This window comes from Saimiri boliviensis, chromosome 1 (assembly GCF_048565385.1).
Source record: "Saimiri boliviensis isolate mSaiBol1 chromosome 1, mSaiBol1.pri, whole genome shotgun sequence".
Taxonomy (NCBI): domain Eukaryota; kingdom Metazoa; phylum Chordata; class Mammalia; order Primates; family Cebidae; genus Saimiri; species Saimiri boliviensis.
Window position 1 is genome coordinate 80243198 of NC_133449.1, and position 72089 is coordinate 80315286.

The window sequence follows — 72089 nt, forward strand, 5'->3', positions numbered from 1 at the left end:
TAACGAGAGCGAAACTCCGTCTCAAAACAAACAAACAAACAAACAAACAAACAAACAAACAAACAAACAAAACCTCAACAAACTAGAGGGAAACTTCTTTTTTTCTGACGAAAACTATCAATTTTTTAAAGCTTCAGTTTTAACATCATACTTAAGAGTAAAATCTTCAACATCTTCTCCATGAGTTTCAGAGCAGAGGAAATGTGTCCACTATTGCAACTTCTATTCAACATTTAACTGAACATTTTAGCAATTGCAATAAGGGAAAAAAGAGCAAACTTATGTAAAAAATGACAAAGTTGTCATTAATTTCAGTTAACACGATTGTGTACATATAAAATCAGAATGATATGTAAACTATTGATGTTAATAAGTGAATTTTAGTAATTTTGCTAGAATCAAGGTCAATAAACAAAAATGTGTGGAAATTTTTACGGACTAGCAAATACATAATGAAATTTTTAAAATGCCATTTACAATAGCACTGAAAGGCATTACACTCTTCTTTAATGAATAAGTCTAACAAAAGCTGTGCAAGTTCTTTATATTGAAAACCTCAAAACATTGCTGAGATAAATAAATGGAGAGCTATATAATGTTCTAGAATTAGAAACTCAATGTTGTAATTCTCTTACTTGAGCAAGATAGTGCAAATGCAACCAAATTCCCAGTAGGATTTTTGTGGAAATTGACAGGAAAATTCTACAAATAATAAGGAAATGTGAAGACTATACTAGCCAAAGCCATATTGAAAAAGAAAACACTACTATATATTAAGACTTTCTACAGAGCTATATTAATTATTACCATTTGATATTTAAATAAGAGTAGAAAAACCAATGGAATAGAATAAAAGGGTCATAAATAGATCCATAAATATATACATCTTTTTTACAACCAAGTTGCCACTGCAATTCTGTGAGGAAAGAACAATTTTTAAATAAATAATACAAAGTTACAATTCTATTCCTATATATGTAACCAAGAAAAATAAAGAATAATACATACCATATAACTGTGTTTATAACATCTTTAATAACAAGCAAAACTAATCTATGATTACAAAGGTTAGATTTCATTACATTTGGGGAGGGCAGGCACTTTGACTAGAGAGGAGCAGGAGGGAACTTTCTGGGATGATGGAACTTTTCTGTATTTTGATTACATTTTGGTTACAGAGGGATAAAGTTTGTCAAAAGTCATGGAACTGTGGCTGAAGATCTTAAATTATGCTTCACATAATGGTGCTGCATACAATGGATACCAATATCAAAAATGAACCTCAATATTTATTTCACACCCCACAAAAAATTGAGTTGAGAAGAGTCATAAAAATAAAGATAGGGAGGTAAATAATACAATTTCTAAAAGTAAATATGAAAAAATATCTTCATGACCTTTGGGTCAGTCAATATTTTCTAAACAGGACACAGAAAATACTATTTACTTAACAAAAGTTGAGAAGTTAGATTTAATAAGCTGGTATAGCAATTTTGAAAAACTGTTTGCCAATACCTACTTAAACTAAACATGCATATAACATATTGTCCAGTTAGTTTATTCTTCAATAATATAATACTATAATGATTATCTTGGCATAAGGTTTTTTTTTTTTTTTTTTTTTTTTTTTGTACTTAGAAGATGGTCTGTATTTATCTTCTGACTCTGTTTTTCTTCTTCAAACCTATAAATGTTTGTAATAAGACTTTTACTACTTAATTTTAAAATCTACCTCTTCTGTAGGCTAAAGTAATGACTTCATGTTTACCTATTTTAATTGCATAGAAATGAACCAAATATAATCTTTATTGTGTATGTCACCAGGTGAGATGGTAATTTCTCAACCATATGCAACTCTAGATAAAATAAATAATCTGGATATTAGTGCTTTTTCTGATGGGTAGATTGCAAATTTTTTTTTTTTTTCCCATTCTGTTGGTTGCCAGTGCACTCTATTGATAGTTTCTTAAACAAATTTACAAGAAAAACACAACCCTATCAAAAAGGCAGCAAAGGATATGAACAGACACTTTTCAAAAGAAGACATTTATGCAGCCAACAAACATATTAAAAAAAAGTTCATAATCACTGGTCATTAGAGAAATGCAAATTAAAACCACATTGAGATACCACCTCATGCCAGTTAGAATGGCAATCATTAAAAAATAGGGACACAACGGATGCTGGCGAGAATGTGGAGAAATAGGAATATTTTTACACTGTTGGTTGGAGCGTAAATTAATTCAACCATTGTGGAAGACACTGTGGCGATTCCTCAAGGACCTAGAAATAGAAATTCCATTTGAACAAGCAATCCCATTACTGGGTATATACCCAAAGGATTATAAATGGTTCTGTTATAAAGATGCATGCACACATATGTTTACTGTGGCACTGTTCACAATAATAAAGACTTGGAACCAACCCAAATGCCCATCAGTGATAGACTGGATAAAGAAAATGTGACACAGATACACCACAGAATACTATGCAGCCATTAAAAAGATGAGTTCATGTCCTTTGCGGGGACATGGACGAAACTGGAAACCACCATTCTCAGCAAACTAACACAAGAACAGAAAATCAAACACCACATGTTCTCACTTATAAGTAGATATCGAAAAATAAGAACATATGAACACAGGGAGGGGAACATCACACACTGGAGCCTGAGGGGGTGAGATGCTAGGGGAGGAATAGCAGAGGGTGGGGGATTGGGGAGGGATAGCATTAGGAGAAATACCTAATATGTGTGGGTGACAGGGTGATGGATGCAACAAACCACTGCCATGGTATGTATATACCTATGTAACAAACCCACATGATCTGCACATGTACCTCAGAACTTAAAGTATAATAAATAAATGAGTAAATAATCAACCACTGCTCCAAAGAGTCACGTAAGACATGTCAGTTTAAAATGATGACAGGAAAGTAAATTGATAGTAACATTTTCTTCAAGTTTTCAATATACTTGGCTTTGGAAATACAATTCTGATTGTACACTGAAGAAAAAAATAAAATAGTTTGATAACAAAGCTAACTAAAATAAGCTTTTGTTAAAACAAAGTAATACTTGTTTTGTTTTTACAGGTTCAAATAAAAGTTAGTGGAAGCTGTTATCCATGTCAACATTGAACCAGAAGGTAAATAATTTTATAATACATTGACATTTTACCTATAAATTATTTTTAATGATTCCTCTAAGGATATATAATTATTGTTCAGTGGCTTTTAATGAAAGAAATTGAATTGCAAAATCAAAAGTGTTTCTTATTTCATACTTATGTTCTGGAATACACGTGCAGAAAAATGCAGTTGTGTTACATAGGTATACATGTGCCATGGTTGTTTACTGCACACATTACCTGTTACCTACATTAGGTATTTCTCCTAATGCTATCTCTCCCCTTCTTCCCACCTGTTGACAGACCTGGTGTGTAATGATCCCCTCCCTGTGCCCATATGTTCTTATTGTTCGGCTCCCACTAATGAGTGAGAACACGCAGTGTTTGGTTGTCTGTTCCTGTGCTACTTTGCAGAGAATGATGGTTTACAGCTTCATCTATGAGCTCATTCTTTTTATGGCTGAATAGTATTCCATGGTGTATATGTGCCATGTTTTCTTTATCCAGTCTATCATTGATGGGCATTTGGGTTGGTTTTAGATCTTTGCTATTGTGAATAGTGATGCAATAAACATATATGTATATGTGTCCTTAGAGTAGAAAGATTTATAATTCTTTGGATATATACACAGTAATGGGATTGCTGGATCGAATGGTATTTCTGGTTCGAGATGCTTGAGGAATGGCCACACTGTCTTCCACAGTGGTTAAGCTAATTTACACTCCCATCAACAAGGTAAAAGTGTTCCTATTTCTCCACATCCTCTCCAGCAAAAAGTGTTTTTTATTGAACGTCAAGTAACAGAGAGTGCCAGTCACAATTGTATTGCTAAAATTAATTATAATTTTTATAAAAATAAGATATAAATTAAGATGTAGATGAAAAATTCGAAGAAGTTTTGGAATAATTCATACTTCCATTAGGTCATCTACAATGACTGCTTTGGAAACTAATGGGTTTCCTCTTTTTTCATTCTATTCATATTCCTTTTATCCCTTGTTCTTTCTCCATTTCTTCATTATTTTTGTAAGTTCAAGTAAGCCAAATGTCAGCTTTATTTCATGAAAATTGTCTTATGCAGTACTTTCCTTCTTAAGGTATGTTTATAAACAGTTAACATCAGTCAATTTATAGCAAATTCTCAAATAAGAAAGTAGTCCTATCTGATAATTTATTTGGATGTCAGTTGTTTGCAATCTTAAACAAGTTTTCATATATATGCAATATTGAAAATGTCAGTTTGTCTCCCAGACCAGCCTATACAATCCTGTTTAATTCATAGCATAATTTTCAAATCTTATTTTACAATAAAATTAGAAAAAATAAATGTCCTCTAATATTTCTAATAAAATGAAACAATAAAATACCAAAATGCAGCAATGATTTTTATTAAAAACATTGGAACTAGAGGAAATTAGATTTAATGGAACAGAGATAAGATAAAGCTACAAATTAATAATCTCTCCTAGCATTTGTCAGGTACACTGTGAGTATTTTACATAGAATTCTTAGCCTTACAACACCCTGTAAGGTAGCTATTATTCTTGTTTTGCAGGTAAATACTCTGAAGCTCAACAAATTTGTGTGATTTATCTAGGGTCGAAAAACTGAAAAAAAAAAAAAAAATCTGAATATGGGCATGGCATGGTGGCTCACACATGTAATCCCAGCACTTTTGGAGGCTGAGGTGGGCAGATCATCTGAGGTCAGTAGTTCAAGACCAGCCTGGCCAATGTGGTGAAATCCCGTCTCTACTAAAAAAAAAAAAAAGAAAAGAAAATATTAGCCGAGAGTGCGGGCATGCACCTGTAATCCCAGTAACCTGGGAGGCTGAAGCACGGGAATCTCTTGAAGCTAAGAGGTGAAGGTTGCAGTGAGCCAAGATCTGGCCCCTGTACTCCAGCCTGGGCAACGGAGTGGGACTCCTATCAAAAGAAAAAAAAAAAAAAAAAAAATAGAATCTGAGCATGAACCTTCTTAACCTGAGTATGATTAGCTCGAATTCTTTCTACTGTCCCATGCTGTGAGGAGTCCAGGTAGTTTCATTTCACTTTCAAAGATTTCACACTGAATATTCTTCCCAGATTTCTTGAATAGGAAGGAACTTTTGAAATGACCCCTTTTCTAATGAATTACTTTAAAACTGAGAAAACTAGGCTAGGCATGTTGGTTCATGCCTGCAATCCCAGCACTTTGGAGGCCGAAGTGGGTGGATCACTTGAGGTTAGGAGTTTGAGACCAGCCTGGCCAATATGGTGAAACTCCATCTCTACTGAAAATACAAAAATTAGCCAGGCTTGATGGCATGTGCTTGTAACCCCAGCTATGCAGGAGACTGAGGCATGAGAATCGCTGGAACACAGGAGGCAGAGGTTGCAGTAAGCCGAAATTGCGCCACTGCATTCCAGCCTAGACAACAGAGCAAGAATCCATCTCAACAAAACAAAACAAAACAAACAAACAAAAAAACCTGATAGATTCTGGTGACTGCCTTCCTATTTCTAATGCTGGTGACAAGACTAAAATTCTCATTATGTCTTTCCTGGATTATTGCCGTAGCCTCCTCACTTGCCTCTCTGCCTCCAGTTCATAATCCTACACACTTCTATTTGAGCAAACTTATCAAATATCAGTGCTTGAATAGATTCATAACTGAGTGGTTATTAGGTTGGGACTAGGAATGAATTCATCAAAGGAAACTGTGAAGATGTAACTATTAAGGTATTTAGCACATTAGTAAGCGTAATACAACTAACAAACCAAGCATAGATGATGAATATCACGAAACAAAGATTAAAGTTTCATGCAATTCTGGGCCCATTTGCTATTTAAAATGAAGAAAACAAAAGTTATTTGATGACTTGAATTTTATTTCAGTATTTTTTCTTCATTACTGTTCTAATTATTTTAACTGCTACTCTTTGAAATCCTCTTCCCAGTCAAGTTCTGAAAAAACTGAATAAAAAAAGTGTCAGATGGAGGCCACAACATCTACTTCCTTACTAATAAAATGCAAATTGGAGGATGTAGCTAACTATTAGGTAGATTTGCCATTTAGTTGGAGGCAGCTAGAAACAACCAAGGCCTCTCTACTTCCTAGCCTCACTAGTATTATAATTTCTCTAATAAATGTTTTTAAATCTCAAATTTCACTTTTTTGTTTCTTTTTATGGACCACATAGTGAAGGCTGCAACATTTATAGAAGCCCATTAAATAGCATCCCACTTCCTTGCCAGCTTTCTGAAAAATTGAAATAATATGAAAGGATTACCAATAGAGATCAGAATGGCAATTTTACTATTGACAAATGGTAAGTAGGAGGGCTTTGTTCCAGAACCAAATGGGCTTACTGAATATGCTAAAAATTAGGTAGATTTACTGAATGTCCTAGTCTGTTTGTACTAATGTAACATAATACCATAAGTTTATAATTTATAAAGAACAGAAGTTTATATCTCACAGTTCTGAAAGCTGAGAAGTTAAAAATTAAGGCATCAGCATCTGGTAAGGGCCTTCTTGGTGCTTCCTCAAATGGCAGAAGGACAAAAGGGACAAATCCTTTTCCTCGTATAGAAAAGGAGTAAGAGCAAGTTATCCAAATGCTTTGTGGTCTCTTTTATAAGGGTCTTAAATACTACTGATGAGGGAGATCTCATGGTTGAACCACCTCTTAACGACTCCTCCTCTTAACATAAGCATAACTCATTTTGTTGCATTTTTCAGATTTTATGTCTTTCACAAATTGAAGGTTTGTGGCAACTCTGCATTGAAGAAGTTAGTCAGTACCATTTTTCTAGTGGCATGTGCTCATTTTGTCTCTGTGTCACATCTGGGTAATTCTTGCAATATTTCAAACTTTTTCATTATATTTTATGGTGACATGTGATTAGCATTCTTTGATGTTACTATTGTAACTATTTTGCACTCCATGCACCTGCCCATATAATGCAGCAAACTTAATAAATGTATATGCTCTGACTGCTCCACCAACTGGATATTTTCTCATTTCTATTTCTGTCTCTGGGCCTCCCTATTCCAGAGATGCAACAATAATGAAATTGGGCCAATTAACAACCCTACAATGGCTTCTAAATATTCAAGTGAAAGGAAGAGTTGCATGTTTCTCAATTTAAATCAAAAGCTAGAAATGATGCTTAGTGAGAAGGATATGTCAAAAGCTAAGCTAAGCTAAGCCTCCTACTCAAGACAAATTTTGAATTCAAAGGAAAAGTTTTTGAAGTAAATTAAAAGAACTACTTTAATCAACATACAAATGATAAGAAAACAACAAAAAAGCCTTGTTGCTAATATGAGAAAGTTTTAGTGGTCTGAATAGAAGATCATACTAGCCAAAACATTTCTGTAAGCCAAAACCTAATCCAGAGCAAGGCCCAACTCTCTTCGATTCTTTGGAGGCTGAGAGAGGTGAGGAAGCTGCCAAAGAAGAGTTTGAAGCTAGGAGAGGATGGTTTATAAGGTTTAAGGAAAGAAACTCTGCATAACATAAACGGGCAGGATGAAGCAGCAAGTGCTGTTGTAGAAGTGAAAGCAAGTTACTCAGAAGATCTAGCTAAGGTCATTGATGAATGTGGTCACATTAAACAATAGATTTTCAATGCAGATGAAACGGTTCTCTATTGGAAGAAAATACTTCTAGAACTTTCATAGCTAGAGTAGAGAAGTCAATGCCCAGCTTTAAAGCTTCAAAGGACAGGCAGACTCTCTTGTTAAGGGCTAATGCAGTGGGTAAAGCCAGTGCTCACCTGTCATTCTTAAAATCCTGGGGCCTTTAAGAGTCATGTCAAATCAACTATCTGTACCCTATTAATGGAGCAACTAAACCCAAATGACAGCACATTTGTTTACAGCATGGTTTACTGAATATTTTAAGGTTGCTGTTGAGACCTACTGCTTGGAAAAAACAAAGAAAAACACTCCATTCATAATATTACTGCTCACTAACAATGCTCCTTGTCACTCAAGAGCTCAAATGGAGATGTACTTGGAGATTAGTATTTTCTTTCCTGCTAGCACATCATCCATTCTTCAGCCCATGGATCAAGAAGTATTTTTGACTTTGAAGTCCTGTTATTTAAGAAAAATGATTTTTTTGAGATGGTATTTCACTCTTGTTGCCCAGGCTGGAGCGTAGTGGCATGATTTTGGCTTACCGCAATCTCTGTCTCCAGGGTTCAAGTGATTCTCCTGCCTCAGTCTCCCAAGTAGCTGGGATTACAGGCATGTGCCACCACACCAAGCTAATTTTGTACTATTACAAAACACAGGGTTTCACCATGTTGGTCAGGCTGGTCTTGAATTTTTGACCTTAGGTTATCCAACTGCCCCAGTCTCCAAAATTGGCAGGATTACAGGCATGAGCTACTGCGTGAGGCCTAAGAAATAGATTTTATACACTTTAGTTGCCATTGATTGACAGGGATTTTTTGGATGAATCTGCCCAAAGTAAATTGAAGCCTTCTAGAAAAGATTCAGTAGTCTAGATGCAATTAAGAACATTTATAATTTATGGTAGGAGATCAAAATATCAGCATGAATAAGAGATTGATTGATTGCAGCCCTCATGCATGACTTTAAGGGGTTCAAGTCTTCAGCAGAGAATATGACTATATACACATTGAGAAACAAAAAAATTGTGTGACTTGCTCCATTTAGGTATTAGCTTTATTGTGGTGGTGTGGAACGAAACCCACAATATCTTTGAGGCATGCCTATACTGTCACATTGGAAACACCTACATTTTGGAGAAAATATGTTCAAATTAGAGTACCAACAAATGACCAACAGATGACCAGCAGTGCTAGACTTCGGCAGGCCCCCAGTTGGTGGATGTAGGCCAAGAGCTGCCTTTGGAGAAAAGTGGAGAATAATTGTTTTTATGGATAGTTCAGTCTGAAGAGAAAGAAAGTAGGGTCTGGCTGTGTAAGTCTTGTTTTTTCTCCCCAAATTACATCCCTAACCAAGATGTAGTGCATAAAAGTGTAAAGGGAAACCAGAGTGTATACCCATGTGGAAAAAAGAATCAGGAATGGGAGAAAGGTGGTGTCTCAACAAACACTTAGAATTTTTGCATGAAGAGGTATATTTTGGTGCTATTTTACATTTAGCTACTTTTTTTTTGGACGAAAAAGGAATCAATAGTAATGTCTTCTAGGAACAATTGGAACCCTTAGAAGAAAATTGTAAAAAGCTAACTTTTTAGTCTATATTTTATATGCCAAAGAAACAATAAAATTTTACATCTGTGTGTGTTTGAGGGGTACTTGGGAATTGAAGAGGGAGCTTGGCTGAAGGACAGTGCACATGGCTTCAGCTTGATTCTGGTGAGGTGAATGAAAGGAAGTGTTGGAGGAGACAGTGACTTAGAGAGTTCCCTGAATAACGATGGTGGAATAATTGTGTTGCTTGAACATTAGAGTATGGAGGGAAATATGCAATGTATCTCAATGTGCACAAGTTGAATATTCTTACTCTGGAATGAATGGACCAGCATCGAGCATGGGACAAGCAAGTCTATCTCTTCTTCCTTGATATGATGCATAGTGTTATGAATCTATCTCCCTGCTGTTATTTTTCCCTCTAAGGAATCAAGTAGATAAATGAATTCTAATGTATCCCAACAGATAAATAGCAATCCTGTCTAATCTTTGCCCTTACCACATTTAGAATTATCCTTTCAATGCCTACGTAAGTAGTTCTAGACTGACAGCTGCTCTTCTGGGCAATCTAAGTCAATAGCCCCTAAGTGGCAGGCACTCTGGAGAGGAGTCCCAAATTTATGAACTGTGGGATCGAGGGCACATAGAAATTATTTTTTAGAATTCTGCTAGAAAGGAAGTTCAAGAATATATACCACCTCCCTCTGGATATGTTAACTATTTTGTAATAATGTTATCTGATATTTTAACAATGTACACAGAGCAGCAGAGCCTTGAGTTTGTTGTTTAAATATCTTTGATGCTGTGTCATAACAAATTAATTTCTAAATGTTGCCAATTTGGCAGACAAAGCTGATTATTTCCTGCAATCACTCTGCATATGTGCACAAGATTATAATTAATGATCAGGGATGCCAGCCATACTTTAATAATGATCCTTCAGTGTTTAGGAGCCGAATAGAGCAACTGGCATTTGTGCCCTATATTGGGGCAGAGGAGAGAGAAAGAAGGCAGTGAATCTGTATAGATCTATCAGTGTCAAAGAATCAATAGTTTGTTGATTTCTGTTATAAATTTGAAGATTCTAAGGGAGTTATTGACAAAGCTGCTGCTGTGAATATTAACAGAGTGTTTATGTAGCCTTTACTGAAGCAGCACAAGTTCTAATTAGATTGGAATTGGTCTTTTGGCAACTTTGCAATTTGTACTTCCTCAACATACCAGTATGCCACACAAGGACTCCAAGAAGATTAGTGATATGTCTCAGAAGAATTATGTGAACACAAAATGTCAAGATATCAAAGGCGTTTCATCACAAGAAAATGAGATTTATCAACTCTCGCTGACCGACATTTACACATTTTTACAGACTACTTTTTCCATTTCTTCATAAAAATGTGACCAACAAGTGAATATTCTGAAGTATACAATAGCATCAAAGTCTAAAAATAAGAGGAAAAGAGAGAAGAAAGGGACTAAAAGAAAACATAAATCTTTATAGAGATTATTTTAATAAAATCTAAACTCCTTGAATTCCAAAGTAATTAAAGATCAAAATGACTCTGTTTAATTAAAGGATTCTTCTGGAAGTATTTTAGGTTTTCTAGCATTCCTGTAACGTTAAGAGTTTGATTTACTTACCATTTAAGACTATTTCCTGCACAAATTACACCTACAGTCTCACAGACCTTTTACCGATACTGCTCACTAGGACTTGAAACGCTTTGGATGACCTTAATTTTTCTTCTACCATGTCTGATAGTACTATAGTACATCATTTCAAAGCAAGTTACCTTACTTTTCAATGAAAGAACTAGAACTAAGATGATTGTATTCTAAATAGGGCTACCTAGAGGTATTATCTTCAAAAGCTCAATAAAACCTTTTATGTCAGTAGAAAAAAAAATGCAAGAAACTGACTTGTGATGCCATGACACCACTTTTAAAGTACGACAAGAACCAGAAAGAAAGCCCTGATTTCTTAATCGTGACTTGAATAGTACTTTCCTTTGATTATTAATAATCGGATTCTCAAGTTAGAGAAGTTGCCTTTCACTAATTTCACTAAGAGTGTGTGTGTGTGTGTGTGTGTGTGTGTGTAAAGATTTTAGTGTGTGTTTGATCTTCCAGGTTGATGAGGAAGTCAAAGTTAAGGACACTTTCCTGTCACTCATAGTTACATTGAATAAATACATAGAGGTAGACATGAGGAAAATGTTAACTTGAGGATAACCACAATAACTCTAGATATCCCTTGAGAGCTCTGCTGGCTCCTAAGGCAGGAAAAGTTATCTTTCTAGAAGACTTTTTTAAAGGCTTTCTTCACTTTGGGAAAGAGAGGTGAGACAGAAAGATGTAGATGACATCAGGGTCCTCTGAACAGGATTTTAAGAGGCTCAAACTTTTTTTTAATGTATTTTAAGTTTTGGGGTACATGTGCAGATTATGCAGGATTGTTACATAGGTATACACATGCCATGGTGGTTTACAGCATCCATCCCTCTATCATCTACATTAGGTATTTCTCCCCCTACCCCCTGCTATTCCTCCCCGAACTCTCCTAACCCCAACAGGTCCGGGTGTGTGATGTTCCCCTCCCTGTGTCCATGTGTTCTCATTGTTCAACAACCACTTATGTGTGAGAACATGTGGTGTTTTCTTTTCTGTTCTTGTGTCAGTTTGCTGAGAATGATGGTTTCCAGATTTATCCATGTCCCTGCAAAGCACATGAACTCATCTTTTTTTTTTACGGCTGCATAGTATTCCATGGTGTATATGTGCTACATACATTTTCTTTATCCAGTCTATTATTGATGGGCATTTGGGTTGGTTCCAGGTCTTTGCTATAGTAAACAGTTCTGTAGTAAACATACATGTGCATGTGTCTTTATATTAGAACCATTTATAATCCTTCAGGTATATAGCCAATAATGGGATTGCTGGGTCAAATGATATTTTTATTTCTAGAACCCTGAGGAATCACCACACTGTCTTCCACAATGATTGAACTAATTTACACTCCCACCAACAGTGTAAAAGTGTTACTGTTTTTCCACATCCTCTCCAGCATCTGTTGTCTCCAGATTTTTAATGATTGCCATTCTAACTGGTGTGAGATGGTATCTCAATGGGGTTTTAATTTGCCTTTCTCTAATGACCAGTGATGATGAGTATTTGGAACTTTAAAAACTTGACCTATTATTTATTTGATCAATTTTATTGAAGAATGTCCTATTTTATTGAAGAAAAATTCATTTAAAATGTATAATATAATCAATTTTGACAAATGTATGAAGAAATTCTACAAAATGCAAATAAATAAATTGGAAACCAAAGGAAATCTGTTGCCAGGCTCAGAGGCAGAAAGAAAAATTGACTATAATGGATAAAAATGGAAATGCTTTCTATCTTGATTGTGGCAATGATTTTACAGGTGTAGCACTTTTTTTAACAAGAACTTTCTGAGGCTCTGTGTTTCTTACCGAATGTGTATATGTTTAGATCCTGGTTTTGTGTATATGTTTTCTAGGAATTTTGCTTTCAGTTTCTTCTGCCTTTTTGAGTTGTAGACATTTTCAGTTTAAAAAATCAAAAAGGGCTGTGGAGAAAGGGGAATACTTATACACTGCTAGCAGGAATGTAAATTAGTTCAGCCAGTGTAGAAAGCAGTTTCAAGATTTCTTAAAGAACTTAAAATAGAACTACCATTTGACCCAGCAATTCCATTTGAGTATATACCCAAAGGAATTTAAATCATTATATAATAAAGACATGTGCATGTGTATATTCATTGGAGCACTATTCACAATAGCAAAAAAGAGAATCAACCTAAATGCCCATCAATGGTAGACTGGATAAAGAATATGTAGTACACATACATCATGGAATACTAGGAAGCCATAATAAAGAAACAAGATAATGTCCTTTACAGCAACATGGATGGAGCTAGAGAACTTTATCTTAAGCAAACTAATGGAGAAATAGATAAACACTGCATGTTCTCACTTATGAGTGGAAGCTAAACATTGAGTACACGTGAACACAAAGAAGGAAAAATAGCAACAGGGCCTACGCTGAGGATAGAGGGTGGGAGAAGGGTGAGGATCAAAAAGCTGTCTATTGGGTACTGTGCTTATTACCTGAGTGATGCAATAGTCTGTATGTACAGAACCCCAATATGCAATGTATTTATAGAACAAACCTGCATATGCATCTCTGAAACTAAAATTTAAAAATGTTCGGTCTAATCTCAATGGAATGGCCTTCACCATTCAAAAAGTCCTCTCTGAAGTTGGATCTCAAAATACTTTGAAGAGTGGAAAACATATTAAATTAATTTTTTGAATGACCCCCCAACCCCCAACACACACACAAAGGAAAAGGTCAGAAAAAGAATAATCAAGCTGAGTATAATCTGGATGTTGTTTCAGAATGTGTTGAATATATCAGTTTTATCAAATTAATCTTTATAGAAAGTTGAATGTAAATATTTTGGATAGGTAAAAAAGTAAAGAAAACCTAATGTAAAATAAGGCATACATAAAAATAATATTAAATGTCTCATCAATGTGATTAGACTTGAATGCTTCACTGGCATTGGTGGTCAATAGCCCCATTGACATGGATATTTCTGCATTGGAAATGAAGTAGAAGCAATATTGTTTCAACTTCAAAGAGATACATAATTATATTTATAACACATTTTGTACAGTAAGTTTGCCTAGTATTCATAAAGTCATTCTCTTTCTATCATTTTATCTTTTAATTTTAGTGCAATTTTTTTCTTTGAAGAAAATTTTTATTTTATTTTAATTACCATACAGGCCTGTGAGTATAGTGGGCACTAAGCAAATTCTAACTACATTAATGGAGTAAAGTTAGTTTATTCGAAGCTGATGTTCAAATAGGAGCTCTAATTAACTTTACGAGAGTCCATTTGGGGACATTCGTTCTCTGAAATTGCCATGTACAAAATTGTACTTTTAGCTGTCTCTTCTGAATTCTTACACTTGTATGAAACCAGATTTCAAATTTTTCATTCACACTTACAGATAGACTACTATTAATCTATTTAAAAAATGTTCCCCCCTCAGGAGTATTTGAATTTTAATAAAGTCATGGTGTAAACTCTTAAAAAAACCTTGTAGGTCAGAAAAGAGAATTTTATGTCTCAGGTAATGGATAGAAGAGGATTTGAAAGTACATCACACAACTTTCAAATGCCTTAGTTTTCAAGTATGAAGCTGACACAGGATGTGAATCATACAGATATTTAATGGCCCACAAACTTTGATGAAAATTTCAACAGGCAATTGGTACCATATGCGACCATTTTTGTAAGAAGTACAACACAGGATTTCAATCACATGTAAGTTGTATAAGTTAAGTAGCAGCATATATAACCAACCCATTCATTTTTCCTGCAATGCCTCTTAAGCTAAGTGCTTTTCAATGTCTGTATAATATTTGAAATATCTTTGAACACTGCTTAGCAAGTATTCCTTGAGCCTTCTATCACCTTAACCTTTGCTAGAAGAAATATGAACACAGCTCTTTCCTTATAAAGTTTACAGTAGTAAAAACTAAAAAAAACTTCAGTATTGAACTGCATAAAATATAAGAGCAATTAAAATAAAGGACTGAAAATCTCATTTTGGAAGGTAAGGTTTCCTAAACTATGTTTGAAGGACAGATATATTTTCGCAATAATTTGAATATTAGCAGAAAAGTCTGTGGAGTAGGAGGAGGAGTACTTTGGTGGAAATTACTGTTCTCTCCTTTTTTTCTCAAACCAGTCTAAAACGTACTTGGTATATTATTCAACAGGAGTGAGTAGCTTTTAGTTACGGATGCTATTTTTGGTGATGGTTCTAATATCTGTAAGTATCTTGTTACACAAAGTGTGCTCCAAGTACCACCATCTTCGGCATTACCTGGGACCTTGTAAAAAACGCAGATTCTCAAGACTCAGTCCAGCCCTACTCGATTAGAATTTGCATTTCAACAAGATCCTAGTTAATTCATATGCACAGTAAAATTTAAGAACTACTGTTGTAGATGAATTTTCCTACGTCCTAGAATTACTTGGGGAGCTATTAAGATCCTGATTCCCATTCAAAAGATCCTCTCTGGAGTTAGGTACTCAAAGCTTTGAACAGTGGACAATGTATCCGTTATGCATTAATTCAAAGTCTGATAAATGGATCAAACCTGGGCGTTAGAATTGTTTTTATTAAAGCTGACCACGTAGTCCCATTGTGTACCCAGGTTGAGCATCAGTGTATGAACTACTATGACCATGACACTTAGAGCAGCAGCAGGTAGAATTTAGAGGCATCCCTCAATACTTTATAAATTCTCATTGTCTAAGTTGCTTTACAAGTGCTCACTGAGTACACGCAGAGTATTAGCATATTCTTTTAACATGTGTGTGAAAATTTAATTAGGCATCATTTGAGCAGCTGCTCTTGAGACTGTTTTTTCCTTTCCCGAGATTTTTCTTCAGACAGGTTTGGCTGCATAAAATGTAAAACATTGTAGTTTTTTGGTTTCCTTAAGGAATATGTAGTAACAACATTTGATCAAAGATAAACATGATGAAGTGAAGTAGGATGTACTCTAAAAGAAAAATATTCTCCCTATATGAGAATTTATCTGAAATTCCCTTTTGTTTGGGCAACTTCCCTAATGAATAAAGTTTTAAAAAATCTTTTAAATTAATTATTTCTTTTTCATAATTCTTGAACTATAAATAGCAAAGCATTATTATTTAATCATTCATAGTGATAAAAATAATCATGTTTTCTAAAAATGATAAGTATTTAAGACAGTAAAATGTTACATGTTAGAAATTTAGGAAGATCAAAGAGAATCAATAAATATATTTAATGTACCTTTTGTCCTTTCCTATAATACTTACAAAAGAGATTTATGAATACAAATTTTAAATAGAACTAACAGAATCAGGTCTCTGATTTCCTCCTACATATTTCTATTGCAAAATACTTTTATGGAATGTTTATCAGCTTTACTAACATGGATACTTAAATTATACTTCAGTAGCTTAAGAATTCATAGGTATGCTTAAGTACATTTAAGGCCAAAAATGAAAAATAAGATAAAAACTCATTATAAAGTGTTCTAAAGGTATGTTTGGAGATAAGCCCAATGAATATAAAAATACTTCTTTCATGGATAAGATTGTGATATTTTCTTCCCTAAATATCTTTATTTGTATTTGTGATTATATGTGTATTTTAATTGTTTATTTAATAACAACTTAGAATTATATAAATTAGAAAAAAAAAACAAACCAGTATTAAAGGGACAGAACTCCCTTAACAGTAAAGAACACTGAAAAACTACTTCTAAATAAAAGCAATAAAAATGCTAGCAAAATTTGTCAAAATCAGCTTTTTCACAATCCTCAAAAAAGCTGAATTTGTAAAATCTTAAGAAGATTTATTAAAAAATAACTGAAACTTAGTTCAATGACCTTCATGGTATTTCAATTTATCTGATTTCCATCCTTTTTGTAGTAATTCAATGGTATCCTTGAAAACAAGCTGTGTAGCAGCCACTGAAGGGGAAGACTAGATTTCAAGTTCCTTAAGATGTTTCATCTCCAGAGAATTGTATCTCTAGGGCATTTTCAGAAACAATCGGCAGCAATTCCTAACACCATTGCTGCAGAGGTGATGATACCAATTAAGGCAAATAAGTTGTGAAACATTTTTTTCCCCAAATCTGTAGAATACAAAGTTGATAGGAGACTTTGGAAAGTTCCTGCATGTTTCTAAGAATCTAGATTACCAGGTGTATGTGTAAGTGTTTCACGGGTGTAGGGCTGTGTACATACTAAGGAAAGACCTGAGAGTGTCCTAATCTTTCATCTCTGGTCATCATTGGGAACTTGGAAGTGAAGGCTAAAAGTTGTATATTAATGTAGCATTAATGTTGTGCCCCAATGTACACACACGCTTTTTGACAAAGGGAGGAAGACTTAATGGTTTAAGCTATTTAAGGAAATTTTTCTATAATCATTAGCTGAACATTAATCTAACCAGAGACCTTCATGACTTCATACAACAAGGAATACAATCTTTGCATACTTAGTTCAGGAAAGTTAGCAAAACAACAACAACAACAAAAATTGATTAAAAATAATAATAGTAACAACAAATCCTGGACAAGAGATCTCATTTCCAGAGTTGTTCATATTATATTGAAATGTCCAATTGATAGTGACAGGCGGCAGTCAAATGCCTAGGCAGATGAGTGGCTGGTCCCCTGTGAAACCTTACCTCCAAGCCAAAGGCAGTTTAAAGCCTGAAAGCCAAGCTACAAGTCAAAGCCTGGAACCAGACTGAGAATGTGTCCTCCCATTTGGTATGCTTTCCTCTGATTGATCTCCACCCTTCACCTGTTTTACATATACCTACTTTTCCCTAACTGGTTTTCTACACTGCTGTGCCCACTTTTGAGTGGTGCCTTTGTGTTAGCCTTTCTTTGCATACTCACAAATCAGCATGCATTCGCCTATTCCGAGCCCATAAAAGCCAAGATTCAGCCACACTGGGAGAGAAACCACCCTACTCCAGGTGGGGATCTCCCTTGCATCTCCTCTCTGCTGGAAGCTATTTCATTGCTCAATAAAATTATTCCCTGTCTTCCTCAGTCTTTGATCGTCAGTGTATCCTGATTCTTCTTGGACATAGGACAAGAGCTCTGAACTCAACCAAATGTGCATACAGAGAAGGCTGTAATATCTTGGCCCTCTGCCCTGTGCCAGTAGGGGGCAGCTGCTTCGCACAACAGAAATGGTGGTGAGGCTGAGACAGCCCCAAAACCGTGGGCTGAGTCAAAGCAAGGGTGTTGCCACCCAGTTGTCTCCAGCTGGCAAAAGTGATCAAGGAAAATCCTGTGTCCCAACTTTCAAAAAAAGTTGTGAGATGCATAAAGATATGAGAAAGTATGGCCCATACATAGGAAAAAGCAATCAAGAAAAGGTGTTCCTGAGAAAACTTAGATGTTGTATTTATAAGATGTATTATTTTTCTTTTGCTCCATCTCAAATTACCAAAAATTAGTAGCTTAAAACAATATAAACTTATTATCCTACAGTTTTGTAGCTCAGTTCAACAGGATCACTGGGCTAAAATCCAAGAGTCAGCAGGACTGAATTCCTTTCTAGAATCTGTAGGGCATGATTTATTTCTTTGCCTTTCTGTGCTTCTAGAGGCCACCCATGTGTTTCTTAGATCATTGTCTTATTCTTCCCTTTTCAAAGCTTAAAATAAAGGATTGAATTTTTCTCACTTTGAATCTCTCCAACTCTTCCTGCATAGTTGCATCTCTTTCTTACTAAAGGCAGGAAAGTTTCTCTGCTTTTAAGGACTCACATGATTGAATTGGGAATGCTCAGAGAATACAGAATAATCTCTCAGTCTCAAGGTCCATTAATTCAATCACTCCTGTGAACTGCTTTTAACCATGTAATGTAGCAAATATACAGATTCCAGTGATTAAGAAATGGACTTCTTTGGAGAGCCTTTATACTGCATATCACATAAGAGAAAGACTGTAAATCAGCTACTACAAATATGCTTTTAAAAAGCTAAAGGAAACTATGTATAAAAAATAAAGTACAAGGACTGTATTTCACCAGAGAATATCACTAAAAATAAAAATTGTGAAAAGAAATAAAATAGAATTATTGATGTTGAAAAATGCAATAACTGAATTGTAAGTTTCACCAAAAAGACTCAACAACAGACTTGAGTTGGTAGAAGAAAGAGTAAATGAGCTTCAAAAGAGGTTAACTGAGATTATACATTTTGAAAATATAGAGAAAAGAATGAAGAAAAAGAGAAGAATAAACAGAACCTCAGAACCTGTGGAGTGCTGTTATATGTACCAACATACACATAAGGAATACCCTAGAAAGAGAAGACAAAAGAAAGGACAAAAAGAATATTTGAAGAAATAATGGCTGACAGTGTTCCAAATTCAGTAAAAACTTTAATCTGCCTATTCAAGAAGTTCAGTGAACTCCAAGTAGGACAAACAAATCTCTATTTAGACACATTGGAAGTTGTTGAAAGTGAAAGACTTAGAATCTTAACAGTGAAAGAAACATAATTCATAATGTACAAAGGCTATTTACTTGATTAACTGTTAAGTCCTTGGTAACTACCATATAGATGAGAAGGCAGTGGGAGGATGTATTTAAAGGGTTATAAGAAAATGACTTCCAACCAAGCATTTTATATCCAACAAAACTAACCATTAAAGATGAAAAATAAAGACATTTCCAGATTTAAAAAAGACTGAGAGAATTCATCCTTGGAAGACATATCTTATAATAAATACCAAATACTGAAATAAAATGACAATAGATAATAAAAAAGTACACATAAATAAATAAGGAGTACTTGTAAAATAACTTCATAGGTAAGTATAAAACCAACTTTTGGTAATCATTTTTTGTTTGTAAACCTTTTTTTTTTGTTCTATATGATATACAAAACAGCTTCATTAAGCAATAATTATACATATGTATTGCTAGATATACAATGTGTAAAGATTTAATTTGTATAACAATAACACAAAAAAGTGGGGAGAAAATGGATACGCAGGAGAGCAAAGTTTTTGTATACTACTATAACCAATTGGTTTTAATTGGAATTATACTTTTATAAATTATGATGTTACTTGCAATTACTAGGGCAGCCACTAAGAAAAGAATAAAACTAAAAAATGATGATAGAATTGAAAGTCTTAGCAACTGTAAACATATCTACACTCCTAACAAAAAAGCCTCAAATTTTATGAAGCAAAACTGCTAGAACTGAAGGAAGAACTAGACAGTGTAACAAAAATACTTATAAAAGTCAATACTTCACTTTAAATGATGGATAGAACAATTAGGCAAATGATCATCAAGGAAACAGAACACTTGCATAACACTGTAAACCAACTACATGTGATAGACATCTCTATAACATTCCACCCAATGACAGTAGAATATACATTCTTCATAAGTTCACATGGAATGTTCTCCATCATAGACCATTTATTAGTCCTTAAAATAGCCTAAATACATTTTTAAAAATTAAAATTATGTCAATTATTTTCTCCAACAACAATGAAATTAAATTTGAAATCAATGACAAAATTTTTAAAATTTATAAGTATGTAAAATTTAGACAACACACTTGTGAATAACTATTGGGCTGAAAAATATCCATGAGGAAAGTAAGAAGATGCTTTGAGACAAATTAAAATGAAAACATAATAGACCAAAACTTATGGACACAGCTAAAGAGGTACTTATACAATTTTTTTAAATGGTGCTAAATTCCTACTTTAAAAGTAAGATTTCAAATCAGTAACCTCAACTTTTGACCTAGGAACTAAAAAAAGAAGAGAAAACTGAACTTGAAGTAAAAAAGAGAAAGAGATAATAAATATTAAGTCAGAAATAAATGAAAGAGGAGATAGGAAAACAATAGAAAAAACTTTTAGAAAAGTTGGTTCTTGGAAAAGACTAACAAAACTCAAAAACATTTAGCTAGAATGATCTGATAAGACAAAAAGAGAGGACTTAAATTACTAAAATCAAGAATGAAAGGGCATTACTCTGTCTTTACAAAAAATAATTAGAAGGAAATATTTTTTGAACAATTATATGCCAAAAATTAATATATATGAAACGGAAATATTTCTAGAATGACATAAACTCTTGAAACTGACTCAAGAAGAAACAGATCATATGAATAGACTTACAAATAAAGGAGTTAAATTAGTGATTAAAACAACTTTACACACACAGACATACTGTCCCAGATGGCTTTACTTGTGAATTATACCGAACATTTAAAAAGAATTATCATAAATCTTTCACAAACTCTTAGAAAAAAAAAAGAGAGCATTTATCAACTAATTCTATGAGGTCAGAATTATTCAGATACTAAAACTATAAAAAGATTTCACTTGAAAAGAACAATAAAGACCAATATCCCTTTTCAATACAGACACATAAATCCTCACAATACTAGGGCCCAAATCTAGCAACACATATTAATAAAAAAGATTACATAAACTCATTAAGTGGGATTTATACAAGAAATAAAAGGTTGGATAACATCCAAACACCAGTCATTAAAATACATCATATGATTAGAACTAAAGATAAACATGACATGACCTCCAAGTAGATGAAGAAAAATCATTTTACAAAAGCGAACACCCTTTTATAATACAAACACTACCACACTGCAAATAGAAGAGAACATCCTCCCTTGTGGGCAATAATCAAGATTCCAGGTCCTTCCTGTATCTATGTGATGGCCAAGATGGGTCTCCCCCATTAGACATAGCAGAACTTCACTTTAGTAATTAAGGATATTACATAAAGCAGAATTGAATAAAAGAGGGTTCCACCTTCTCTCTCCCTTAGCCATTCCAGTGGCTCTTATTGACCTCAGTTTCCTCATCAGCTTTTTGAAAGGGTCAAAGGAAGGACAGAAGAAATTGATGACCTCTGAGGTAGCTTCAACTTATGATGTCTTACTCTAAAACACCTTGCTTTTTAGACTACCAGGTCATAAACAAGGCATATCGTGTGGCATTCTGAAGCACTCAGGAAGAAATAAGGAACCACTTAGGTGCTGGGCAAACTTTAAAAGGACAGAAAGAAGCAGGACCTCCTCCAGTCCCATCTCTTGTCTGAGGCTGAAACCTGGGCTAATGCTGTCTGACTCTGCACCTTTGCTATGACCCATGCCACCCCTTCTTGTCACACTCTGAAGCTTTTCCCAGGGGCTTCTCACACCACCTGCCTTATTCCTCCTGGCTCCTCAGCATGATGCAGACAAGATCTCAGGCCCATCCCCTAGGGCTGTTCTGTGAGGCCCGAACATTCACCGTGGCTGGCAGCCAAAGCCCACAGATGTAACTTGGCTCCCCAGTCCAGGGGAGCTAAGGCAGAGCTGGACCTCCTGAGTCCATACTGGCAAGAACTAGCAGATGCCATTTTTTGTTCCTGAGTTTCCCAACTCTTAGCATTATGTGCTTTTTTTTTTTTTTTGAGGACCCACAAGCTCTACTATCCTCAACCATCCTCAGACTCCCAATTGTCTCTATCTACACTGCTCTTCCTTTTCTTTCCCAAGGACCTGTATCCCCCTCTTATATCAGTTGTCCATCAGGCCCATGCTCTGTCATTATCAAGGCAGTAACTACCTAAAGGATGAATTCTGTGTCCATGCCAGGCAAGGATCAACTGACCTCAATTCCAGAGGGACCATGGGATGGTCCTGACTTACCTTTCCCTTTTTCTACTTCATCCTATATATATATCAGTTTCTTTCATTTTCCCTACCTCCTGGGGCTTCCAGTTCCTCTTTACCCCTGTCCTCACATCCAAAATACAGAAAACCCTCAACCTGATTAAAAAACAAAAAAGTGTCTTTGAAAATCCACAGCTAAAATCGTACTTAATGGTGAAAAAGAAAAAAAAATGCTTCCCGCTAAGATGGGGAACCAGACAAGGATGTCTTCTCTCACCACTTATATTCAGCATTATACTGGAGGTTCTAGCTAGAGTAATTAGGAAAGAAGAAGAAAATCATGCAGATTAGAAAATGTTTAGTCCACTGTCACATTGCTATAAAGAAATATCTAGGACTGTGTAATTTATAAAGAAAAGAGGTTTAATTGGCTCACAGATCCACAGGCTGTCCAGAAAACATAATGCTGGCTAGCAACCCTGGGAGGCCTCCGGAAATTTTTACTCATAGTTAAAGGCAAAGCAGAAGCAGTTGTTTTCACATGGCTGGAGCAGGAGGAAAGTGGAGGAAGTGTCACGCACTTCTAAATGACCAGATCTTGTGAGAACTCTTATCAGAAGAAGAGCACCAAGCGGGGAATTCTGCCATCATGATCTAATAAGCTCCCATGAGGCTCCAGCTCTAATACTGGGGATTACAATTTGATTTGAGATTTGGGCAGGGACACAAGTCCAAACCATATCAGAAAAGAGGTAAAATTATTTCTGTTTGCCAATGATGTATTGTACATAGAAAAATCCTATGGAATCTAAAATAAATTATTAGAACTTACTAATGATTCAGCAATGTTTCTGGATACAAAACTAATATACAAAAATCAGCATATATTTATACAATAGAAATGAACAATCTAGAAATAAAATTATAGAAATAATTCAATATACAGTGACACACACACACACACACACAAAAGAAATAGAAGTGTAAGACTCAGATACAAAATTCTACAAAATATTGGAGAAAGAAAAATGAAGAATTGGATAAAAAAAAATCCTAGTTAATGGATTGGAAGACTTAAGATAGTAATACCCTTCAACTTGTTAATGAAATTTAATGCAGTCTGTGTCAAAATCATATCTGTTATATATATCAAAGTTGGGAAGCTAAAATAAACTCAAGATGGACTAAAGACTTAAATCTAAGACCTGAAACTATAAAAATTCTTGAAGATAACATTGGCTAGACCCTTCTAGACATTGGCTTAGGCAAGGATTTTATGACAAAGAATCCAAAAGCAAATGCAATAAAAACAAAAATAAGTTTGTTTAAGTTTATCTTTGTTTTTATTGCATTTGTTTGGGTTCCTGATCATAAAATTCTTGCCTAAGACAATGTCTAGAATGGTTTTTCCAGTGTTAACCCCATCAAAAAGTAGGTGAAGGGTATGTACAGACACTTTTCAAAAGAAGACATACATATATGTGGCCAACAAACACATGAAAAAAAAGCTGATCATCACTGGTCATTAGAAAAATGCAAATCAAAACCACAATGAGATATCATCTCACATCAGTTAGAATGGCTATCATTAAAAAGCCTGTAAACAGCAGATGCTGGTGAGGATGCGGTGAAATAGGAATGCCTTTACACTGTTAGTGGGAGTGTAAATTAGTTCAACCATTGTGGAAGACAGTGTGGTGACTCCTCAAGCATCTAGAACCAGAAATACCATTTGACCCAGCAATCCCATTACTGGGTATATACCCAAAGGATTATAAATCATTCTGTTATAAAGACACATGCACACATATGTATATTGTGGCACTGTTTACAATAGCAAATACTTGGGACCAATCCAAATACTCATCAGTGATAGACTGGGTGAAGAAAATGTTGCACATATACACCATGAAATACAATGCAACCATAAGAAAGAATGAGTTCATGTCCTTTCCAGAGACATGGATGAAACTGGAAACCATCATTCTCAGCAATCTAACTCAAGAACACAAAACCAAACACTGCATATTCTCACTCAGAAGTGGGAGCTGAACAGTCAGAACATATGGACACAGGGAAAGGAACATCACATACTGGGGCCTGTTTCAGGGGGAGAGGGAAAGGAGAGGGAGAGCATTAGGACAAATATCTAATGCATGAGTAGCTTAAAACCTAGATACAGGGTTGATAGATGCAGCAAACTACTATGGTACATGTATACCTTTGTAAAAACATGCATGTTCAGCACATGTATCCTAAAACAAAACACAAAAAACAAAACCAGAGATAAATAGCTGGGACCTAATGAAACTAAAGAGCTTTTGCATGGCAAAAGTAACAGTCAGCAGAGTAAAGAGAAAAACTACAGAGTGGGAGAAATCTTCACAATCTATACATCTGACAAAGGACTAATAATATCCAGAATCTACAACTAAAACAACTCAGTAAGATAAAAACAAACAGTCCCATCAAAAAGTGGGGTAAGGACATAAATAGACAATTCTTAAAAGAAGATATGCAAATCGCCAGTAAGCATATGAAAAAATGCTCAATACTACTAATGATCATGGAAATGCATATCAAAACTGCAATGCAATACCACCTCACTCCTGCAAGAATGGCCGTAATAAAAACAAAATAAAAGTAACAGTAGATGTTGGCATGGATTCAATGAAAAGGGAACACTTCTACACTGCTGGTGGGAATGTAAATTAGTATAGCCACTATAGAAAACATTGTGGAGATTCCTTAAAGAATTAAAAGTACAACTACCATTTGATCCAGCCATCCCACAACTACTTACCCAGAGGAAAATAAGTCATTATTCAAAAAAGATACTTGTACATGCATGTTTATAGCAACACAATTTACAATTGCAAAATTGTGGAACCAACCCAAATGCCCATCAATTAATGAGTGGATGAATTGTGGTATATATGTATGATGGAATACTACACAGCCATAAAAAGGAATACATTAATAGCATTTGCAGTGACCTGATGAGACTGCAGACTATTATTCTAAGTGAAGGAGCTCAAGAAAACCAAATATCGTATGTTCTGACTGCTATGTGGGAGCTAAGCTATGAGGACGCAAAGGCATAAGAATGATACAATGGACTGTGGGTACTTGGGGGAAGAGTGGGAGGTGTGAAGGATAAAGGACTACAGATATAGTGGAGTGTATACTGCTCAGGTGATTAATACATCAAAATCTCACAAATCACTGTTAAATAACTGACTCATGTAACCAAATACCACCTGCATCCCAATAACTTATGGACCAAAAATAATAATAATTAAATAGGGAAAGATGGCATACATAGTGGCTCATGCCTATAATCCCAACACTTTGGGAGGCCAAGGTGGGAGGATCACCTGAGGTCAGGAGTTAGAGATCAGCCTGGCCAACATGGTGAAACCCCATCTCTACTAAAATTATAAAAACTAGCTAGGCATGATGGTGTGTCCCTGTAATCCCAGCTACTCAGGAGCCAGAGGTGGGAAAATCTCTTGAACCCGGGAGGTGGAGGTTGCTGTGAGCTGATACTGCACTACTGCATTCCAGCCTGGGCGATAGAGCAAGACTTTGACCAAAAAAAAAAAAAAAAAAAAAAAATCATTAAAGTAATTAATGGGGGAAAGGGAAGGGACCAGAATAGCCTAAGCAATCCTAAAAAGACCAAGGTTAGAGGACTCATACTTCCAAATTTAAAAACTTATTATAACCATGATATAATACTGGCCTAAGAATGAACACCTTTCAATGGATAAGAATTGAGAATCTAAATATAAACCCTTACACTTTTGGTCAAGGATACCAAGACAATTCAATGCATGTAAGAATAGTGTTTTGACCAATGGTGCTTAGACAGCTGGATACCCATACTACAAAGAATGAAGCTGAATGCCTATCTCATACTATATAAAAAGTAACTAAAAATGGGGCATAGACCTACATGTAAGAGATAAAACTATAAAAATCTTATAAGAAAGTAGAGAGGTAAATCTTGTGATTGTAGTTTAGGCAATGGTTTCCTAGTTATAACACCACAACTGCAAGTGACACAAACAAAATAAATAATTCATTACAATATAATTGGACTTTATTACAATTATAATTATTATTTTTGCTTTAAAGGATACAATTAAGAAAAATTAAAAGGCAATTCAAAGAATGGGAGAAAATGTTTGCAATTCTCATAAGGGTCTTGTATCCAGAATATATTAAGAATATTTATAACTTCACAATAAGAAGATAAATAATCCAATTAAAAAATGAGTCAAGAATTTGAATAATCATTTCTCCAAAGAGGATGTAAAATGGCCAACAAGATCACAGAATGATGTCAACATCATTAGTTAGTAGAAAATTGCAAATCAAAATCCCAATGAGATACCATTTTATGCTCATTAGGATGGCTACAATTTTAAGAGACAATAGCAGAGGATTGGGAAGGATTGGAGTAACTGGAACCCTCAGACATTACTGCTGATGTTGAAGAATGATGTTGCCACTGTGGAAAACAGTTTGTCAGGTTCTCTAAATATTATATGTAGAATAATAATATAATATAATTACTAAAATTCTACATATATACAAAAGTGAAATGAAACGAATATCAAGAGCCTCAAAAATATTGAAGAAATCCAAATGTCCATCAACTGCTAAATGAACAAAGTGTGGTTTATCTATGCAATTGAATATTCTATAATAAAGTAAATGAATGAGAGATACATGCTACGCCGTAAATGAACCTTGAAAACACTGTGCTTAGTGAAAAAATTCAGTAACAAAGGACCACATGTTATATTACTCTACTTATATTAAATGTCCTGGGAATAAATAAATCCATCAGACAGAAAGCAGACTTGGATTGTTAGGGGTTGAATGGAGAGAAACTGCAAATGGGGTGATAAAAATAGGAAAACAGAGTGGTGATGGTTGCACAATTCTGGAAACATACTAAAAACCACTGAATTGTATATTATTAAATTGTGAGTTTTATGATAGGTAAATTATATCTCAATAACGCTGTTATTAAAATATACTAAAATCATCAATATCTTTTGCCTACATTCTGCAAATTTACCCCATATTTTCCCAATGTGCTTCCTTCTCACATAGATATATAGATATATTTATTACAGGTAATGCCAACTTTGATAATTTGATGGCAAATTTCCCCACTTTATTATTATTTTCCCATTTATAGTTAAAAATATCTTAATAAATATATTTTGGATAGTGTTAATGTCCCTCCCCCCCCTTTTCTTTATAACAGCTTTCCTTAGTTTTAGCTTGCAAGTGTGTGTGTGTATATGTGTGTTTGTGTGTGTACCTGTGTATTATTAGAAAGGACTGGGAAGTAGCTGTCAAAGTATAGGGGACAAAAAAAAAACCTAAATGTTCAAACATATTTTTTTTTACCTTGATTGAACCCTTAGTAAATTGAATTTCATATGACTTTCAACTATAAGAAAATGAAGTAAAGTAACTCTGCATAGTGGTTTCTGCAGTAAAAATGTTAAGAGAAATACAAAATTGAATAATTGATACCATGGAATTAAAATGCTAAGCTAATATCTTATTTAACAGAGTTCTACAGTTTTCTTTTTATTAAACTCCATGTTTGTGCTTTTTAAATATCATGTGTTGCTTAGATATCTACACACACTTAGTACTTAGCAAAGATGATAACATCTGACCTTTAATTTATGTTCACATGTATTTGCTGAAAGTTAAAAATTTTGTCACTTTAAAATGTACAGAGATACATTAGCCTGCTTGTTTGATCTTTTAAATGATTGCTAAATTAAATATACAGCAAGCCACTATACCAAATCTGGACCTTAAGATATTTCAGTGTTTCCATAGCATTCGAAACATGACATGAAGAGAGACCAGAATATGCAGGAACACCATTAAATGCACTTTCATTCTCATATTTCTGATTTGCTCATTCATAAGGAACTCTAGTTTCATGTGGTGCCAATTTTTAAGGAATTCCAGGAAAAAGAATGTCCATGGTTTTCTGTAATCTGTGAACTAATTATGCTGTATTTTATAGAAGTTTATCTATTTTTGGGTGAGGTTCATTCAACAGAAAGAATTACATGGTTCACTCAAAACTTAATTCAGAGGGCAGAAAACTCCTCAAAGTAAATCCTTAAAAGTATTTTCTTTGACCTGAGCTCTCTATACACACCCAAAACCCCAAATGAACAGCTCATTTTAAAGTGATATTCTTACCTTGTAGACAATTGCTTTAAGTTTAAACTCAGTGTTTTTATGTACACATTTCTAAGTTCCATTTCTAACAACCTTGCACTCACATATGTCCATTTTATGATAACAAGAATGTCCACTTTGTTTTTATATGGATTTAAATCTGAACTTGTGTCACATTCTATATCTCCACCTATATGTTCATATCCACATTTCACCCTATTTATCCCTACTTTAGAAATTAGGGAAATGTGACTTAATAAACATATTTCTAATTATGCTGGAAGAGAAATCTAGGTCTTGTGAATTTGGTTTAGATACTCCTTCTGTTAAATCGTACTTTTGTTCCACTCTGAATCAATGTGATAGTTTTGAAAATCCAGGAATACGTGTTGGAGTATTTATTTTCTATGAAGCAAAATATTTCCATTTGTAAGCAGTTATAGTGAATGAATCCTCAGTTACACAACTCTGAAATCTTCAATCATGTAAATCAAAATTCATAGACACGTTTGCTACATTTTAATATATGTCATATTTTACAGAAAAATATAGTGGAGCTGGCAAGAGAGACTTGTAAAGCAAATGGTTCTTATAAACCATAAATCCAGATAACTGATCACTAGATAAATGGAGTTCTAAAATATGTATCAGTGGTTAGCATTTGTGTGTGATTAGGTTAACATAAATAGGCTAAGCCTTGGGGCTAGTCTGCGGATTTGTTCTTAATATTTAGTAATTCATGTGTAAAAACAGTTAAAACAGTAAGACTCCAATTTTCTACACTTTAAACAGCAAAACAGATTTTAAGTAGATTGCCATCACCCTCCTTCATTTTGCTGATCTTATCGAGGTATTTGTCTCTTTGATCTTTAATTTCTGTTTTTAATTCAGTCCACCTTTTGTTTTGAGCTAATAGTAAAGCTAGCTTTACTATTTTTGTCTGGACATGTAGAGAAGTTCGCATAACTTTTTAGTAGTTAAAATGGTACCTTTGAACTTGAAAAGCGTAAGACCGATGGGATTCACTTTGGTTTTAAAATTTATGCCCTACAAAATGTAAAACCTGACATACTGAGTCTCCAACTCATTTGGTTTGGTTGAATATAATTCTTATGCCATTTTTTGTGGATTAATTATAACTCTACTTTTCATTTGAAGGTATATGAAATACTTTGCCTTCAACATCAAAAATAAAACTACATTCTGGCTGTCTTGTCTGGAAACTCATGAAGACAAGAGCAATGGGCTTGTTAATCTCTCATTTATCCTCAGGACCTGACATACAAGAAGTAGTCAGTATTTATTTCTTAAACGAATGTTTGAGTGAACAAACTTTTTCTGATTTAACACAGACCAAATTTGGGAATGGAGAATGGAGACTGCATAGAATGGGAATGTGGCTTACTAAGTAAGTCATTTTGATGAATTCAGTGGAATCCCACCTAACCAGCCAAGTCTGAAGATTTTACTTGATTTTTGCCATTTAATTATTTCTAAACTTCTGCCTGTGATGTACAAATGGTACACATTAATTTCTCACTGTTACATGATTTCTCAGGTTGGCTCATAGCTCTACTAGTCAATTTTCTATAATACTCTCTAGAGTATCACATTATTTTCGACAGACTGGTAATTAACCTAGGTCTTCATTAGAAAGGGAGGACAATATATTGGTTTTAAGCATTCTTAATAATGAGATGATTTATTACTAATCAAACTGAAATGTAATATATTAGTAATGAATATTACAGAGCTTACTAATTTCATTTACATTCATTCATTCGTTCAACAAACATTATTCACAATTTCAGGCACCTTATTATGTGCTCAGTTATATTTACTGAGGTATTCCAGTTACCTTTTAATACATTATTATTTCTAGATCTACTGGAAATAAGATTTGATTTAACTTGACATAAATGTATTTATGCTTGCTGTTAGCCTAATTGCAGGCATTTAGAATTCTTCAATGTCTGTGTTTGTTAGACAGTAAGTAGTTAATCAATAAATAACTTTTAATTGATACATCGATAGATGCATTCTATCTGAGGTCCTTAATTGCATTAGAAAAGATGGGCTATGTTATGATGAAGAAACAAACTCAGTGGCCTACGTAGATTATATTAGTATTTCCAGTTATTTGCTCTCCTTCGGCTCAGATCATCCATCCCTATTGGTTTCCATGTGACCTGCAGTGTCACCTTGTGGAATAATGTATATTGCCACCACATTGCCATGGGGCTTTGTCATTTGTCTTGGTTTTGCCAAGGGGACAGGAATGGGCATGATGAATATCACATTCAAACAGACACTTTAATGGCCACTGTATGATTTCACTCTCTTTTCTCATTAGTATTAGGGCAAAACAGGGGCTGCTTTGTAAGTCTCTACATCCTTGAATGGAGAGTACTTCTAAAGTAGAGATTCAAATCATCATGACCCAAATCATCATGTAACATGAGAGAAAAATAAGCAATTGTTATGGTAAACCACTAAAAATTTGGAGTTCTTTGTTCTTGCACCCTTATTTAACAAAAACCGATCAATAGAAATAACAAAGTTATTTCTCACTATTCCACCTGTTCGTTCTACGTGGTCTATGTTCTCCTCCTAATGTCCTCCCTCAAGGATTGCATTTCACAGAGCTGGTACCACATGGGCAGGTAATGGCAGAGAGAAAGTAACATGACAAACCAAGCTCCAGCAGTTGATGTTTCCACCAGAAAAGGACACACCTCAAGTTTTAAAGACCAAAGCAAGTCATAAAATTTACCTTAATTAAAGGGGTAAAAGGAAGAAACTGGCAAACAGTGAAAGAACACCAGAAAAATGAACACTCCACAGTTTACATCTCTTTCAGAACTGACTTAGTATATCAATCTTTTGCAAAGTAGGGCTCAGGTTGGCTTTGGACATTCTCACAAAAAAGACCTTTATATGTGACACTTTGAATTGCCAGTACTAATACAGAATAAAACAGGACTGAAGACAGCATGGAAAAAAAAACTTACAAGTTCATTTGAATGACTTCCTCACTTATAAATTTATATTTAAAAATGAAAGCTAGAACAATCCTGTTCATTAATTTGCAATATATTTTCCTGAAGATGGAATGTTCTATATCTGTGCTGTCCAATATGGTAGCCACTTTCCAAAGGGGCTGCTGAGCCCTTGAAAGGTGGTTAGTGAAAATGTGGATAGCCAAAAGTATATCCTATCAGAGTTCGAGTTTAGAAGCAAATCTGTTTTCAGAGAAAACAGTTTTCATCTGTTCCCAGCTTTGTCCTAGGAAAGCATCCAACTTGTATTTTTTTTTTTTCCATTTTAGGTTTTCCTTTCTTGTGGGCAGATTTCTTAAAGATTGGGACTATCTACCACCATTTTTGAAATAATCAGAAATACACCGAGGTTGTATCTTAAGAGCAAGTACTGCCGTAAAGCTATATTCTGGAGAAACAACATTTAAGGAACCCCATAGATTTCATGATCAGGAGAATGGATATGAATTTCTTCAGAAAATTTCCAGTAATTTCAAATTATAAGGTAGACAATAGGCCTCATCTATAAACCACAGATCATTTGCTTTGTTAGTTTTCCTAAACTTCTGTTATGCATATGCAGGTGCCTACTTCACATCTTCATCTTGGATGATTAATAGATATCTTAAACTTAAGGTATTCTAAAACTGAAATATTTATTTTCTTCCCCAAATTTTAGCTGCCCCCAGCAGAATTCCTCTCAAAATAATTTTACTCTATTTTAGGTGTAAAAAATTGAAGTCATTTCTAATTCCATTGCTTCTCTCACAACCATATCTCAGTACATCATCAGCACATTTTATTCCTCAAAATACATACAGATCCAAGTCCTCATCATCCCTTCCACTGCTACTTCCCTAAGTTACATGACCATCACCTTTCTCAAGAACTGTTGTGTGCTGGCTAATGGACCTCTTACTTCCTAATTGGCTTCCTGTCTCCTTAACATTCTTTGTCCCAATAAAAACTAAAGTATTTTTTTTTAAACACAGACAAATTTTCATACCCCCTGCACAAAACCCTTTAAAGGTTTACAAGGTCCTTATTATTTGGTTCCTCACTACTGTCTCATCTTAGCTAAATAAACTTCCTTGCTCTTCCTTGAACACATCAAACAACTTCCCACCACAGAGGCCCTTTACTCTTGCCATTTCTTCTGCACTGAATACTTTTTCTCCATGGATCTGTAGGGCATGCTTTCTCTTTTTATTCAAGATTCTACTAAAAAGTATCTCTTCAGAGAGGCCTTTCCATTTTTTTTTTAAATTGCATTTTAGGTTTTAGGGTACATGTGAAGAACATGCAAGATTATTGCATAGGTACACACATGGCAGTGTGGTTTGCTGCCTTCCTTCCCCTCACCTGTATCTGTCATTTCTCCCCATGCTATCTCTTCCCACCTCCCCAACCCCCCCGTTCCTCCCCCATTTCCCCCCAATGGACCCCAGTGTGTAGTGCTCCCCTCCCCGTGTCCATGTGTTCTCATTGTTCAACACCCGCCTATGAGTGAGAACATGTGGTATTTGATTTTGTGCTCTTGTGTCAGTTTGCTGAGAATGATAGTTTCCGGGTTCATCCATGTCCCTACAAAGGACACGAACTCATCGTTTTTGTTGGCTGCATAGTATTCCATGGTGTATATGTACCACATTTTCCCAATCCAGTCTATCATCGATGGGCATTTGGGTTGGTTCCAGGTCTTTGCTATTGTAAACAGTGCTGCAATGAACATTCGTGTGCATGTGTCCTTATAGTAGAATGATTTATAGTCCTTTGGATATATACTTAGTAATACAGAGAGGCCTTTTCTAACCCCATTATCTAAAATAACATACCCATATTTTGTATCTTCTCACTTTGTTTTTTTTCCCCACTAATTTCTACCTGACTTTACATGGTACATTATTTATTTAGATTTTTTGTTTTGATCAGTTGGCTTTTCCACTGGAATGGAAGCACCATAGGGCAGGCATGTTATCTTACAGCTTTATCCAAATTTCCTAAAATAAGGTTGGGAACAGAATCAAGGCTAAATAAATATCTGTTGAATGAACAAATGAATTTCTAAATAATTCTGTAAACATTAAATATACTCTTCGGTAAAAGGACTTTGTGATTTTGAACTAGGTTGCCTTAGATGGAGTCCATTAAGAAATCATTAGTTCCCTGCATGTCTGTTAATTCCAAAGGTGATTAATTATAAATTGTAAACAAATTTATTTCATGTATAATGTATTTTTGAATCATAATTCTCTAACACTTCAGAAAAATGAACACAAGGGGTTATGGTTTCATGACTAAGCCAATTTCTATTAGACTTTTGAGCTATGGGTTTGGTTTTAAAGTGGTCAAGCAATTATTTAGTAGTTCATATTTTGCCTAAAAAGTTAGCTTTTAAAAGACATTTACCGATTTTAAGAAATGGTCAATAGACAGTTTGTGGCCAACTAACAAGACAATTTTCAATTACTTAAATTATTATTTTCTAATCCCAGAATCATTCCATACTTTCATTGCTCTTTAGTGCATTTTGTTGTTTAACGAGGGAGAATGATTCCAGGGGCTCATAAAGCCTTTTAAAGACTGCTCATCTGGACTTTTCAAATGATCCAAGGCAGGTATCCTCCATGCACTTAAATAAATTGGATTCCTCAACATCTTGTTCCATTGACCTACCTCTTCTTCCTTCATCTTGCTTTTCTATTTTCTCATTCCTGACACCTATTTCAGAGCTATGACTCTGAGGCTGGTCTTGCCAGATCCAAACCTCATCTGTAAATAGGACTCATCTGTAAACCACAGATGTTCAGGCTTCCCCTCCTAGCTATTTGAGGGTCTCATGTAAAACTTCGACTTCCAGTCTCTCTTCTGACTGCAACTGTTACATATTTTTTTCTTTAAAATTGACCTTCATAATTCATGAGATTCAGTTTTGTAATACTCAAGATTATGCTGTTTACAAAGAAAATTCCCCAGGTCTGTCTTTTTATTTTATTTGATTTTTCTGGCTGTTGAATCACATGAAAGAAGCTCTATTCTTACCAAGACAAATCTGGAGAGAATATTAACAGAAAACCTTAATTAATCCCCTGAAATTCGAGTGTTTCCCATTTCTCAGAAGAGATAACTGAGGCTCAGAGAAATTAAATTTCCCCCAGTTATACTAAGGTAACAACTAATGAAGTTGGGGTTCAAAACAAGTTATATACTACTGTAAGTTCCCTTCTATTTCTGCTGTATTGTTGATGCAAAACATATATTTTCAAAAGGAAATTTTAACATGCAATAAATGGTAAAAAGAAAAGAAAAAGACTCACGAACTTAAAAGCCTTGTATCAGACTTTGAAACTTGTTCTAAAGACTTAAAATTAAATTCTACTTTGAATGATCCTAGGAGCCTTTGGTGTTATATCATTATTCTTTCAAAATTTAACTAATTTAAAGGTGACATGAATAAAATATTCATTAAAACTACAGTAGCCATTTATCTATGACCTTTAACAAAGCTGCTATTAACTTTCAATTGACTCACAGTTGTAGATTGAACCTTACCTAATAAAGTATCCCTTCCTTTCTAAACCTTCCTGGTAGAGTTGTGATTTACATCCCAAAACTGTCTATAAATATTGTACCTTAGCCAGCTCCATACTTCCTACTTCTTATTTCTTAAATCACTGTAATGCTACAAGCCAATATTATTCTGAGTATTTTAGTAAAGAAAGTCTCCATTAAAAACATCTGAAGCTCTCTATTTTAATTACTAGTTTATTTAATCTAGTTTTCCCTATAGGGAATTGCAATGCCAAGTTATTTTTTTAAAGATTCAAAAATGTTCACAGGTGAACTAATTATTTCCTTTTATTTCCGTAACCATTGGAGCAGAACCTTCTGAAGAATCTTTCTGATGGATCTCTGTTTCTTGCCTGTCCCCAAAACCTCATTCTTGATATTTTACATGCACAAAATACAAATATATACTTAGTGTAGAATTAAATACTCATCATCTATCTGAATGAAATCTGCCTAAATATTCAAAGCCTAATTGATTTGAAATTATACTTTAGTATCTAATAATTAAACATGCAGAAGGAGGTAAAGGAGGTAAATACATGATTGATAGCAGGCTGAGCATGGTGGCCCATGTCTGTAATCCCAGCAATTTGGGAGGCTGAGGTGGGCAGATTGCCCGAGCTCGGGAGTTTTCCACCAGCCTGGGTAACACAGTGAAACCCTGTCTCTACTAAAATACAAAAAATTAGCCAGGCATGGCAGTGTGTGCCTGTAGTCCCAGCTACTTGGGAGGCTGAGGAAGAAGAATCGCTTGAACCCAGGAGGCGGAGGTTGCAGTGAGACGAGATTGTACCACTGCTCTCCAGCCTGGGCAACGTAGCAAGACTCTCTCTCTCATATATATATATATATATATATATATATATATATATATATATATACACATACATATATATAATATATATTTATATATTTATATATATTCATATATATATATATATATATATATATATATATATATAATAGCAAACAGAAATCCAGGTCTTTTTGCTCTAGATAGCTGCCAGTCTCCACCTTTCTCTACCTTGCTTTGCTCCTTTCCCAGAGAGATTAACCTGGTATCCACCCCAACAGTGGTTTCCCACATTCTCTGATTTCTGGTTAGGTTTGGTTAATGGGGGCTTAGAAGGAGGGAAGGGATTCATGTCAGGGTATTCTGGGTACTTATTTTGCTAGTTCTCTCCCTACAGGATTGCCTTGGGTTCAGTTGTGACCCTCAACTAATATTACTGTTCCTTCCAAAGTGATTTTTTGTGTATACCTCTTTTCTTCTAGTTCTGGTAATGGTTCCTTTTTCTGTCTCTTCAGCTCTAAAGAGTTACAATACCCTCGTAGCTACTCATGTTCAGGTTACTGCACTATTCCTTCTGGTTCTCCTTTAATTGCACAGAGTGCCTTTGTAAGTAACTCATTCTTGGTTCACTATAATTTAAGTGTACCATTTATTTCCTTTTTGGATCTTGACTGTTACATACACTTTTGAAGCCTAGAATTTTTTTCTTAACTGTATGTAATTATATTCTCCTGGAAGTGAAGAGCCATGACTTGGCCACTAAGCACCATACTAAATTTGTTCCAGATTTAATCAACATCAAGTGAATTCTTTTTTTGCATAATAATATACTTCCAAATTTATATTTCTTATGTCACTGCGATGCTTCAAGTCAGTCTTATTCCTCACATACTTGTTTATGTCAGAAAAAAAGTCGTTATTAAGTACATTTAAAACTCTCCATTTTATTAAATTGTTTTTTAGAAAACTTTTAAAAAATGTTTCTAAAAATAATTTCTATAAAAGGAACAAACATGGTATTTTATTAATTTTATTTTTTAACAAACTTTATATGATCTTTAATAAATGATAGATGTATATTAGTTATGATACAATACAAAGAGTTAGAAGTAATATGGAAACCTAAAATATGTCCTCTCTAAGTTGTTGGCTTAGTGTGTATTTCCTGACAATCAAAATATTATATTGAAGTTCCTTAAGGGGCCATTTTAAAAGTAAGTGAAATGGTTACTTTGGAGACTTCCACTTAGGGGCACCCATGCTTGTGGCAGACAATGCTCTGCTACAAGTAGATAGGAAAGATGAATGAAATATGATAACCATCTACTTGGAGATGGCGGAGAGCTATTTCAGGTTAAGATCCTGCAGAGGAGAGAATCACAGAGGAAACATTAGAAACTAGTCAATAATGAAACGACACCCTTAAAGTGCTGAAATAAAGTAATTGTTAATCTATACACATACTATGCCATTCTATACACAGTGAAAATATTCTTTAAAAGTGATGGTGTAATGAAGAAATGTTCACACAAAGAAAAACTGATAGATTTCACTGGCAAACTCATAATCAAAGGAATAGTAAAGGGAGCTTTTCAGGTTGAGAGTAGGGGATTTAACCTAAAAGTAGGTGAGAGGAAAATAAAGGAACGGATCCAGTGGAAAAAAAGAGAAATCAAATATTAACATGGTAGGTATCAAACCAAATATATAATTAATTGCATCATAAATGAATGGAATATAAAGTCCAATTAAAAAATTGTCAGGTTAGATGAAAAGATAAAACACAAAATATGCAACACATAAAATATAAATATAGAAATGATAAAGCAGAAAAAAGATAACAGTCACCATATGAGATTATATAATTATGTTTTTATACAGTAACATGTATTTTAATATTTTCATATGGTTATAGATAGACATAGCCAAAATCATGATAGACTTTAACATACCTCTATCAATTGATAGAGCAAACAGACAAAATACTGTAACATGAAATATTTGAATAGCATGATTAACAAAATTTATGTAATTGACATTTTCAGAACGCTATATCCGGCAGGGACAGGGCACATATATTTCATGTTTATATAAAATATTTACCAATATTCACCAATATACCAATATGCTGGGTTACAAAACAGGTCCCCAAAATTCCAATGCAATGAAATAATTTGAAACATATTTTTAAAAAATCTGGAAACTTAACTAGAAAATTACAAAATGTTTAGAAATTTAAAATGACACTTCTATAATACCACAAAGGTCTAAGAATACATTACAAATTGATAAATATATTGAGCTCAATGATAATGAAAATCAAGCAGATTGAACTTGTAGAATGTAACTAATACTGGGCTTAGGGATAAATTTATTACATTAAACTCTTATACTGGAGAAGAAAGGTTAAAATTAATCCAGTTATCTCAAAAAAAATGGGTACACATAGAATATTCAAAACTGAGGAAATTAGAATGAAGGAAATCATAAAAATAAGAACAGAAAATCATGAAACACATATCAAACATATAACAGAGAAAACCACAAATCCAAAATCTAGTTCATTAAAAAAACTAATAAAATTATCTAATCAATCTGTTCAAGAAAAAAAGGGAAAGGTACAATTCATCAAAATAAGAAATAAAAAAGACTCACCACAATAGGTTATACAAACATTAAAAATATAAGAAAACATTACAAATTTGTAACAATGAATTAAAAAATTCAGAGCAGTAGGCAATTTCCTGAAGGTAGAACACATATTAACAAAACTGACCAAAGAAGAAATAGAAAATTTGAATAACTGTATCTATAAAAGTATTTAATACATTATTAAAAGCCTTTTGATAAAGAGAATGTCAAGCTAAATGTTTTCACTAATGCTTTCTTCAAACCACTTTAACAAGAAGTAACTCCAATATTGAACAAATGCTTTCAAGTTACAAATAAAAGAGAGGCAAAACTTGCCAATGTTTTAAAAGACCATCATAATATTTATAACATACCCTGAGTTAAGTCAGATCCAGTGATATAAAGTGAAAATAAAATATTCAAAAGAGATTGTATTCTAGGAATTAAAGACTGAATAAACATTTGAAAATCAATAAATGTAACTCCTATCTTGACTGCATAGAAGAGATATACCTTAAGATAAACCCAATAAATACTATAAAGCTTTTGATAAAAGTCAACACCCATGCATAATAAAAAAAACTCTAAGAAAATTATAAATAGAAGTGAACTTCTTTAATATCATAAGATTGTCTGTCAAAACAAACAAACAAATATACAAGTCTATAAATACATCTGCCTATTTGTGAGTTATCAACAACTTTTTCTTGAAGATGTGGAATAAGACAAAGATGCCTATGCTTACCAATTCTATTCAATATGGTAGTAGAGGTTCTATTCATTGCAGTAAAGCAAGAAAAGGAAAAGCATAAGAATTAGAAAAGTAAGAATTAAACTGTAACTATCTGCAGATAATATGATTATGCCCATAGAAAATATAAAAGTAGAGACAAGCTATTAAAATTAATGCTAAGGTAATTAAATTATATATATATATATATATATATATATATATATATAAAACAGATACATAAATTTTATATACCAGCCACAAATAATTGTAAATGAAATAGCATAATATAATTTACTAAAGTATCATAAAATTTCATATGCCAAAGACAAAGGTCCCTCAGACTTCAACAAAAGAATGTACAAAATGTTATTGAGAGAAATTAATGCAGACCTAAATGAATGAAAGTTTATAATAGGCTTATGGTTTGAAAAACAAAAATATTTTAAGATTTTGATTTGCCTAAAATTGATGTATAAATTCAAATAAATGTCACTTAATATACTAGCATGTTAATTTTTTTGTTGTGGTGGAAGTTGATAAACTGATTTAAAAATGTTGAAGTGCAGAGGGCCTAGAAGGGTCAAGACAATGCTGAAAAACAGAGCTGGAGGACTTGCACTATCAGATATCAAGACTTACTATAAAGCTAAGGTAATAAAGACAGTGTGGTATTAGTGTAAGAATACCCAAACCAACAACCATTACACAATGTGTCAGCCAGAAACAGACTCCCACAAATATGCCACTTGTTTATAATAAACGAGATGTTGCTGTAGAGTGAAGAAGATGACAGCCTTTCAACAGGTAGTTTTAGGTAAATTGGATGATTATATAGGAAAAAAAAATTGACTTATATCTCATAGGGTAAAAACATATGAATTCTAACTGGATTACCAATCTGTGAAAGAGAAACCAATAAACCTATGAGAAAAATGAGAGTTTCTTCATGACTTTGAGGAATACAAGTGTTTTGTTTGTTTGTTTTTTGTTTTTTTAAATAGGACACAAAATTACTGGTTGTAATGAGAAAAAATTTAATTGTGATACATTTAATATTAAGACTTTCTATTTATTGAATGACAACATTAAAATAGCGAACATTTAACTCACAAAGATAGGACAAATGACTCATTTTTTTAAAGTGATGAAAAAATAAAGAAAGATCACCCAATAGAAAAGTGGTTAAACAACTTAAAATGTCACCTTATGAAGGAAGGTATCTACACAGTCAATGAAAGTAGGAAAAATACCTTATTCTCATATGTCATCAGGGAAATAAAACTTTAAATTGCAAAGAAATAACCATTACATATACATCAGAGTGCATTAAAATTAAAGAACTTACAGTACCCAATATAGTAAGAATTTGAAGCAGCTTGGATTTTTTTTTACACTGCAGTGGAGCACAAATGACAAAACACTATTGAAATCACGCTTGTAACCAGCTTTACGGAGCAATACATACTAAAGTTAATCATGTGTACCCTTTTGACATGTCAGCTCCACTCCTGGATATATATCCAAAGGAAATATATATATAGTAGTTCATCAAAAAAATCTTTAAAAGAATGTTCATAGCTCTACTATTCATAAGAGGTAAATAAAGGAAGTAACAGAGTAATTAAATGACTTATTATTTAAATACAATATGGCATATTCTTATAGTAGCTTATTATAAAACAGTAAGAATGAAAGACGTTTTATTTCTACACAAAAAACACAATGTTGAATGTTAGAAGTTAAGACAGTGATTACTTTTGAAGGAGTTAGTGACTGAGAGTGGAAAATTAGGCTTTCCGAGATGCTGCTAATAATCTTTTTTAAATTTGAAGCTACTTAGAATGGGTGAATAATGATTGAGCTGGTTTGTATGTTATACTTTAGATAAAATGTTTACTTAAACAGTTTTTTTCAGAAAAATATTAGGGCTTTGTCTTTGTTATAATAAAAAAAAAGATACATTACATATTCTAGGTTACCAGTTATCACAAGTAGACTTAGTAAATTTAGCTAGATGATAGAAACAGCATCCAATAGTTAATTGACTGTGACATTAAACAGATAATCTTTTAATCAAACACCACTTATGCTTCAGGTAGTGGTGCAAGAGGAAGAATTTCTTTGGTTCTATGGATAGCTCCAATCCTCAGAGGCTTTTTGGAAGAAGTTATTTTTCCATAATCATCTCTTTTACACCTGTTTTCCCTTTATACCTGAAGGAACAGTTCAGGGAGAAGAACATGAGAACTTTGAAGGTAATTTCAGAAACTAGTCTTCTTCCTTGTTTTCCCCTCACTTTTAGTCTCAATTTTCAGAAAATCTGAATATTTCTTTTTGGAGTTTGGGGACCAAATGTAGCATTGGAGTACTTTAACATTTCATCAAGAGTAAACATACATTTAAAGCAATTATTTTATGACCCAAAGCTTAGCAGTGGGCTAATGCCTCATAGCAATTAACAAATGGACTGTATCAATACCTTAAAATAAGATGTATGAGATTTTTAAGCCATCTTTGGCCATAGATTTTTTTGGAAACATGCCATTGCCATCAGATGTCTATGTTCAGACAGTTCTGTCTGAATCATATAAATGTGCTAAAGATTCTTCATTTATGAATAACCTGAAGACTGGGAGATTCTGGCTCCATAGACCTGGGGAGGTTTTAGTGACAACTACAAAAAGCTTTCTTTTCTTTTCATATATATATATATATATATATATATATATATATATATATATGAAAAGGCAGCAAATCACATTGCCTTGTATGTACGTGTGCAACAATCCTGCATGTTCCTTACATGTACCCTAGAACTGAAAATGCAATTTTATATATATATATATATATATATATATATATACACACACACACAAAATATAGATAATTATATATGTTATATATAAAAAATATAAATACATATATATATATATATATATATATATATATATATATATATAAAATTGCATTTTCGGTTTTGGGGTACATGTAAGGAACATGCAGGATTGTTGCATACGTACATACAAGGCAATGTGATTTGCTGTCTTCATTGCCATCACCTATATCTGGCATTTCTCCCCATGTTATACCTCCCCAACTCCCTACCCCTCACTGTCCTTCTCCGAGTTCCACTCAGTAGACCCCAGTGTATGATGCTCCCCTCACTGTGTCCACGTGTTCTCATTGTTCAACACCCACCTATGAGTGAGAACATGCAGTGCTTGATTCTCTGTTCCTGTGTCAGTTTGCTGAGAATGATGGTTTCCAGGTTCATCCATGTCCCTAGAAAGGACACAAACTCATCATTTTTTATGGCTGCATAGTATTCCATGGTGTATATGTGCCACATTTTCCTTGTCCAATCTATCATTGATGGGCATTTGGGTTGGTTCCAGGTCTTTACTATTGTAAACAGTGCTGCAATGAACATTTATGTGCATGTGTCTTTATAATAGAATGATTTATAATCCTTTGGGTAAATACCCAGTAATGGGATTGCTGAGTCAAATAGAATTTCTATTTCTAGGTCCTTGAGGAATCACCACACTGTCTTCCACAATGGTTGAACTAATTTACACTCCCATCAACAGTGTAAATGTGTTCCTATTTCTCCACATCCTTTCTGCATCTGTTGTCTCCAGAATTTTAATGATCTCCATTCTAACTGGCGTGAGATGGTATCTCAATGTAGTTTTGATTTGCATTTCTCTAATGACCAGTAATGATGAACATTTTTTCATATGTTTGTTGGCTTCATATTTGTCTTCTTTCGAAAAATGTCCGTTTCTTTCCTTTGCCCACTTTTGAATGGGTTTGTTTGTTGTTTTCTTGTAAATCTGTTTTAGTTCTTTGTAGATTTTGGACATAAGTCCTTCGTCAGATGGTAGATTGCAATTTTTTTTTCCCATTCTGTTGGTTGCCAGTTCACTCTAATGATTGTTTCTTTCGCTGTGCAGAAGCTCTAGAGTTTAATTAGATTCCACTGGTCTATTTTGGCTTTTGTTGCCAATGCTTTTTTTGTTTTAGTCATGAAGTCCTTGCCTATACCTATGTCCTGAATGGTTTTTCCTAGGTTTTCTTCTAGGGTTTTTATGGTGTTAGGTCTTATGTTTAAGTCTTTAATCCATCTGGAGTAAATTTTAGTGTAAGGTGTCAGGAAGGCGTCCAGTTTCTGCTTTCTGTGCATGGCTAGCCAGTTTTCCCAAGACTATTTATTAAACAGGGAATCTTTTCCCCATTGCTTGTTTTTGTCAGATTTGTCAAAGATCAGATGGTTGTAGATGTGTGGCATTGCCTCCAAGGTCTGTTCTATTGGTCTATATCTCTTTTTTTTGGTACCAGTACCATGCTGTTTTGATTACTGTAGCCTTGTAGTATATTTTGAAGTCAGGTAGCATGATGCCTCCAACTTTGTTCTTTTTGCTTAGAATTGACTTGGCTATGCTGGCTCTGTTTTGGTTCCATATGAAGTTTATAGTGGTTTTTTCCAGTTCTGTGAAGAAAGTCATTGTTAGCTTGAGGGGGATAGTGTTGAATCTGTAAATTACTTTAGGCAGTATGGGCATTTTCACAATATGGATTCTTCCTAACCATGAGCATGGAATGTTTCTCCATCTGTTTGTGTCCTCTCTTATTTTGTTGAGAAGTGGTTTGTAGTTCTCCTTGAAGAAGTTCTTTACATCCTTTGTTAGCTCTAGTCCTAGGTATTTTATTCTCTTTGTAGCAATTGTGAATGGCAATTCATTTTTGATTTAGCTCTCTTTAAATATTATTGGTGTATAGGAATGCTTGTGATTTTTGCACATTGATTTTGTATCCTGTGACTTTGCTGAAGTTGCTTAGTGGCTTAAGGAGATTTTGGGTGGAGACAATGGGGTCTTCTAAATATACAATTATGTCTTCTGCAAATAGAGACAATTTGACTTCCTCCTTTCCTAACTGAATACCCTTTATTTCTTTTTCTTGCCTGATTGTTCTGGCCAGGACTTCCAATACTATGTTGAATAGGAGTGGTGAGAGAGAGCATTCTTGTCTAGTGCCGGATTTCAAAGGGAATGCTTCTAGTTTTTGCCCATTCAGTATGATATTGGCTGTGGGTTTGTCATAAATAGCTTTTATTATTTTGAGATAATTTTGGTTGATACCTAGCTTATTGAGAGTTTTTAGCATAAAGGGCTGTTGAATTTTGTCAAAGGCCCTCTCTGCATCTATTGAGCTAATCATGTGGTTTTTGCCTTTGGTTCTGTTTAATGTGGTGAATTACATTTATTGACTTGTGTATGTAGAACCAGCCTTGCATCCTCGGGATGAAGCCTACTTGATCATGATGGATAAGCTTTTTGATGTGCTGTTGCAATCGGTTTGCCAGTATTTTATTGAAGATTTTTGCATCTATGTTCATCATGGATATTGGCCTGAAGTTTTCTTTTCTTTTTGAGTCTCTGCCAGGTTTTGGTATTGGATGATGTTGGTCTCATAAAAAGATTTAGAGAGGATTCCCTCTTTTTGGATTGTTTGGAATAGTCTCAGAAGGAGTGGTACCAGCTCCTCTTTGTATGTCTGGTAGAATTCGGCTGTGAACCCATCTGGGCCTGGGCTTATTTTGGTTGATAAGTTATTAATTGCTGCCTCAACTTCAGCCCTTGTTTTTGGTCTATTCAGGGTTTTGACTTCTTCCTGGGTTTGGCTTGGGAGGGTGTAAGTGTCCAGGAATTCATCCATTTCTTCCAGGTTTACTGGTTTATATGCATATGGTTGTTTGTAGTAATCTCTGATGGTAGTTTGTATTTCTGTGGGATCAGTGATGATAACCCCTTTGTCGTTTTTTATTGCATCTATTTGACTCTTCTCCCTTTTCTTTTTTATTAATCTGGCTAGTGGTCTGTCTATTTTGTTGATCTTTAAAAAAAAAAATCACTCCTGGATTTATTGATTTTTGAAGGTTTTTTTTGAGTCTCTGTCTCCTTCAGTTCTGCTCTGATCTTAGTTATTTCTTGTCTACAAAAAGCTTTCTAAAGGGGTTCTATGTTTCCACTCTTGCTTCCTTCTTTCCCACTTCACTGTTCTCATGGTCTGCTCTTAATGAAGTAGCCAGAAAAAATATTTTTATTGTCATGCACACAACTCTCTTAATAGTTTCCCATCGAATTGGTAATCTGTGTTACCATGCCTATTGATATGGTTTGGCTCTGTATCCCTACCCAGATCTCAAGGTGAAGTGTGATAATCCCCATGTGTTGTGGGAAGGAGCTGGTAGGAGGTAACTGAAAAATGAGGGCGCAGTTTTTTCCCATGATGTTCCTATGATAATAAGTCTCATGAGATCTGGTGGTTTTATAAATGGGAGTTCCTCTGCACATGCCCTCTTTCTTGCCATCATATAAGATGTGCCTTTGCTCTTACTTTGCCTTCCACCATGATTGAGAGGTCTCCCCAGCCGTATGGAACTGTGAGTTCATTAAACCCTTTTTTTTTTTATGAATTACACAACCTCAGGTATGTCTTTATTAGCAGCATGAGAACAGACTAATACATATGAAACCCTAGGGCTTTAGGTAGTGATGTGTTGGTAAATGTTTAACAACTCACTCTCTGGGGGTAAGAATCCTGATTTGTAGCATTTACTGACTTCCACGGTGTCAATGCTCCTAATATGGCTAACTTTAAAATATAAAAGTTCAATAAGAGGTTCACAAAATTCCTGAAAGTTTAACAGTAAGGCTGTGTAACCCTATTTGAACTTGCTCCAGCACACCCCTTCCTTGATCTCAGCTACCCCTCTGCCCTAATTTTGTTCCATCTTCCACCTTGATTATCCCATTTCAAGCTTCTTGTTTCTCTCCTCTTAATTTTTAATTTTTTCTTACAATTCTCTACTCTTTTATATTAGAATATTAGCTGTGTGGAGGCAGGAATTATATCCCAGAATCCAGAAGGGTATCCAGGGCTATGAACCAAAAACGTGTCTTCACATATGCTTAGCAAGGACAGAACACTGTTATGCATCAGTTTTTGTAGTCTCACGTGTCACTCAGTGAGAAAATTCCAATAAAATATTAGAGAATAGGGGATTCCTTTTTGCCAAACTTTTTTTTTCCTTTTTCTTACAGAATAGATCCCGTATTATCATTCTAAAGAATGAATACTTCTGAAATATTTCCAACTTCTAACTGAGCTTAATCAGTTATAAATGAATGAGAGAGATAAATGGAAAGAAGGCATACTTGCTGATTAATTAAAATAAAAGGAAGCATATAGTTTAACTTTATCTTCAGGTAGCTTATTGTCTTAGCCAGTAGATTAATGACTTTTCATGCCATTAGTTATTTTGGCTATGGTTACCCTAAATTGTCAATAAAAGAAAAAGACTGACTTCACAGCCATGAATTGCCCATGTAAGTATATACATACAGTTAGAGAATGCCCTTCAGCAATGCATTTGTTTTAAACTTATCAAAATATATTTAAGTGAGTAGTGAGTAACGCCTGCTAGCATGGACAAAAGAGATAAAGACAGAGAGAAGATTAAAGAGAAATAATTTCATCTTAGTGCCTTTAGAAACAGTTTTTATACAGACAAACTTCTATTTATGGATTATTAAGTTTAACCCTTTAGAAATACTGCAATTTCTTTAAGGGGTATAGGTATTACTCATTTTTGAATTCACCTGAATATGAAATGCGTAGTGGTTTGTGGCTAAAAAAATGATCTCACCTTATCTTGGAATGTAAGAACCATTAGTAATTACTTCCAGAAATGGACAAAAATGATGCAAAGCAAATATTAGTTAGGGTAAATAATAGACAGTTTTCTCTCCTTATACAAGCTGATTTCTTTGTGATCCACCAACATACTCATGCTGAGATGCAGTCTTTCTTTTCTTCACCATATCCTCAGTGCTGAGCCTTGAAAATGAGGGATGTATTTTCATGTGCAAAATAGGAGGTTCTAATTGCATTGGCTAAAAAAAAAAAAGCTAAAATGAAAAAAATGATTTTATCTAAATAGACATTTTCTTCTTTCTCTCTCTCTCTCTCTTTCTCTCTCTCTTTTTGAGATGAAGTCTTACTCTGTTGCCCAGGCTGGAGTGCAGTGGTGCAGTCTTGGCTTCTTGGCTCACTGCAACCTCCACCTCCCAGGTTCAAGTGATTATCCCTCCTTCCAAGTAGTTGGGACTACAGGCATGTGCCACCATACCCAGCTAATTTTTGTATCTTTAACTGAGACAGGATTTCACCATGTTGGCTAGGCTGGTCTGCAACTCCTGACCTCAGGTGCTCCTCCCGCCTTGGCATCCAAAAGTGCTGGGATTACAGGCATGAGTCACTGTGCCCAGCCATATTCTTCTCAATATTGTATATTTCAAAATAGCTAAAAGAGATTTTAAATATTCTAACAGCAATAAATAATAAATATTTGAGGTGATGGATATGCTAATTATTCTGATTTGATCATTTCACAACATACACATGCATTAAAATATCACTCTATACCCCACAAATATGCACAATTATTGTCAATGTAAAATAAAATAATTCTTACCAAAAGCTGTGTCTGCTTTTTGATTTATCTTTTTCTGTTGACGTTCTGGGAGGGAATACAAGATATGGGTAAATGGCCACTATTCATGCCATCCTACCACTTAAACAAAGGGACAATATCTTATGTGTCCCCATTTTCCCTCCTTCTTTCTTATGTTGCTCTCTTATTCTCTATTTTCCTTGTAGTCTAAACTGTCTGGTGTCCTGCTAGCAGTATACTGAAAGATAATGTTTCTCTTTCGTCTCTTTACCTCATGTATTACAAGCAAAAAAGTTGAGGATTAGCTCCCAGGTTGTGTACACCTTAAAACCGGTTCTTCACTCTCAGAAACACTGACATTCATAATCTCTATGTCACAATGTCTTCTGGGAGGTCATTACCAGGTGAACTTGGCTGCATCCAAACTGATTAAACCCTCAAGTGGAGCCCACATTCCATCTGCTTTCCATCTGATACTAAACAAACAGCTTAGGAAAGAATTATAGGGAGGAAGAGGCTCCATGGCCTAGAAGTGGTCCTTTTACTTTTCTGGATATTCACATATTGTCTTCCCCAAGACGCCTGTTTTCCAGAAGGCCTATTATTGGTCTGGTTGCAGCCACTAGCACCAGACTGATCCATACTGCCTTGAGTCTTCCAGTAGCCCCTGTGGGACATTTTTTGGTGTTCTGTCACTCCCCTAGATAGGGAAAATATGTCTCACCCATTCCCTGTAGTTTATCTTTTAGGTTGCACTGACTTCAGAGTCACTTAATTTACCTTGCCTCTCTGTTCTCCTTCATAACCGCTTCTAAAAACAAAGGCACCTGGTGGAATGTACTTTCTTTTTGATCTAACTGATTTAAACTAGTCGACAATTTGCCTGTCTATTTGTTATGTTAGCATCTTAGCTCATCTCTTAGTCATTGGGGTTGCTACAACAAGCAACAGAAATGTATTACACACAGTTCTGGAGTCTCAGGAAGTCCAAGACCAAAGAGTCAGCAGATTCAGTATCTGGTGAGGGCTCTCTTCTCTGCTTCAAAAATGATGCCTTTATCTGTGTTCTTACCTAGTAAAAGGGACTGAAGTCCTGTGTTGATATTTCACTACATCTCATTTATCAGTAAACCATTTTTCCTTATCTCAGTCTACTTTTGAGACCCCCTGCCAAATGTCTATATTCTCTCAGAAAGATATAAAACTCTAATTTATATAAAACAAAAGTAATAAATATACCCTGGTTACTGACCAAGTCTTGGCTCAAATTATCAGTTTTGCTGACTCCTTCAGATTTGCTCCAATGACTCCTAACTCCCAAGTAAAAATGTGAGGGTGAAAACTATTAGAAAGTATCTTAAATAAATCCCTGTACATAATATTTTAAATGATAAAAAAGTAAAATATGATTAAAATGTAATACTCAGTTCTGGCAATTGTATAATGAAACAGATAACTTTATATGTGGATGGTGACAGTGAAAATTAATACAAATCATTATAAAGAGATTTAATGGTGTATACTTAATTTGTAAACATTTAACTTTTCCAACTAATAAGGTAATAGGACTTGCTTGCCTAGTTTATGTACAAGTACTGTTGAAAGTTTTGTTTAAAATAGCAAAAACTGAAAACAAGTAACAGGTTAGATGCAAAAGCTGTAATACTTTAGCACAATAATATTATATAGCCAATTAAAACATGTTTGCAAAATGTTAATGATGGAGGAGATACATTTTATGAACATAAGACATGACTCAGTACAAATACATAAGCTATATTCATTGGGTCACCCTGACTGTCAAAAATCCAGTTGAACTTAACCTAAGCCTTGTGTCTATGGTCCTGTGGGACTCCAGTGGCCAGATAGCATGTTTGCTATCTTTGAGCCTATACCTTACTTCTTCATGCTAATTTTCAACTTTTTGCTTTGCATCACCTCAACTCAAATATCAGTTCCTTCACTGATTCCCACAAGAGACCCATTCACAGTAAATAGTTGTGTTTTCTAAGTCTATGTTGAAGACTTAGGTGGGTGGGGGTGGAGGAAGAGGCTGTATTACTGGATATGAAAAATTATAGACAGGGTTACAAGTTGAAATATGATGTTCTGCTCTCTCCTGGCTCCACTGAACATTCTTTTCCTTCTTCCTTTCTTTTCTGTCCCTCACACCTCACTTGAAGCAGAAAAGAAAATCCTTTCTCGGTCCCATGCAGGGTTAATCTAGCCATACTCAACCCTTTTAATCCCAATTAGATTGGATACGGACTTTCTTCTCAATAAATATAGTATGTTCATGACACCTTTTCAGATTTAAACATTTTCTCCATTAAATTGCTTATCATCCAATCCCTATTTAGTCGAAACAAAAGATATGTTTCTTTCTATTTACCTCTTTAGTTGTCTGCCCCACCTTTCAAGAGATACCTTGTGCTCTTATTTGTTAGCATATTTGTAGTTCATCTAATCTGCTGGACAAATGTTCCCTTCCTCTCTCACTGTTTCATTTTGTATTCACTGTCTCTAGAAGGATATCTGTAAAGAATAAAACCGTTCTTTAAGAGTATAGAGATTGTTGTGAACCCATGTAAGCATCTTCAAAATATTTTACAATTCCTTTTGTTAGAACAAAATAAGCTATCTGTATATAAATAAAATATAGTAAGGAAACACATTAAAATTAGTAACAGTGGCTATTGGTGATTAATATAATCATTAGTGATTTTTATGTTTTATTTATTATATGCTCCATATTACACACACACACACACACACACACACACACACACACAACATATATTATCGATTTACTTTCAATTACAAAGAATAAAACTCAACTAACTGCATAAAATAAAGAGTATTTCTTATCAGGTCATACACATACTGGTAAGTTATATTCTGATGGTTATTTAGAGTAATTGTATATGTTTTTTTTAAATTCAGAAGCATGCTTACTCAGAAATAAGCATTTATTCTTTTGAAACATAAGAATCTTCAATAAGCCTAAGGAATAAAAAACTTAAGCTACAAACACCTTGGTGCATTCCAAGATAGAATGCAAATAGCAAATGTTCCAAGGTAATTTTCACAGTCTCAAGTAAATGTATTATTTTTCTTGATCTTTCTCTTATGATTTCTTTCTGTAGCTGAACATCTTATGGACTTATGCTAAGCTTTCAGCCGCTCTGCTCCAATGCCATAATGTTTGCAAGTCTTTCCCAAGCCAAACCACCTATATTATGCTGTATCACTGCACATTAAGTGTCATTAAATATCTATTTCATTTATTACAAAATTTGACATGTCTGCCTTAAATCGAAGACCTGGTTTAAAATCGTTCAATACAGGGCTGTCACTTAGTATTAGATCAAGGAAAGGGCTATATGCTAGCATGTAAAGATCTTAAAAAACAATTTCATCTGTTGCTAAGAAAACAAAAATTGGCTTTCATGTTGTGAATTTTAATGAAAAAGAAAGAAATTATGTGGACTTTGCTTCACAAAGATATTTATGGAACTGGATAATTCATTTCTACTTTTTCCTACATGCTGTCATTTGTCAACTCTCCATATCAATCTCAAACATATTTTGTAAGGTATAGAAATGCTAAATAAACCAAATCTGAATATGTTAGTTTGACTTCCTACTTGCAGATAGGTAAAAGGTTGTGTGGTAGGAGAATATAATTAGATGAATCTTGTTTAAATTTTACATTTACAACATGGTTTTGTGACAGTGATCAGAAATGATTAAAAAGCTTTGTCTAAATGTTTCTATAGGTATTTCAGCCATCAGGTTTATAACTAGAGGAATGCTATTAACAACTGAAATGTTTCTTTTCATTTGATTATCCCATATTAATTTCTACCAGTTATTCTCCATTCACAAAGCCAAAAGGATGAAAAAAATGGCATTTGTTCATTGTGAACATTACACATCACCCTGAGTTCTCACTGCTCGAAACATTTCCCTCACTGAACTTTATTTAAGAAAACCTCTTATCTTTCAAGACCTAACTCAAATCTATTAGTTTCAGGATATCTGCTCCACCTCCAGGTGATGTCCTGAATTATATATATATTACTTTTTTCAAGCCAATTTCGTGTGTGTGTGTGTGTGTGTGTGTGTAAATGTGTTTTCATTAAGAAAAAACTTTAATATTTTCCAAGATACGAATTATGCCTTATATTTCTTTGGAATTCCTACAATATACTTTAAAATGGGAATGAGAATTTAAAATCCTTAATCATTGATTCAACATGGGTTGAGACTATCAAAACAAATGATGGCTGCCAACAACCAGTGTATCCTTGCTATGTGAACAAGTTAAATAGTTCTGCTATAAGGTGCTTATATATATGTTATTTTTGGCATAAAAATAATAACTAAGCAAGGAACAAAGTAGTAAATAATTTCAATAGTGTATGTCATTAGGCTACAATACAATTTTATGCCTAATAAAAGTAGAAAGACATAGACCAAATGACCACTGTTTATGTCTTCTACAACAAAAGAAGATATTGTTAAGTTCTGTACTACTAGAAGAGATACCATCTCCTTATAATTCGAAAACTGAACTGGCATTCCTGTTATTAGCATAAATTAGAGGCAGTCAATATGTATTTATTTGGTTGTTAACAACAACAAACAAGAAATATTAATTGTATGTCCAATTTGTGCTGAGGCAGTGATTGCTAACAGTTAGGAGAGATATGTAATATGGAGTCTATGATTACAAAATCTCCACAAGTCCTTTCATACCATTTGAAGCAAGGCAGCCCAAAAGAAAAGTTGAAACTAAGAGATACTACACATGAGTAATAAATAACCCTACGAGCCACTTTATTAGCAAACCAAATGATAGGAATATTTGTTTTTTGTATCTTTTGCTTTTTTATGTAAAAGTTGAACTGGTGCTTTTTCTTTTCCCCTCTCTCTTTTTTACTTTGCAGCAGTGACAATTTATGGATTCAATAATTTCTCACATTCTACTTGAAAAATGTTTCTTTATCCAAAGGTTAACTCCTTTAGGAGTACAAACCTCTAAATTTTCTCTGTTGCTGTATTAGTTGGTACAACTAGATTCACTAGACTCATAAATCTGTCAATTTTCTAGTCTATAACTGTGTAATCCCTGAAATCTCATAGTTATAAATGGAATTGCTAATTTTCAATAAATCTACAGAAACAGGTAATAGTGTCATGAACCCCCAGTTCCAATCATTTTAGCTATAATAAATGATACCACAGGGGACTCAGTTTGGGTCATAAAATTTACTGATCAGGATACAGATTTTAACCCCCAAAGTATTTTATAACTTTTCTCTTCTTTGCTACTTTAAAGTATGGATTCTGAAAATGATTCCTACTTAAAACTGGTTATAGATAGGAAAGAGGGAAGAAATAAATTTGCAATTTTCCAAGTTAGTATTCACTATTGTAAAAAGACAATACCTAAGTAACATTCTTGAAGTTGTTTCAAATATAATATGTGTATAGGTAACTTAAAAGTTACACATATTGGAAAACATGAGATTGCTATTTATATTGTTATAGTTTTATATACAAAAATGCACCACAACAGAAATGTACTTTTCTAATGAATGATAAGCTTATCCTTTTAAAACCAGTTCTTTAAACACACACAGACTATTATTTGAATGCACAAATATTTTAATTTCTTTAAATAATTATGTTTTCTTACTGTTCTTTAAAAGTCAACTAATTTTCATTTGATGTTTTTATACTTTTGATGTAAGACTCTTACCAATATGACTAAAGCTCCATTATTAATAACATATTGGTAAAATATGTCTAATATTAGACATTTTAGACATATTTTACCAATATGTCTAAAACTCCATAACTATTATAACTTCATAACTTAAAAATTAATTAAAGATTTTTTTAGATGCACCTCTAAGGATTTTTTCAGCTCTGCAATTGTATGTGTAATGATCTCTAAACAATATGACTAAAAAAATCATGTTTTAAAGAGACATAAGGAAGTGGTAAGATATGAAATCAAGGGTACTCTAAAAGTAGCATTTCAACAAAAAATAATTGTGAAAGGTGAAAGTAGAAACTCATCCTAAATGAATGTTTTTCTTCTGTAGTATTGAAGCCTTCAAAGTTTTAAATGATAAACTTTGGGATTTTCTGGGTTAAACTCAAGGTGGATGTGTGACAGAGGGGTGGATTAGCTGTATGTTACATTTTTATAACTAAAGCTAGAATGACTAGAGAAGTTGCAATGCTAAATCAATATTCTCTCATTTGTCTACCAGAAAGCAGGCTTACCAGAAATGCACATATGATTTTTGATTTGGTTCCAGTGGTAATGTGTCAAGTACCAGGCAGTAAAATGCAGATCCAGCAACATTTCTTCTTTTGTGGCTAGCTCTTGGTAACATTCAGAAAGCTTTTCTAGCTTTTTAAATGCACATTTCCCTCTTCCTATGGGCCATGTTGACTTGCTATAGATGCTAACTAAATAAGTCATATAAAAGAAGTGCAATGTACAATTACTTGGAAATAGGTGTTACATGGCTGTTTCTAATATAAATAAGCAATATGGGAAAATTAGGATTATCCGAAACAATTGGAAGTGTCAAAGAGAACTCTTTTTTAAAAGCAACTATTTATTGATTTAGTTTCTTAAAAAGATCTAGTAATCTTGACAAGAAGATTGGTTTTACTGGTCAGGTCAGTACCCTTATTAAAATTAAACACTCTGTCATACAACAAAAACATGCTGAGATACAAGATGGATCACAACATGTTGAGAAATATGTGAATATACTTTTATACCCCCATAAATATTTATTAACAGCACACATGTTTGATAAATATATTCTGAAGAGCAACTCCAATATGTCATATTTAAGACATTTCACAGAGGTATATGACTTCTTCTGATTAACTTATTGAAAGTAGGATTGAAATTTCTAGGGTCAATATCATTACTGCTATTTCTGACTTTGCCACTAATATCTGGGCTCTAGCTATTATAATTTGGCAGACTCAGTAATATCCTGTTGACCTTGGGAGAAATAAAACATTATTCACTAGTTCTGGTACTGATACTATTTTTAGGTACAGAAATGTCTTTAATTTAGTGGTGCCCTATGTGTGAATATCACTGTTTAAATCTTTCATGTGCATGAATTAGCCATCTGTTTATTGTTAACCAGTCACTTATCTATTTATGTATTCCTATAACTTTATTACACAAGTCATTTCAACAGCATATAGGGTATACGATTTGAATTCTTCTTGGAACTTGGCAAAATAATTCCACCAAGCTTTTGGGAAGGTCCTGCCAAACAATGCAGTGGAGAAGAGAACAATTTTAGCCATGCACATGTTTTGTTGCAATGATGCCAAATGCCCACTGGCAAGCTAGACATCTGGATATTTGAATTAAAATTTCTTTTCTCTGCAGATTTTTGTTACACGGGCAGACATTGTGTCAATGAAAAGCTTTTGCCTATTTGTTTGATGTCCTGAAATATATGAATACATACATGTGAGGCCAAATTGATAGACATCTGATTTAAACCAGTATTCTTGAACTCTTTTTAAAAAGGATTTAAAAAAATTTCCTCCAAAATCGTAAGGAAAATGTATTCAATTGAGTGAACCAATATAGAAAGAATTTATTCTAAAGGACCTAATTCTCAGGTTTCTCTTCTCCAGACAGGTTATTTTCTTTGAAGTATCATTTTAATTCATGGATTAGTGACAAAAAGAATGTATTACATGAAAAGACAGTCTGGTAATTATAGGTTTCCCAGCAGACTGAAGCAGTGTATCACATTGTACACATAAAAACAGGAAAATGCTTGAGATATTATCATTTTATATTGAGAAACAGTTTAATTATTTAGAATGTGGTTTTATTTTTTCATATGCAGCCAATCATATTCTATTATTAAAAACTGTTGCCATGGTTTCTGGCTTGGAAAATTATATTTATTGTGTTATAGCAACATATTGGAGGTTTTGCTTTCACATTAAAAAAAATCAAATAAAATTAGTTTTTCCAATAAATTAAATTGTGCCACACAAATGTATTTATAATTAGAACTCATTAAAAATATCTGGTATCGGTCCACTTTGCATTTTGAAAATTCTCAAATTAGAACAAGAATTGGCCTCTTTTTCTTCATATTCCTTCAAGTTAGCAGTGCTTCATTTTTCTTTTTGATGTGTTTAGGGTTAATCCAAAAACACCTTGCAGGTGGAATTGCAATAGAGGGTCTGCAGGGACAGAGGGGGCTTGGCCATGCTTCTGCTCAGAATAAAGGAAGAAAAGTCTAAAAGAGAGAAGTGGATTCTGGGAAGTTTTATCTATTTAATAAGTCAGGGAACTTTAAATTTCTTCAGCATTTGTTTTCTGAGGATGATTAGGCCTTATTGCTTTCCCATGCACCACCTCTTTGCCCCTTCTTTCAAACAAATTTATAATAGTATATTATTTCATTTACTTATTACCTAGTTCACATTTGATGCTCAGAACAACCTTGTGAAGCAAATTTTACGTACCAATTTCAGAACCTGGGAAACAACCTCTAAGAATGGATAAAGCAATTAGCCTGCCTGTTAGTGGATAGCATTATGGGTGGAGCTATGACTGAATCTCACTACTACAGAGCTAAAGACTATAAGATTGATTTTTGAAAATAGGTAGCTGAGATATCTAGCAAAGTTTCATGCACTTTCTGTGTCTTAAGTTTCACCATTACTCCAGAGAGCAGACAAAGAACTTACCTTTTTTTGAGCACTTACTACATGCTAGGCACTATGCCAAATATTTAACTATATATTAGCTCATTTGGTCAAAAAAATGATATATAAATTGACATCATGATCTTCATTTTGCTGATAAAAAAACAGAGGCTCAAAGAGGTTAATGTTATTTTTGGAAATTAATAACAGATAAAACTTTAAAAGCATTGACTGCATGCCATATATCATGGTAATATGGATTGACTCATTTACTCTTTCTAATGACTTTAAAAAGGAATAAATGTTCATTTTTCTACTTTTTAGATAAAAAAAGCCAAGATTTAAAATTGTTAAGTAATTTTCCCAAACTCAAATGGAAGAACTTGGTTATGTGAAATCAACCCTATTGTCTTTAACTAAAAGGATTAAAACCAGAAAAGTCCATATGAAATCGCTTACCTTCATAGTGAATGCAAGGAAACAAGAGACTAGCTGCTACGCATAACTATGACTCCCACAGAATGGAGCTATCTAGACTTCTCATTGCACTTTCTTCTCTTTCCAGTAATACAGCTAGCCTTGAGTAACTTGCTTCCCCATGATGCCTTGTCAGGCACAAAATGTTTTCTACTTCACTTTCTGAATTATGTCTGTGTTGTTGTAAGACTTACGCTAAAGTCTGGAAGACATTTCTTAGACTGATGGTTGCTAGTCAAGCATATCTCTTAGCAATGTTTGCATTCTCTGCTATAGTTTTTCAGCATCTCAAATGAAGAGTAAGTAGAGATATTGAAAGACTCAGATCAGGCAATGCACTATTGAAAATGCATTTTAGAATATTTGCTGGAAAGGAAGTAACACTTCTGAATTAGCTATAATTTTGAATTGTCTTTAGAAATTTTACTCATAAATTATGAATGTATCCAGATTTTACCTGTACCTCAGTGTCTCAGCAAATCAAGAATAAGTTGGAAACTTTTGTTTCAGTCTCATTTAGGTCAGCTCTGATCTTGGTTATTTATTTTCTTCTGCAGAGTTTCGGTTTGGTTTGTTCTTATTTCTCTAGTTCCTTGAGGTATGACTTCAGATCATCTATTTGTGCTCTTTCAGACTCTTTGATGTAGGCACATAAGACTATAAACTTTCTTCTTAGCACTGCTGTTGCTGTATCTCAAAGGTTGTGTCACTATTATTGTTCAGTTCAAATAATTTTTAATTTCTATCTTTATTTTATTGTCGACCCAATGGTCACTCAGGAGCAGCTTTTTAATTTTCATGTACTCGAATGGTTTGAAGCCCCCTTTTGGAGTTGATTTCCAATTTTATTCCTCTGTGGTCTGAGAGACTACTTGATATAATTTCAATTTTCTTAAATTTATTGGAACTTGTTTTGTGGCTTATCATATGATCTATTTTGGAGAAAGTTCAATATGCTGATAAAGAGAATGTATATTCTGCAGTTGGATAGAATGTTCTGGAAATTTCTGTTAAGTTTATTTGTTCTAGGGTATAGTTTAAATCCATTTTATCTTTGCTGACTTTTATTTTGATGACCTGTCTAGTGCTGTCAGCGGTGTACTGAAGAACCCCACTATTGTCGTGTTGCTGTCTATCTCACTACTTAGGTGTAGTAGTAATTGTTTTTATAAATTTTGGAATTTCAGTATTAGATGCATATATATTTAGGATTATATTTTCCTGTTGGATACAACCTTTGATCATTATATAATATCCCTTTTTGTCTTTTTAAATGGCTGTTGTTTTAAAGTTTATTTTGTCTGATATAAGAATAGCTAGATTTCTCTTTAAATATCAATGTGTTTAAATATGTATAATGTATATAATTTAAAAAATATGTATATTTCCTAGCACACAAATATACTAATTGGCAAGCAAGTCATGGGTTTTTACAAATAATAAAGTATAATACTTGAAATACAAATGCATTATGTTGAAGTCATGAACAAAAGGACAACCTTGACTGTTATTCCCTGAATAACTGAATGAACTACATTAAAATATTAAAACATAAAAGGCATGCAATAAAAAGAAAATATATATAAGACAACTCATTAATCTAGCAACATTTTGAAAAATCCATTTTCATTACTAGGAAAGAGAAATAATACAATATAGTCTTTACAACTTATTGTGCTCTCTACAGAAGTATGTGTTCTACCTATACCAACTCTATTTACATGATGAGTTCAAGAGAATAAAAGACAATTAGAGCCTGAAATCTGTGTAAAGAGGATAAGAGAAGATGAAAATAGTTGAATGTTTTTAACAATATGTTTTAATGAGAACACCAAAACCCACAAGGATGCTGTTGAGCTCAACCATGAAAATATAAGTTTATTTCACAACTATGGATCCTCAATTTAACCAAATATAGAAGTATTTTCCCTTCAGTGATGTATTTTGGGTATCTATTGGTTACATTTTGCAATGTTTTAGCTTGATTTGGCTTATATCAGAAGGCAATCATTCATAGCTCAGCTGCATTGGGCTCCCATGTTAGAAGCCAAATGCTGTCTCAAAAAGTGATGCGAAACATAGCCTTAAAGAGTGACTCTGAAATTAAGACTGTCTCCTCATTTAAAAACATTTCTGATTCCCATCTTCTGAACAGCAAAGAGGTATGATTTATAAAGTGGTTAGAAACAAGCTGTGTCTCCAAACCTACTATTTGCAGAGTTGTTTATTTACATAGACATTGGTTGATTTGAGTTGTAGATTTTCTTTGTTAAATTTGTAATTCTGTCTCAATGGGAAAAAAGGTCAAAGGGTTTCGTAACCAAAATAAGGCCCTAGATCCAGAAAATAATTTAAATTCCTTTGAGTCACATGAGGTTTAAATTCCAAGGTAAAGTATTCAGGTTTAATGTTAAAGATATCATTTTTAGTGTCTATCTTTTATCCTTGCAGAGAAAATTATTTAAGCATGGATATTGGAAGACGTTGTTAAGCAAATGCACAGAGCATTTCAGCACATAAATACAGATACAGCTCTTCAAATTGTCAAAGAAAAATGCTTCTTCCAATTGTGCACCTTCACTGTCTTCTGCTTCTATGTTTGATAATATTTTACACATTGAGTTTTACTTTTTCAACAATTGCCATATTTCCTTGATCCTTTTTCAGTATAATGCCTGACTCAATCTCAAAGTTAATATCTTTCAGATGAAAATATTTCTCTCACTGATATCAAATAAATTCCCAATGTAAAATTGATATCCCAAGTTTTAGATAAAGAAGGAGGAACCTGTACTACATAGCATATCAAAAAGAATTGGCACTGGTATATGACTTTATAAAGAAAGGAAAGTTAATGAATGAGAAGTCTCCTTTGGTACATTGGCAAGCAAGACTACTTTTGTTTTTCATTGGAGTAAACACGTTAAAAATTGGAGAGAAGAAAATATGCCCTTGTTCCTTGTGAATTTTAACTGCTATTTTCTTCTGCAAGCACCTTGTAGACAAAGAGTCACCTCAAAGCTCTCTAGAGAGATGAGGTATGAGCAAATTGTACATTGAGATAAATTTGAATAGAGAAATTTTACAAAAATAAAGTGAATTAAAAACCTCAATATAATGCTTAAAGGTACATTTGAAGAAAAGACAACTTGAAAATGTGACATGAAATAAACAGATCATCACTTAGAAACATAACATTCACTAACCCTAGAGACACAATTGAAGCTCATACCAAGCACAGGGCCTGGGAGTTTGGCCAAGAAAATTATCTCACGGGGCCTAGAGCTTGATTTGTATTTCACTTAATATGAAGTGGCATTCATTACCTTGTAACTGATATGCAGATAAGAAGAAATTATTTATGACACAATTAGCTGGGAGGGAAAGAGTACTATATATGTACATATGGGAGAACTGAGGGTTTCTGACAGGACCATAAACCATAAAGAGACTTTTGACCATGATCAGACTTCTGAGGTAACCTGCTGCCTTGGAAATTGATTCAGCTTTATGTACCTAATATATTTGTATCATCTTTTAGTGTCACACTTCTATGTGTACTGTATATTTATGAAATTTTCCTTCCTGACAATAATGGCTAAAGTTGTTTTGATTTTCTGAAACATTAGTATTTACAAAAGGATCTTAGAACATAAGTTTTATGAGATGCTAGTCAGTTTGGGAGATGCTGGATCGAAGAAAGAAAACAGGACTCCTCAGAGCTTTTTTTTTTTTTTTTTTTTTTTTTTTTAAGATGGAGTTTCGCTCTTGTTACCCAGGCTGGAGTGCAATGGCACGATCTCGGCTCACCGCAACCTCCGCCTCCTGGGTGCAGGCAATTCTCCTGCCTCAGCCTCCTGAGTAGCTCGGATTACAGGCATGTGCCACCATGTCCAGCTACTTTTTTTTGTATTTTTAGTAGAGGCGGGGTTTCACCATATTGACCAGGATGGTCTCGATCTCTTGACCTCGTGATCCACCCACCTCGGCCTCCCAAAATGCTGGGATTACAGGCTTGAGCCACCGCGCCCGGCCAGAGCTTTTAATATCTAACATATATTGTGACTTTCCAAAAGGATGTAAATTATATAATCCTTTTAACTTATTTAAGTATAAAACTCTACTCTTTGGAATGCCTTTTTGGAAAACAACTTACAAAAAAAAAAAACCTAAGCTGAAATAACTATTTTTAGAACTTCCACTAACAACTTATAGGTATCTGCCTTCTACATTTTTCAGGCAAGGCCTTCCCTACTTTATTTCGTCTTGCTTAGAACACTTCTGAACAAGGTTCTCCATCCTCAGCCAGAGACTTTTCAGGGATGGGCACTCCAGTTTGGTAAGACAGCCTGTTTTAAGAGCTTCCTCCCAGTCAGTCAGTGGTGCTGGCACTGCCAATCTTGCACGCTTCTTACTAAGAAGCCCAGTTACCCAATAAACACCAGATCACCAAACTCTGCCCTGGGCTCCTAACTCCCAGGGCTGGTTTCACCTGCATACCCAGTAATGGGGAATTCAGGCCTTTCTGTTCTAGATCAAGAACCAGAAAACCAAATAAGTCATAGAGATACTTCCAGCTTGGATGCTTGCTACAAATGACTATTAACATCTCTTTAACTCTTGACCTCCTCATCTTGAATATGCCTTTACCGATGTGGTTTTCCTCACCTGGAAGCCTCACTCTTTCCACTTTTGCTTTCCAAATACTTTGATAGCAATAACAGAAATGCATAAAAGTTACGAATGTTTATTATACAGCCAATATCTTACTTTGAATTAATCCATACGAGTCTATTCAACTTTTATTTTGAGAGTTAAAAAATAAAAATAAAAAGCACAACCACCACTGTACCCATGGCCCAGAATTTATGGTTGTTAAAAATGGCAACACTTTTGTCTTTTTTTCTAAAAAAAAAAAAAAAAAAAAAAAAAAAAAAGAAAGAAAATACTGTATGTAAATATGAAGTACTTTTTATCCATCTTCTCATGTCCTATTCACTGCCCTATTCCTAGTGGCAAAAACTATAGAGGCATAAATTTAGTATGTCTCCTCACATTTATATTTATAGATTCCTATTCATGAACATGACTTCATGAAAAATATATGGTATTTTGTGTGATTTTTCAGAAACCCAAACAAATCATATCATATTGCATACACAGCATTTTGATACTAGCTGTTTTCTTTCACCACTTTTGGTAAAGTTCTATGCTTATCCACATGGTCTGGGGTAGTTACCATAGGATCCTTTGACAGCCCAGTGAAGCCAGTTAATTCCCTCTCAGAGTACATTTTAATTTTTTTGTAATAAAATATATAGGATTCCAAAGGAACTCAATTATATTAAAATATAACTACCAAAAAGGTAAAAAACAAATTACAATGTAGTAATAATTTTTAAAATTTAATGCATTAAACAACAAGATCTAGTGGTGAATCCATACTACTGTAATTTGGAAAAAGTGATGAATGTCAACAATATTTCTAGATGTCTGCAATCTATGAATTTGAATCTTGACAGTCTCAGGTATGATTCAGGCCACTCTGGTTTGTTGCCTATATTTATAACAAAAGGAAATGCTAAAATTTCAGGTAAAGCTGGGATAATAATGATGTAATTTTATTTTGATTCAAGTTCATGGCCTCCTGAGTTATTTATATACTCTTTTTAAATGAAATTTTATTTCATTTTATTTTAAGTTCTGGGATACATGTGTAGGTTTGTTACATAGGTATACATGTGCCATGGTGGTTTGCTGCACCTGTTGACACATCCTCTAACTTCTCTCCCTATGCCCCCCAGCCCCCAACAGGCCCCTCACTGTGTCCATATGGTCTCATTGTTCAACTCCTACTTATGAGTGAGAACATGTAGTGTTTGATTTTCTGTTCCTGTGTTAGTTTGCTGAGAATGATGACTTCCAGCTTCATCATGTCCCTGCAAAGGACATTATCTCATTTCTTTTTATGGCTGCATAGTATTCCATGGTGTATATGTACCACATTTGCTTTATCTAGTCTATTGTTGATAGGCATTTGGGAATCTTTGTGTATATAGCCAGTAGTGGGATTTCTGGGTCAAATAGTATTTCTGATTCTAGATCCTTGAGGAATTGCTATACTATCTTCCACAATGGTTGAACTAATTTATATTCCCACCAACAGTGTAAAAGCATTCCTATTTCTCTACAGCCTTGCCAGTATCTACATTTTGACCTTTTAATAATCACCACCCTGACATGAGATGGTATCTCATTGTGGTTTTGGTGTGCATTTCTCTAATGATCAGCGATGTTGAGCTTTTGGTTACATGTTTGTTGGCCATGTAAATGTCTTCTTTTGAAAAATGTCTGTTTATCCTTTGCCCACTTTCTGATGGGGTTGTTTTTTTCTTATAAATTTGTTTAAGTTTGGTGTAAATTTTGGATATTAGACCTTTGTCAGATGTGTAGTTTGCAAAATTTTTCTCCCATTCCGTAGGTTGCCTGCTCACTCTGATGGTAGTATTTTTTGCTGTTCAGAAGTTGTTTAGTTTAATTATATCCCATTGTCAATTTTGGCTTTTGTTGCAATTGCTTTCGGCATTTTTGTCATGCCTATATCCTGAATGGTATTGCCTGCTTGTTCTTCTAGGGTTTTTATGGTTTGGGGATTTACATTTAAGTCTTTAAGCCATCTTAAGTTAATTTTTGTATAAGGTGAAGGAAAGGGTCTAGTTTTGGTTTTCTGCATATGGCTAGCCAGTTTTCTCAATACCATTTATTGAATAGGAGATCCTTTCCCATTGCTTGTTTTTATCAGGTTTGTCAAAGATCAGATAGTTGTAGATGTGTGGTGTTAACTCTGAGGTCTCTGCTCTGTTCCATTGGTCTATATGTCTGTTTTGGTATCAGTATAATTCTGTTTTGGTTACTGTAGCTTTGTAGTGTAGTTTGAAGTCAGGTAGCATGATACTTTCAGGTTTGTTCTTTTTGCTGAGAATTGTCTTGGCTATATGGGGTCTTCTTTGATTCCATATGAAATTTAAAATAGCTTTTCCTAATTCTGTGAACAATGTCAGTGGTAGTTTGATGGGAATAGAATTTAATTTAAAAATTTATGCCAAAATATTTAATAAAAAATACTGGCAAATCAAATCCAGCAGCACTTCCAGAAGCTTATCAACCACGCTGAAGTTGGATGCTTCTCTGGGATGCAGGTTGGTTCAACATACACAAATCAATATATGTAATTAATCACATAAACAGAACTAAAGACAAAAATTATATGACTCTCTTAATAGATGCAGAAACAGCCTTTGATAAAATTCAACATCCCTTCATGTTAAAAACTCTCAATAAACTAGGTATTGATGGAACATATAATCTCAAGAGCTATTTATGACAAACCCACATTCCATATCATATTGAATGGCAAAATCTGGAAGCATTCTCTTTGCAAACTGGTACAAGACAAGGATGCCCTCTATAACCACTCCTACTCAACATAGTATTGGAAGTTCTGGCCAGGGCAATCAAGCAAGAGAAAAAAATAAGTGGTATTCAAATATGAAGAGAGAAAATCAAATTGTCTCTGCAGATGACATGATTTTATATTTAGAAAATCCCAGCATCTCAGCCCAAAACTCCTTAAGCTGATAAGCAACTTCAGCAAGGTCTTAGGATACAAAATCCATGTGCAAACATCACAAGTATTCCTTTATACCAACAATAGACAAGCAGAGAGCCAAATCGTGAGTGAACTCAGATTGACAATTGTTACAAAGAGAATAAAATTCCTAGGAATACAGCTAATAAGTGATGTGAAGGACCTCTTCAGAGAGCTATAAAATGCTACTCAAGGAAATAAGAGGGGACACAAATGGAAAAACATTCTATGCTCATGGAAAGGAAAAATCAATATCATGAAAATGGCCATACTGCCCAAAGTAATTTATATTCTTGATTCTAAATATTTCTTGGCTGGATGCAGTGGCTCTCACTTGTAATCTTGGCACCTTGAAAGGTTGCAGCAGGAGGATTCCTTGACCCCAGGGGTTTGAGACCAGCTTACACAGTGTGGTGAGACCCCATCACTACAAAAAATAAAAATAAAAAATTAACTGGGTGTGGTGGTGCATGCCTATAATCCTGCCTACTTTGATGGGCTGAGATAGGAGGATCACTTGAGCCTTGGAGGTTGAGGCTGCCGTGAGCCATGATTGTGCCAAGGCACTTCCAGACTGGGTGAGAGTGAGACCCTGTCTTAAATAAACACATATCTTCCTTATCCTATTTTTTGGCCTATGTTTTTTCCCAGTATATTATTTGATTTTTTAGCTATGGTTATAAAATTTTTGGATCAAGAAAAATTTAAAATTTGTGACTTAGTAAAATTTGAGGGCTTTGCCTTTTGTGTCTTATTTAAAGAACATTTTCTTATATTTTATTCATAAAATTGGTAGTTTTTACTTTTAGGATTTTTCATATATGTGTAACTTTTTTTAAAAAACATGAAATTTTGAAGGAAGGGACTCATTTTATTTTTTTCTGCAGTACCTTATTTAATCTTTATAATAAAGCCAACATTTTGGTGTTATTATTGTTGTTATTATTTTTTTCAAGGAACAGATTAACTCCACTCTTCCCTATGACATCAATGCTGAGCACTCCCTTTATCAGATATCTTTATCTTTCTGAATATCTCTTCCTGTTTTTATTCATTGTCATGTTTTCATTTAATTTTTCTTTTGTGAGTTTGTTGCTTATAAAGATTGTATGTATTTTGACGAATCGTGTGCTTAAATTTTCAGTAATGCTTAGCAGAGTACCAAATGATTGAAATTAATATGTTATAATGTGTTTTACCTTGAAACACTTTCCAATTTTAATATCTATTAATCAAAAACCATCTACTTTGTATCAGATTTAATTCTTTGAAATGGAGGAAGGTTTTTTTCTTTCTAATTTTTTTTTTATCATATAGAACATTCTCACTTTCTGTTTTCCTAATTACAACATAAGATATGCCTCCAAAATCATGACAATGATTTTCATAAGCTTTACATAGAAATCAAGTCTTTCTCAGTGTACAAGAAATATAGAACTTCTCTTCTATGGAGAAAGGGAAGGGGAAAGCTCTCTGACCTTCAAAGTCCAGTCTGTCATCTGCCACTCCATCTCCGGTGGTCTTCAAGCAGTCAGGACATGTGCGGAATACCTGACTGTGAGGACTCAACAGAACAAGGACAATTCTTTCTGGCCCTCTTCCTCTTCAACTCGGTTAGGAGTTCTTCTACTATCCTGAGCTTTTATTAGCACAGCTAAAATTCTGTGAGTGTGTGAAAGTCAAGGAAAATGCTTTTACCCGGAAAAAATTCAACAGCTATAGTTGTTTTCTGCAGCTTCTAGAAATCGTTATTAATCTAAATTTAGTAGCTAGGAATATTGTCACTATGAAAGGAAACACATTGGGTTTCCATTTTCCTTAATCAGAAAGTTATGCTTTTTCTTTTTTAAACCTATTTAAAAAATATTTTACTTTAAAATAATTTCAATTTTTTTATGTTGAAAGAAACTTAGACTTACAGAAAATTTGTAAAAAATATTATGGAGAGTTCCTGCATAACCTTATAAGCTTTACCTAGTTTTCCCTAAGGTTAATATTTACATGACTATAGCTTGATGATCAAAACTACAGAATAAACATTGTAATAATATTATCAATTAATTAAACTTTCTATATATATTTTGCCAGTGTTTCCTTTATTCCCTTTTTCTCTTACAGGATATGATACAGGATCCCATGCTGAATTTATTTATGGTGTCCTAGGATTCTCCAATCTGTGACAATTCTGTCCTTTTACTTTCATGACCTTAGTATTTTGGAGAGTATCAGTTACTTATTTTGTAGACTATCATGTTTGGGAGTTTGCCTAATATTTTCAAATGAGTAAATTTAAGTTGCATTTTTAGCAAGAATACCACAATGACAATATGCCTTCTCAGTGTATCATATCAAGGAGGTAATTGATGTTCATGTGTCTTTTTATTGGTGATATTAACTTTAACCACTTGGTTAAGTGATGGTCTACTGGGTTGCTTTACTCTTATTATTTTTTAATTTGAAATTGATACATCTTGGAAAAGTTACTCTGAGACTCTGCAAATACCTTGTTTCTTCTTAAATTTTCACCCGTAAACTTCAGCATTCATTGGTGAATCTTTTCAGCAGCAGTTAGTATAATGCTGTTTTAATGGTGATATTCTATTTTCCACGCATGCATTATTTAAATATGTATATGAGTGTGGACTCATTTATGACTTTTAATTTTTTTCTATGGGTTATAGTCAAATACAATTATTATTTATTTTTTGTCTCAAATTGTTCCAGTTCTGGACATTGGGAGCTGTTTCAGGTCAGCTTGTGTGCCTTTTTGTTGTATTCAAATCCTTTGTGGAGCACTTGTACGTTCAATGCCACCATATGATGTTCTAGGTTCCTCATGTGTTTTTCCTGCCACAGTCCTTGAATCAACTATTTCTCCACTGTTGCTATTTTATTTTGCTCATCAATGACATTTAGCCACTGACATTTAAGTAGGCTTTCAAAGGTCAAAATGTATACTTTGGTGTCTATCTTGCTCTAGAAAAAGAGTCAACAAACTATAAATGACCATATTGCAAATAGGCTGTGCAGGCCCTACAGTCTCTGTTGCAACCACCCCAACTCTAATGTTGTGGCACAAAAACAGCCGTAGACCAGTAGATGAATAGGTGGGTTATGGTTCCAACAGAACATTTTTTACAAAAATGGGTAGTAGGCTGGATTTGCTTCACAGGGCTATAATTTGCCAATCCTTGGTATAGAATGATAAGCCATGTGCTGATTGTCACATGTCTTTTCAATCGTATTTTACAAACAAAACGGAGGTCGAAGCTGTAGGAAGCCATGATCCCATACCACTACACTCCAGCCCAGGTGACAGAGAGAGATCCTGTCTCTCTAAAAATGAAATAAATGAAAAACGGAGGCAAATCTTGATAGGTTTTTATATTTCTCTCTTGAGAAAGGGACTGGATTATGCTGATGTAAATGGAATTAGCTGAAGTTTTCTTTGTGTGTGTTTTTTTTTTTAATTTAAAACAATTTTGGATTATATTATTGTGTTAAATATAGGGGAGGAGATGACAATTACTATTTCCCAGGTGCTTTAAATCATTGGACATATAGACAGTAAAGCATTCATTTATTTTCAAATGAATCAGTAAGTAAATAGTTAAAGCAATTTATAGATTACTAAAGTTAAGTAAATAAATAGTGTTGAAGAAACAGGAAGGACAATGGGTTGGAGCATCCTGAAAATTTTCATGGAAGTGAAGATTGAGATTGATGCAAAAGCATGAACAAAACTTGAATTCCCTAAAGAAGAAGAAATAAAATTGATGATTTAGGAAACATTTGAAAAACAAAGGGATTGAAAAACAGGCTGTGAATATTCAGGAAAATAAGTAGCAAAGAATAGCAATAGCAATTCAAAAGGAAGATAGAAGTTAAACCCAACTCTAGTAGCATTTCTGCTAATCACACAGTAGTTTGATTTTAGGATATGGCTGGCTTTCATAAAATCTTGTATTACTAAAAGGAATTGACACAATGTTTTGTATGTTTAAATGATCATATAGTATTTTTTAAATATTTAAATTTATTAAATACTAAAATATTTATGTTAATATCTTAACAAAAAATTTTTGCCAATATTTGCAAGCTTTTTAGTGTTAATTCTATAATTCATAGGCCTTGTCCAGAAGACAAGTTTGTCAATCACAAGAAGACTTACTTTTGCCCTTAGTTTCTACAGTAGGTTTTCTTTGGCTCTCTAGTAAGTGTACCATGAGTCACATAACTCATTCTTAAAGATCTGAATCTTGATCCACTTTCATCTTGAGTCAGATATCTCCCTGCCTCATTTGAATGCGACCTTAAGCTCATAGACAGGTCATTTTATTGCCTTTTGCCCCAGCAGTTTCTGTGCTAATTCCTGAGCAAGATGGTGATTCACATGGACAAAGAAACTGCCAACGAGTTTATATAAGAATTCCTCTGGTTTTGCCATTTTATGTCCCTTTTCTAAGAATTAACTCATCAGTAATAATTGTTAATGAATTACAATCCTGTGAGGTAAGATGATTTTGTAAGTAAAATCAAATGCTTCATTGAAAGTATGCAGTTAAAAATTTTCTTATTCAATGGCCTTAAAATGTTCTCATTTAGGTGTCACTAAATTCATCATTATTTCTGCTGCTAAGTCAATCAGTAAAAATGAAATCAAAGTACACTTTGAGCTTCTTGTATAAGAGCTGGTGTTACTGACTTGAACAGATATCTGATTCCTATATTTATGACAATTAACATTGCTTTGGCAGAAACTAAGTTACTGTAATAATATAATCAAACATTCCAAATGAAGCCTTTTTCAATATGGAATTTAGTGGGTGTGAAGACTTTTTGTGTGAACTGCCATATGTCAAAAACAGCTAATGATCTCAATATGCAATCCAACTCACACTTATATATCTATGATAGGGAAACTTCTTAAGGATCAGTCTTGATGGTCTCTCTCTTAGTCTCTCATAGTCTCTGCTGTCTGCTTTAATATACCTTGCATCACATTCTATGCTGAGCACTTCAGCTCCTTCAGGAAGCAGCTTCAGACTTCTCAAGCCACAAACACAGGCAACATTCCTTCTTGTTAACTCTGTTTGATGCTCCTAAATAAGGTAAACTGTTTTTTTTGTTTGTTTGTTTTTGTTTTTTAATGTTCTCAGATCCCAGAGACATGTCCTATAGACCATCTCAGGAATAATTCTTCACCATTCCTGGCATTTGGCTGGCACATTCTATTCTCCTGCTTAGCTCAGATGTTCTTAAAATGGTCATTTATTATTTTTATTTTTATTTTTACTCAACCATCTGTCAAAGCCCTATTTTGCTTCAAGACTTAGGTTAAATTCAAGACTCTGTATTTTTTATGGACTCCAGCTTCACTTCCAGTTCTGAGTGCCCTCTGTTTCTTGTAATTTCCTATACCTCTCAGGGGGCTCCTTACAAATGCTGTTTGTCATTTTCATTTCCCTTTATACACATTCCCATCTCCCCCAGAAGATTATAAGCCTCCCCGCCCTTAGAAAAGAAACATGTACTGTACCTTTCCAAACAGCAGTAGAGCATAATGGTATGCCCAGCCAAAGCAGACCTTCAGTAAATGTCTGTGACAAGGAACAATGGCATGTATTAGGCCCTACCTTCATCAAAGAGAAATAGCAAGGAAGCTACTGTACTCTATCAAGTTACCTAAAATAATATTGATATTCCCAGAGAGGCAAATCTGTTGAAAACAATATCATTTAAGAGTTCCAAGTATTCATATAGGATCTGTAAATAGATTATAACAAATTGGTTCTCAATTTCTTGAAGCAACAAAAAAATCTGTAATATAGAGAGACTGTCTTACTCCAGTGTAGAGTATCAGCTGAGAGAGTCAGCATGAATCTAGATGAAGTAGACATATAATTTTAAGTTTACTGGAAAGTCTTAGGAACTGAAGTTCTATTATTCTCTAAATGTTTAGTGACCCTAACAGATTTCTGTGTATGAAATATTATTTTTCTAGGTCCTATAAGATTTTACCAAGTCTGATAGCATTAGTGTTAAGCATTTGGGACCTACAGTGTCTGGTCTCTATACCCTTGAAAGAAAAAGTGATGTATAGTCATGTACAGTGTAGACAGGCACACATATCATGAGGAATGCAGTTCCAAGTTTTATCTTTGAAGCAAATGTGTTATATGACTAATATATATATATATATATATATATATATATATATATATATATATATATATATAATATTGCTTTCTGATAAGCTGCTCATTAGGGCCTGACTCTTGTTTCTCATATGTATATATACAGCTTCTATTATCATTGCTAAAAGGTGAAATGTTTTCTTTTTGACACTTTTCCAGATGTTTCAGCTGTTAGCATTATCTGGGTAAACAACCTATTAGGATCAATTCAGCTCCTGCAACATTGATAATCTAGGTCCAAATCTATAAATGCACCAACTAACTAGGGTGGTTTCTGTCTGAACATCATACACATGTGAGCCTGCAGTTTACTTTGTAAATTGTTGAAAGCATATCATATAAAGTAATTGTGGCAAATAATTTAGACAAATTATTATAAAGCCAAAAGGAGATTTCTCTCACCATTTTTGAAGTTGTTTCTTTATGATGCAAAGGTTTTTTCTAAGACAGCGCCCAGATAATTCCTAATGACAAAGGTCTTGGATTTTATTCTTTAGATCTTCATTTGTTTGTATTTCTTATGAAACTTTGTGGACATCTGAGAAAAGAGAGTCTAATTTTGATTCTTGGCTTTATATAATCAGAATAGACAAGAAAATCAGATTTTTACATAAAACTAGTGAACTTTCTATTAAATACAATGTCAAGTCCCCAGGAATCATTTTCATGATCTCCTCTAAGAAAATAATTTTGTATTTAAAAATATCCTACTACATATAACTCCTTTCACCTTCTCCATACCTGTAAAATAAACTTGTCATTTTTACAGTCATTTCAGGAAAAGAGTTCCTCACTCCTCTCCTTGGAGATCTAGATATAACCAGTTGGTCTCTGGGGTCGACCCTCATCTTCTCTGAAAGGCCAGCTGCATGATTTGATAGTCACAGCTGTCATTATCATCCAGCTTGGCACATGCCCCTAG